Source organism: Talpa occidentalis, unplaced genomic scaffold, assembly GCF_014898055.3.
Source record: "Talpa occidentalis isolate TD23 unplaced genomic scaffold, MPIMG_talOcc4v2.1 talOcc4.4, whole genome shotgun sequence".
NCBI classification, from domain to species: Eukaryota; Metazoa; Chordata; class Mammalia; order Eulipotyphla; family Talpidae; genus Talpa; species Talpa occidentalis.
The window spans coordinates 81,068,589-81,140,677 of NW_023604295.1; positions in this window are offsets into that span (position 1 = coordinate 81,068,589).

The window sequence follows — 72,089 nt, forward strand, 5'->3', positions numbered from 1 at the left end:
GTCCTTCTGCCGGCTCTGCTCCCTGCTCTGGCTCTGGTGAATTCTCTCACCCTCCTGCGCTTCTGACTGTACCCAGTGCATGTATAAACAAACAAACAAACAAACAAACAAACATACACCAAATAGGCAACGGATTGGCATTCTGTTCAGTGACATGCAGTAAAAAAATAAAATAAAATTTCCCATGCTAATTCCCTTCAGATGATTTGAAAAAATGTATTTCTAAAGGCTAGATTCTTTATTATCACAGAAGACTATGTTATGAATTAGAATTCTGGTAACAATTGAAAGATATTATTGGTAGAATATTCATTGGTTCTCATTTTCAAATAGTTATAAATGGCTCTAGGTTGTAAACAATCAAATGTAAAAATATAAATCTGTTACAACTTTTTTCATTGTAAATATGAGTACAGTTAATTGCAAAATTGAATTTTAATAAAGTTCTGATATTTAGTTTGCATTTTTTTTTCTTTAGGTTTTTAAAATGCTGTTGAGGTTTACATTTATTTGGATCACAAATCTGCCCAACCACTAAAGTAAAGTTCTGAATAATGTGGCTAATTCATAAATTATCCTACTCAAGACTTCAATGTAAAATAAATACATATTTAAAGAGAAGAAATTAGCTCCTGATACATATGAATTTTGTTGAGAAAATGATCTCAGAAAATATCATCTAATAATGAAGGCAATTAAGAATAAGTAAAATTATTAAACAACTTAGTTAGAGGACACAATTTAGTGAATTTTAGTGTGTCCACCTAATTAAGAAACACAAAGAAGTAATAATCATTTTTACTTATATCCAGTCCCTGAATGTAAGTGAAAGAGTTAGCAGTAGGGGAGAATGATCAAAGGGTGGTTAGAAATTATTATTCCTGCAATAAACATAGGTGTACAGGTGCTCTTTTGAATCACTGTTTTTGTGTCCTTTGGGTAGATCCCTAGGAGTGGAATTGCCAGATCATATGGTAGCTCCATTTTTAGTAGATTGAGGAATCTCCAGACAGCTTTCCACAATGGTTGGGCCAGTTCGCACTCCCACCAGCAATGTAAGAGAGTTCCTTTTCAACTGCATCCTCGCCAACATTTGTTATTGCTTGTTTTTTTGATATGTGTCATTCTTACTGGTGTAAGGTGGTATCTCAGTGTGGTTTTGATTTGCATTTCCCTGATTATAAGGGATGTTGAACACTTTTTCTTATGCCTTGTGGCCATTTGCATTTCCTCTTTGGAGAAATGTCTTTTGAGTTCTTCTGCCCATTTCTTGACTGGATGTTTATTTTGTTTTTGTTGAGCCATGTGAGTTCTTTCTTTCAGTCCCTTATCAGTTGGATGGAGTGCAAAGATTTTTTTTTCCCAATCAGTGGGGTATCTCTCTGTTTTGTAATCCCAGGTTTTTATCTTTGGCTTCACTATCACTGCTTTGGGTTATGATTCTTTAAAGATGTTTCTGAGATGTATGTCTTGTGGTGTTTTCCCTATATTTTCTTCTATATATTTTATGGTTTCAGGTCTTATGCACAGTTCTTTTATCCATTTTGAGTTGATTTTTGTGCACGGGTGAGAGGTAATGGTCTAGTTTCATTTTTTTGCAGGCGGAGGTCCAGTTTTCCCAGCATCATTTATTGAACAAACTGGCCGTGTTCCATTGCATATTCTTTGCACTATTTACAATAGGTAAAGCCTGGAACCAACCAAAATGCCCAAAAATAGATGACTGGATCAAGAAGATGTGGTATATACACACAATGGAATATTATTCAGCAATCAAAAAAGATAAACTCATGCCATTCTCAGCAACATGGATGGAGATAGAAGAAATCATGCTCAGTGAAATAAGCCAGAAGGAAAAGGAAAAAAAAAAAAAAAACATCGGATGGTTTCACTTATAACAGGAATATAGAGGAACAAAATAAGACATCAGTGTAAAAAAAAATAATAACAGCACAAACACAACTAAACAAAAACAGATAATTATAAAGCAGAGACACACTGCAGGGGAGAAGGAGGAATAGTGGTGAGAGGGAGGGAGGGGGGATCTTGCACAGGAGATTGTGGTGATGGGGCACGGGTACCTTGGGGAAGGAAATTCTATGGGGACTCAATCTGATGGGTGGAGGGAAGCAAATATTGTCTAAAAAATGAAAAAAATATATAAATGTTAAAAAACAGAAAAAAAAATTACTCCTAACTTTTTTTTTTTTTTAATATGGGGGAGTTTTGTGGTTGTTGTTATGAAAAGGAGTGGATCTGACTACAGTGGAATTCAGGATAATTTCATTGCTCTTGTTCCATTTAAGTCTTTTAACAAATACATGTTTTTGTATCTAAGGAATCAAATCTGCAAGTGAGAATGAGGCAGGTAGGAATCTATAGGAAATGATGTAGCAATCTTAAGTTGATTAAAGACTTCCTGAACAATTATGAATGAATGAATATATGGAGTAAATGTTACACTATAAAGACTAATAATCTCAGTAGATATTTTGTAATATTAAAATGAGATTGATGCATTTTACTATGCAGTAGATCATGTTGGAATGTCATGTTGAAATCGAGGAATATCTCTCTGAAAGGGAAATAGATATCACTAGCTTGGGAGAGTGCTGCTTTATACATATTTAGGTGAATATTATAAATAATGAATCTTTTGCTCTCAAAATTATTTTGCTTTGGATGAATTATAGGGTTACCTTAGATATAAATATAGTAAATAGTGTTTAAGAGGAAGCAATTTGCTTTGTGAAGAACTAAATATGAAAACTCTAAATATTCTAGATATAAAGAGATTCATCTCAGTTTTATAGGGATTTTTTTTAAGATTTTTTATTTATTTATTTTTACAAGCCCTGGGTACAGTCAGAAGTGTGGGAGGGTGAGAGAATTCACCAGAGCCAGAGTGGGGAACAGAACAGGCAGCTTGACTTAAATACACTGATGAGGGGAGCAGTGGGCAAGTCAGGAGAAGTCTGCTGCACCATGTGGGTTGGTCCCTGGCCGGGGATCAAACTTGTGCTGTAGTGGCTGGTGATAGCTTCATAGGTTGTATCTTAACGCCTTGCACCACCAGGGAGGCCCCCTATAGGGATATTTGAACAAAAATAATAAACTATTTTCTATCAATCACAACTGGTCAAAATTGGTAATGTTTTCTTAACAGATTTTGATATTTTTCTTTGGTCAACTTTGTGTCCCCATGTGTAGATGTGAAACTATAATGTTTCTTGGTCTAATGTTAAAGGAAATACATCCTCTGCCCCACATTATTTACAGAGCATGGTAAAATGTAGATAGTAAGCAGATGGTAAGCTCTTAAAAACTCAGAGGCATGGGCAAGGGAGGGACCAGAGCTTAGTTGAGAACCATGGGGGAGAATAGAGTGTTGGAGGGTGGTGGAAGGCTGTGGGCAATTTGGTGCTGGGAAAACTATGACAACCACATTTAAGAGGAGATATCCTACAGTTAAAAAGTAAACAAGGATGTTTTAAAAAGTACAACAAAAGATAAATAAAATTCCAATTAAACATGAAAAATTTGTTTATGCTATGTGTGTGTGTGTGTGTGAGAGAGAGATATTTATGTACGTGATTATCAGTTTGTGTTGTGGGAAAATTAGTAATGAAAAAAATCTCAATGTAAAAACAATAATTCTATAATCTGTATGCTTATGAAATGTTCTTTGGTTTGTTACCATATTTTTGTTGTTGCTGAGACTCCATCTCTTCCTCTGGTATTCTTCCTGAAGGCAATGCTTAGAAATAACTATTTGGTTATTTGGTTCCTCAGCCCCACTCACCAATGTGACTTCTGAGACCTTTCCCAGCAGGTCCCAGCTAGATACTGTTGTTTGAAGCTGTGCCTTAGTGAATCCTTACAATGTTACTTATGTCCTGTCTACTTTCCAAACAATAGAGCAAAGAAGCATTTTATTCATGGTGGCATGCCAAGATCAAATATTACAGAAATCCTCACTGTGAATAAATTCTTAAAAATTCAAAACCCTGGTGGCACAGGCAGTTGAGCACAGCGCTGTGAAGCTGTCCGAAGCCACTGCAGCACAAGTTCTATCCTAGCCTGCCGGCGAGGGTCCCACATGGCGCGCAGACCTGTCCTGTCTCACCGGCTGCTCCCCTCAGCAATGTATTTCATCAGTCTCCTGTTCTGTTCCCCGCTCTGTCTCTGGTGAATCCTCTCACCCTCCCGCACATCTGGCCTGTACCCTGGTTCTTGTATAAAATAAATAAATCTTAAAAAAAAACAAACCTCAAAACCATTACTCTAACATTCAAATTTTACTCTACAATTTATCAGTAAAGGCACAGTTAAAGAATTCTATTTATGTTTATGTTAAAGTTATTCCTTAAGTGTGCATTTAAGCAAAACAGATTTTTATGGCCTCCCTGGTGGTGCAAGGATTAGTCTCAGTGCCCTCAAGCTATAGCCAGCCACTGGGCATGAGTTCGATCCTTGGCCAGGGAACTAATTCACATGGCACAGCAGACCTCTCTTGTCTTATCCTCTGCTCCCCTCAGCAGTGTATTTCAGTAGATCTGCCTGTTCTGCTCCTCACTCTGTCTCTGGTGAATCCTCTTACTCCCACAGCTCTGACCTACACCCCAGTTCTTGTATGCATAAATAAATGAAAATCAAATATTAAAAAATGAAAATTACATTTAAAGGAAATTAATAAAAGTTCCACAAAAATGAAAAATCAAATTATTTAAAAATATTGGTTTTGAAAACTTTTCTCAGTATTTCTGAGTCATTGATATTCATTTCTGTTATTGTGTCATTGTACCATTCAACTGTTTATTTTGTCTTCTAGTTGTCTGATTATTTATAAAATTATTGAGTAATTTGGTGGTAAGGTGTTCCATACATTCAATTGTCTTAGAGTCCAGATATGGAGGTCAAAACTGGGAAGTAAGTATCTAAGTGATGACCTGGATATGAAAGTAATTACCACCAGTGCCAATATATGAATCATTGTTTGGCAGTCTAGCCTCAAGAAGAATCAGTGTTAAATCCCCCTTAAAATTATTCATGAAAAACTCTTCAGTATGTCTGCATACCAGTATAGTTTTAGGGTTAAGTCTTTCAAAAATGTCATAATTTCAAAATTGTAATTATTTAAAAGATCTTGCTAAGTGGCTAGAATTCAAGAATAAGTAAATGGATGAGTCATACATTCTAAACTGACGACATCTAAATTATGAAAAAATGTAAAACAAAAGCTATTACAGCCCCCATAAACTGTGGCTCCTAGAGACCTCAAAAATAGTTTGGATAGAAACTTCTAGGAGCATTAATTTACTAAACAGAGCATTACTGAAAGGTTTTATGGGTCTTCAATCTCTGAAACATACATGAATTTTGAGAGTAGGTGTTTTTGCAAATTTTTCCTGAGGGAAACCCTATAGTTATTATTAGATTCTCCAATAATTTTTGATCCTTATTGAGATTAAAGAATATTCTCTTTCCCCTCACCCTGCCCATCACCTGGCCTGCCCCTTGCCTGGCCCCTCATCCTGCCCACCCTTCATCCCACTTCACCCCTCATCTTGCCCCTGCTCATGCCACCGTCCCCTGCAAGGACTCTGCCCCACGCTCCTTCCCTTCCCCTCCCTTCTCCTACTATCTTTTCCGCTCCCTGTCTCTCATTCATACATGAACAAGAAACTCCCACTGTTTAAAATATGTGTCAGCCTCCCCGGTGGCGCAGCGGTTGAGCACTGGGTTGCAAAGCTGCCCACAACCTCCGCAGCACCGGTTCGATCCCCGGCTGCTCCCCGGCCACCGGAGGAGGGTCCCGCATGGCAGGCAGACCTCTCCTGCTGCCCGCTGCTCCCCTCAGCAGTGTACTTCTGTCCTTCTGCCTGCTCTGCTCCCCGCTCTGACTCTGGTGAATTCTCTCACCCTCCCGTGCTTCTGACTGTACCCAGTGCATGTATAAATAAATAAATAAATCTTTAAAAAATATATAAAAATAAAATAAAATATGTGTCTATGTATAACCACAAATATGTGTGTAAATCACATGTAGTTCTATGAATTATATAAATATATATATATAAACATATATATATACACACACACACACACACACACATAATGTCAGTTACTTTAATGCATCTTCATTAGAACTTTGTATTTCTTCTTGAAGTAAATTTTCAAAGCAACCCTGAACTATGTTATTTTCTAGTTTTCTAGATTGAGACAAAGAGAGGTTAATTATTTAGTTAATATCATACAGCTAGCAAATATTAAATCTCTGTATTCACAGGCTATGCTTAATCCATTTACAAAATGAAGTATAAGACACGTTCTTATGGGGGCAGGGGTTGAGCACAGCTCTGTGAAGCTGTCTGCAGCCTCTGCAGCCTCTGGTTTGATTTCCAGCTGGCCAGGGAGATACCCACATGGTGTGGCAGACTCTGTTCTGCTCCCCTCTCTGTCTTTGGTCAATCCTCTCACACTCCCACAATTCTGACCTGTACCCAAGTTGTTCTTGTATCAATAAAAATAAACTTTAAAAAAAGACATGTTCTTATCTAATGTCACAGATATAAAATGGTCAAATAATTTAATCAGAATTGCATTAATATTTTCTAATATTTTATAATTTTACATAATCAACACACATTAAACTATAAGAAAAGTATAGCACATTCATAGTCCAATTTATTTTTATTTCATCATCATTTTTTGGTGACTTATGAGTTAGGCTTTGGTTAAATAGTTTGCATCAATATATTAATTTAATTTGAATAAAATATATGAAGGTTTTAATTCCTTCTGTAAATAATCAGATATGTATTTTTTGTATTTTGCTTATTTTTATTTTTAAACACATTTATTTTTTAAAGGTTTATTTATTTAGTCATACAAGAGCTGGGGTTTAAGCCAGAGGTAAGAGGGGTGAGAGGATTCTCACCCAGAGAAGGTGGGGAACAGAACAGGCACATTTACCAAAATACACTGCTGAGGGGAACAGTGGGTGAAGCAGGAGATATCTGCTGTGCCATGTGGGTCAGCTCCCTGACTGGCCAGGTATCAAACTTGTGCTGCAGTAGCTGGTGATAGCTTGATAGCACTTATCTTTAGCCCCTGTGTCCCCAGGGAGGCCCCTAATTTATTTTTTTAAGGACTTATTTTTTTTAAGATTTATTTATTTATACAAGCACTGGAGTACAGGCCAGAGGCACAGGAGAGTGAGAGAATTCACCAGAGACAAAGCAAGGAGCAGAACAGGCAAAAGAACCGAAGTACACTGCTGAGGGTAGCAGCAGGCAAGATAAGAGAGGTCTGTCATGACATGTGGGAATATCCCTGGCCGGTTGGGAATCGAACTGGTGCTGAAGAGGCTGCAGACAGCTTCACAGCACTGCGCTTAACCCACTGCACCACCAGGGAGGCCCCCTAATTTATTTCTTTTTAACTGAGGTAATATTGGGGTACCCCCACTAGGTATTATCACCATAGTGCACCCACCACCTATTCATTCATATTCCACCAACTATTGTAGACTATTATGCTTCCTTCCCTCTTTGTTCTTTCACCCTGCCTCCCTCCCTACCTGTTGCTTTATTTCTGCAGTCAGATATCAAGAGTTAGTTTTTCAGGTTCTCTTTATCTATTAGTTCAGTTACTTTGTAATCCCACACATTTAGTGACACCTGGTGTTTATCTTTCACCTTCTGACATTTCATGGAGCATTATCCTTTCAAGCTCCATCCATGTTGCTTCAAATGGCATGAGTTTATCTTATTTTGATATTTGAGTAGAAGTCCATTGTTTAAAATGATTTAAGAAGTCTTTGAAAATTGTAATATTATTCCAATTACAGATATAAAACTAAAGCTGAAAAGAACAAGTAATAAAAATGGGACAAAAATTATGTCTACTTAAGTGCAAAATGTGTGACTGGAAAATTAGGTAACGGTAGGAGTAAAATATAATAAATTAACTCACAGACTCTGGAGACAAACTATGAGGTTTATATTTCAAATCTCAATTTTTAAGATTATGAAATTGAAGCCAAAATGTAAAATAATTTGTCCAGATTCAATAAACTATAGGGATGTTGGAAATGTCTCATAAATTTGCTATGATAAAATCTTAACTGTTTATTTATAGTGATGTATGCTTAGTACATAATTGGTACTAACAGATTAACAATTTAGTACTTTTTCATCATTGCAATTGTCTTTTATTTTATAGCCATTATCTTACAATTGTTATTCTCTCTTTGTTTCAATTTATGTTAAAACAAAACCAATGAGTAGGAAAAAAAATACCTACAAACAACATCATCATTATAAAGGTTAAGGGGATGTCATAGTTTGAACTACTATAGAAATCTCATGATGCAGCCTCCGTGGTGGCACAGGGGTTAAAGACAGTTCTATCAAGACATTTCCAGCCACTGCAACACAAATTCGATCCCTGGCAGGCCAGGGAGCACCCCGCATGGCACAGCACACCTCTCCTTTCCTGCCCAATGCTCCCCTCAGCAGTGTATGTCAGTAGACCTGCCTGTTCTGCTCACCACTCTCTCTGGTGAATCCTCTCACACCCCCCCGTACCTCTGGCCTACACCCCAGTTCTTCTATGCATAAATAAATAAATCTTTAAAAAATAAAAAGAAAATCTCATGAACAGTGTGATTTATCAGCAATATAAATCTGTTTATCATTTGTTTGGTAACTGGAAGTCTGGTATTATGGTGCCTGCAAGGCCAGGGCTAGTGTGGACTCTCTTCTGTGTTGGAAACTATCTACCTCTCCTTATATCTTCATATGTTAGAATAAGAGCTAGCTAGCTCTCTGACATCTTCTGAAGACACTGACATCATTAATGACGACTCCATCCTTATGATCTATTTACTTTAATTTTACCACCAAATGTCATCACATAAGAACCAAGGTTTCAGTGTAAGAATTTTGGGTAAGTGTGAGCACAAAAATCAGTCCATTGCAGGAAACAATTAATTTGGACACTTTGCAAGTTCCAAGCTTTGAGCAAGTATGGGGGTCAACTGGAATTTGTGCTATTTAAAGCTTGATCTGATATAGGGAGCCAGCTAGTTGAGGAAAGGATTGCTGTACAGGTATAAAGCAAAAGAAATTCAGATTTTCAGTTTCCAAACAAGAAATTCAAGGCAAAGGACTAGAGAGACAAAGATACTAGTGAAAAGGCTTTTTGAGTATTCTGAAGGAAAAATCCTAGCATAATCAGCAGGCATAGCAGAATAATGGCCAGAACGAAATGCTGATCTTTAGATTTTTGCTAACTTGGCTCATCCTGGAGTAGAAAAGGTAAATGTTTGTCCTGAGTGTGCAGAGGTAGCGCAGAAAGGGAGAAATCAACAAATAAATAGAAATAACGTGTCTCAGAGCTCAGATGAAGATCTTCCTGTGTCATTGAAAAGATTCTGATGATGGTGTCTGGAAAAAAGACTTAGTTTAAGTTGACTCATTGGGTTCGTTCACTCTTGTCTAATTTACAGGTTCTTATTTCAATCTCTACATCTATACTTATTTTGATATCTACATCTATGTATATACATACAGGTATCTCTATTTTTGGAAGAGGAACAATCATTGAAGACGAACCCAGTGATCAATCTGATTCCTTGGTCTTCGAGAAGTAATGACTATTTGAGGCATCAGGGAAATGGCTCAAAAAGCAAACTTACCTAAACCTACAGGTCCAGTTTCAAGTACAAAACCAAGTTTTCAACCTTACCATGAGCTCAAGATATTGGCTGAAGGAAAGATTTCATTAATTTTGGGCCTCCCCGGTGACGCAGCGGTTGAGCCCTGGGTTGCAAAGCTACCCGCAGCCTCTGCAGCGCCGGTTCAATCCCCGGCTACTCCCCGGCCACGGGATGAGGGTCCAGCATGGCACGCAGATGTCTCCTGCCGCCCGCTGCTCCCCTCAGCAGTGTACTTCGGTCCTTCTGCCTGCTCTGCTCCCCGCTCTGGCTCTGGTGAATTCTTTCACCCTCCGCGCTTCTGACTGTACCCAGTGCTTGTATAAATAAATAAATAAATCCTTAAAAAAATTAAAAAAAAAGATTTCATAAGTTCAAAATAGTCTTAAGGTTGTGAGTAGTAGAAATGAAGATGATGCATAACAGATGTCATATGGAGATGAGTTTGCTGAAATGGAAAGAAAGTGTGAACTTGCAGCTTCTTCAGCTGCTATTAGATAAGACCAGTTGATCAGATGATCAAAGGTTGATTAGAGAAACCTAAACCTGAACATTGCAGCCAAAATTAGTCGGCAGTGAGGAGAACTGTGGGTCAAGTACTTTTTCCTAGCCCATGGTGCTTTAAACCCCCACCCCCATATTCCAGGGCAAAGAAAATAATAAAATGAACCTATACATGACAAAGTTTAACAGTGTACTCACAGACAAATTGTACCTTTGTCTTGATAGTTGTTCTATCTTTATCAAGCTCAAGGGATAAATGATATTTCTTTTAGATAATCTAAATGAAATGCATAGCTGTAATTCTTGATCTGTGGCTACAAATTCTTCCCACTACTCAGTTGATTGACTTTGCCATCTGTATAGGGAAATATATTTCAACTGATCATTGAATGCCTAAGTCTGCCTCAGCTAAACATTTTGAGTTAATTATATGTTTTTATAAAATGATTTATTCTTGATCTCTGGATTCCTGGATTCTGAGTCTTTATCTGATATCTCTGGAAAACCACAACTCATTTTGTAGCAGGACTTGGTTCTCAACATTATAGATAATTGTGGGGTATTATAAATGAAAGCAGTACAAAATATATTACTATGTTGGGGACAAAGGGATGGAAACTTAATATTTATTGTGGGGGAGGGGCTCCCTGGTGGCACAAGAGGTTAAGACGCAGCACTATGAAGCTATTTGCAGCCACCCACAGCACAAGTTCAATCCCCGGCCAGGGAGCTACCCACATGGTGCAGCAGACCTCTCCCATCTGGCCCATGCTCCCCTCAGCAGTGTATTTCAGTAAATCTGCCTGTTTTGTTCCCCACTTTGTCTCTGGTGAATCCTCTCATCCTCCACACCTCTGGCCTATACCCCAGTTCTTATATGCATAAATAAATAAATCTTTAAAAAATATTTATTGGGTTCACTCTTGTCTATTTTACAGGTTCTTATTTCAATCTCTACCTCTACACTGAAAAGTAGACACTCTTGTTTTATGGTTGACAACTAAATTCAGGTTTGTTCAAGTATGAAGTAGAGCTAATATCAAAGTCATGTTTTTGTAAGCATGTGAGACTTTGTCTGAACCACAGAGTAACAACATAGCTGACTGGGAGTTAACTTTGGTTTACATTGTTATCAAAGGAAATCTGTCTTTTGCTGATCCTGTATTGAAATTACCTAGGGAGGAGATTCCTGACATCTAAACAAGTTTTCCATTTCCACATTAACTAGAAGAGAGAATTTGCATTTTATTAGTTCCACAGGTAATTCATCATTTGTGCTTAAATTTTTAACATTGTACAATATTTTAAACATACAACTTACAACTGAAACACAAAATGCATTAAAAAGAATAAAAAAATTACCAAGTTTTATGTTTCCCAGAAAGAAGGTCTGTTTGTTTTTAAACAATTGCTAACATAATATTTCTATCAACAAAAAAATTCATTATCAAAACATTAGGTTTTAACATCTCTGGGCAAAACAAAAGCATCACCAATGTTTTGAATAAAGCTGCAAAACAAAATATTTCAGTTTTTACTCCAGCTCTTTTTGATGGTACAGTGCTTTGAGATATATTGTATCATTACTATTTAATCATCTTTTAGAATTTTGCAAGTCTAGAGTGAAATCATTAAAGGTAATTTTTATCTGAGGAAAAATGCACCCTTTGTAAATGTGATATATTCATATTAAAATTCATTAAACTTTTCTCATTATCTTATCTGTAGAAACCTGTTCCAACACTTGATCAATAAATTTATTAATTACAACTTAAATTTATTATAATATTTTGACTTTTCTTTATGAACCATCATTTAACATCACTTATTTTCCTCTGCCATAAACAGTTTCTGTGTGTAATTACTTACTTTCTTTTTTTAAGATTTATTTATTTGTTTATACATGCACTGGGTACAGTCAGAAGCACGGGAGGGTGAAAGAATTCACCAGAGCCAGAGGGGAGAGCAGAGCAGGTAGACTGACGAAATACACTTCTGAGGGGAGCACCTGGCGCGGCAGGAGAGGTTTGCGCACCATGTGGGACCCTCGCCTGGCGGCCAGGGATGGAACCGGTGCTGCAGAGGCTGCGGGCAGCTTCGCAACCCAGCGCTCAACCGCTGCACCACTGGGGAGGCCCTAATTACTTACTTTCATTGGGATATTTCTTACAGAGAAACAGAGGAAGATAAATAACATATATCTCTAAATTACATAAATTCTTCCCCAAATTTGATTATTATGTGAAAATATATGTAATTTATTATTTAAGAGGGTGATTAAACTACTTACACATGGTTAGGAATTTTTGATATGAAGAGGAATTAAATCATATAGAATTGATTTTATTTATTTATTGATAGCTCTTATCAAAACTATACAAGATAGTAATGAATAATTATAATACTAGGTTGGAGGAAATTTGTACTATTAATTTTATTTGCAGAGAGAAAAGAGCTTTATGAGAAGTATGGGTTGGGTTAGAATTAACAGATACAGAAGTATCTGTATTTATTTAATTAAAAAAATATTCTGACTAAATCATGAAGGTGAACAGCTACAAATCAGTGATCATGAGTAATTTGTTTATTTGCAACACAATTTAATTGAAAAATAAAGTGTGATATGAAAACTATAGCATGGAATCTGAGTATAAAAATAAATGTACAATTAGTTGTTTCATTCTGTGAGTAAAATTGAAAATAAGAATAATTTGAGCAAAAGTTATTCCATTCTGAATCAACAGACTATTCCCTGTTTCTCACATGAAAATTATCAAATATGGGGGCCTCCCTGGAGGAACTGTGAAGCTGTCTGAAGCCTCTGTAGTGCCCTTGTGATTCCAGGCTTACCAGGGAGAAACCCAGATGGCGCAGCAGCCCTCTCCTGCCTGGCCTGCTGCTCCCCTCAGCAGTGCTTTCAGTCTGTCTGCCTGTTCTGCTCCCCACTCTGTCTTTTGTGAATTCTCTCACCTGCCCATGCCTCTGACTGTATCCCAGTTCTTGTATAAATAAATAAACCTTTTTTAAAAAAGAAAATTATCTAATATATTATATACATTTGTGTATGTGTATATATGTGTGTATGTGTATGTATACACATACAAACATATAGTAAAGTCTATTTTTCTTTTCAAAATTGGTTTTAGTATTAATCAAAATGTGAGGTCCAATTAATAGCAATTAGTTTGTGAAAGGCCAAGTAGCTACTCAGTATATTTGCGAGACTACAGATAATATATTTAAACATATAACTTCAGATACCATTTTTTGCCATTTTTATATAATTTTTAACTTTTTATTAAGATTTATTTATTTATACAAGAACTGGGGTATGATCAGAGGCGCGGGAGGGTGAGACAATTCATCAGAGATAGAGCAGGGAGCAGAACAGGCAGACCAGAAAAACCAACTACAGTATTAAGGGGAGCAGCGGGCTTGGCAGGAGAGGTCTGCCTCACCATGTGGGAATCTCCCTGGCCAGCCAGGATCGAACCCACACTGTAGAGGCTGTGGATAGCCTCATAGCTCAGCCTTCAGTCTGCTGTGCCAACAGGGAGGCCCTGCCATTATTTTTTTAGAATATTTTTTATAACTTCTAATTCAGACTGTGTGGATGAAGAAAAAATTGTGTTTGTATGCATTATATTATTAATGTGGTTTCACAGAAGAAGTAACACTAACTCAACAAGTGAAGTCAGCTAACTAAAGTTACTTACCAAAGATAAAAATCATTAGTGCTAAATTGGGGATTGACATGAAAATTCATTTTTGAAATGCTTTGAGGGCAACTAAAATTAATATTTCTTGAATAGTCTTGCTAAAAATAATAATTTAACCCTAAACATCCTTATTGATAAATTGCTTATTTCTTAATAGTTGTTTCCATCTTATCAATATTTCCAAGTTGATGAGCTTTAAAAAAATAAAGGCCTTTATTCTTCGGAAGTTTTATAAGAAAGCAAATTTTCTGCATGGAAACAGCAAATATATTGATCTAAAATAAACTTCCCTTCCAACTATGATATGAATTATTAGAAATTAAGAAATATCCTTTAACTATATTCATTATAAAAATGTTCTTGAGATTATTAAAGCTATATCAAAAAGACTCATGACATAAGTTAAAGATACAACTGTCTATTCAGAAGCCAAACTGAAGTAGATACAAATATATCATTTAAATAAAATCTGTCCTGTCAGTGGCATCCTTTTCTATAGATTACACATTTCACATTTCAAGCATGTGAGCATAGTGTATTTTATGAAGCACCAAGTTAAATAATACAATTTATATACAATAAAAAAATTCCCACATTCCTACAAAAAGTGGATTGTTGTATAGACACACTAGAAAATTTTAACATGCTTAATCAATAAATGGAAGTTCTCTGTTTATGATAATATATAGCCACTAGAACCATTTTTATAGCATCTTAATCAATAAGCAACAATCACCTCAGTGAACAAACTTTAACATGGAAACAAATCAATGAGAGCTCCTCGCTATTAAATGCAAAACAATTAAAAATGTACTCTTAGTTCAACAGCAGTCTGATTCTAGACAAATTATGTCAACCATTCATTTTAAAATTCAACCAATCTTTGAACCCCATATTTGCAAAATATTCTTCAGAAAATCAGTAGTTTCCCCTACTTGAAGAGATTATGCTTAACCAGCAAATCCCTCCCAAATTGTAGTAAAAAAAAAATTATGTGTTTATTTTCAATATTGATATTTCATCATTTGACATGTCTAGAGGTTGAACTAAGATAATGTTGAAGATCTACGATTGACAGCATTTTAGGGTAGCTTTGAAGCAACAGACATGCTCACTGTTTCCTTTTGCCTAACTTCTATTTGTCTTAAAGATTAGTCATTCCCAAAAGCAGTTTGAATTCTTTCTTATTATAGAATTTTTAGACCAATTTAGCTTTGTAAAATGTTATTAGGTCTAAGACTTTGTATAAAACAAATAGATCTCCTCCTTATTTATTTTTTCCATGATTCTACATAAGGATTTAAATACTTCTCTTTTTCATTGTATACAACTATGAGAAAATATTTAGGTATAATTCTAGTGTGTTAAATTACTAAATGAGTAATGCTTGGTAAGTCTTTGATGCTTTCTGATGTTTAGTTTACCTACATGTGACATGAGGATAATAATCCATACTATATAGATATGTTGTATAGTTTAAGTGAGATAACATACAAGAATGATAAAAATATTACTTAGTACATGTGTATGGAATTTGAATAACTGATTTATTTTACATCACAACAAATTTTAACTATATATTTAAAATGTGTTCTTATTCACCTACTATAATTCTGAGCAATGTTAAGGGAAACTATAGTTCTCTCATTTTTAGGTTTTGAATTATATGTTTGCATATTAAATTTAGGTATATTCTTTTTTTATCACTTATTTTCCTTGGATCATGTCTAAATTTCTTTCCTATTCATACTCTGAGAGTTTTAGAATTATATAGTTAGAGCACTGGAATTTATATCTTAAAAATCCTGCATTTTAAGCAACAGAATCGTGGAACATAGAAAATGACTGTTATCTAAAGATGTAGAAAACAGAACTCTGGAATCCCATTGGTAGAACTACATTATCAAAGTCCTCAATGGATTTGCCTTTAGAATTACTCAGAGAAAAGAGGTGGTAAAGAATATATATATATATATATATATATATATATATATACACGCACACACTTTAGAAGTGCATTTGTGTTGCAGAATAATATGATGAAAAATAGAATAAAATATTATTTAGTAAAATTTAAGTAAAATTCATGTGTTTTTATCATAATCAGTTATTATGGGACAATATTTAATAAACTGCAAAACATTTGCATTGTCAGAAGATGCGAGCTGACATAGATTTTCAAAAATCTATGTCAGCACTATATTCATAAAGATTTCAGGGAGAAATAAATTTTAAAGAATATAAATGATTACATCAATTTGATGTACCATCCAAATATATATATGTAGTTGCCATGGTAATTGTACATATTTTCATATACTATTACTTTTAAGGAAAGTTGGTTCCCAAGGTAACAAGTAGATGGCATTACATTACTATTCTTTTTTAAAAAAAAATATTTATTTTATTTATTTATGCATACAAGAATTGGAGTATAGGCCAGAGGTGTGGGGAGCAGGGGTGAGAGGATTCAACAGAGAGAGAGTGGGGAGCAGAAAGACAGAATGATTAAAATACACTGCAGAGGGGAGCAGAGGGTGAGAAAGAAGAGGTCTGCTGTGCCGTGTAGGTCACCTCTCTAGATGGGGATTGAACTCGTGCTGATAGCTTCATAGAGCTAAAACAACCACGTGTGCCACGAAGGAGGCCCTCATTACTATTCTTAACAAATATTATTAATGGTAAAATTTAAGAAATAATATAAAACATTTTTGTTTTCACACAGATAAAATGAGTAAATAATTATGTTCTTAATAATCTAGTCACTTGTGTCTACACAAATACAAAATCATTGTAATTCTATTAAGTTCATTAAAGTAATTTTATTGTTAACTGAAGTAAATTATTAAAGAAAGCTACTTAAAACAAGTAAAATTTTTGACATTAACTTAAATCCTCTTTATTTTATGACAATTATGACTCTATAAAATCTTCCAGGTTGTAATGAAATATTAAACTACACTACAATGTATTTCTCTAACACCAAACCTAAGAAAATAAAATAATTAAAACACGAGGAGCAAATAGCAGCAGTACTCATTTAAAGAACCCTTTCACACCATATCATATTATTTGAAAAGAAATGACAAAGGAAATAAACATTAAAAAATTCTAGCAATTTATATGTAGCTCTTACCCAAATACATAAGGGAAAAGAAACAAACCCCATGCAAACCTCACTGGCACACATCCATGTTTGGGTGTCTTTTCAAGAAAACTCCAGGATGTTCCTGAAGGTAGACACCAGAGGAAGGGAAATTGAATAGGACTGGATATTTTGCTCTCACTCAGTAGAATTGCAAAAAACATTTTTTTTAAAGATTTATTTATTTAGAGCCTCTCCTGGTGGCGCAGTGGTTGAGCGCTGGTTTGCGAGGCTGCCCCGCAGCCTCTGCAGCGCCAGTTCGATCCCCGGCCACCGGTGAAGATCCCACAAAAAAAAAAAAAAAAAAAAAAAAAAAAAAGATTTATTTATTTATACAAGAACTGGGGTACAGGCCAGTTGCAGAAGTGCGGGAGGGTGAGAGGATTCATCAGAGACAGAGCAGTGAGCAGAAAAGGCAGGTTATCGAAATGCACTGCCAAGGGGAGCAGTGGGTGAGACAGGAGAGGTCTGCTGCGCCATGTGGGACCCTCGCTGGCCAGCGGGATCGAACCAGCGCTGCAGAGGCTGCAGACAGCTTCACAGCGTGGTCCTCAAGTGCCTGCGCCACCAAGGGAGACCCAGCAAAGTAATTGTGTATGTGTGTATATTATATATATAAATGTATTTATGGCTATATGTATATATGTATATGCACATATATTAAACTATATGAATCAAAATTAGTTTATGGACTTTGGAGGGAAAATCCAAAAAATATTAATATAATTAGATATGAAATAATATACACATAAAATGAAAACATAAATAGGTGATAAAAGATTTTAGAGTAGAAGACATTTTCTTGAAGAATATAAATACTAAATCTATAGGAAAAAAGTTTGCTATCTGTGTTTCTTGAAAACTGTATGCATAGTTATTGATTTTGATAAGTAGCCTGATTTTTTTTTAATTTAAAGAAAGAAAATTTGTCAGTCACACAAACATGAAAAATTAATTACCTATAAGATGTGTGTGTGTGTCTGTGTGTGTGTGTGTAGGGGTGTTTTTGAATGTTTATATACATAGTGGTCATGAAAATGCACCATTCAAAATGAATGCTACTTCTAATTACTTCCAGTGTGGAACATCTGATCTGAAGACAGAATTGTGGCCTCATAACTATGTAATTTCCTCATTGTATCATATATCAGGCCATATAGGATCACCTGGTCTGATAGAATAAGAGTGGAATAACTTTCAAACTTGTTATAGAAACATTCCAAAACAATGAGGAATAGGGAAATATTATTTTGATTGCAGTATATGTGTTCAGTCAGAAGCCTTGATGTAATGGTTTGTTTCAAATAGAAGAAATGCATGAGTGCAAGAGTCAAAGGACAGCAACAGAACCCAATTTATTTTTTTTCTTTTAAACACATGCAATTTGCAGTAACATCGATGACTCTGGAAGGGATCATGTTTGGCGAAATAAGCCAGAGAGAAAAGGAAGAATGCCGGATGGTCTCACTCATGGCAGGAATCTAGAGAGCTTAAATAAGAGACCAGGAAAATGAATAACTGTGGGAAAGTGAAAATAAAAATTAAAGGAAAACTATGGGCCAGAGACACTCTGTGGGGGGTGGGGGGCAGGGAGGGGAGGGATTGGGGTCAAAATAAGGGGGTTGCAATTGTATGGGGAATATAAAAATAAAATTTATTTAAAAAATATTTATTTATTTATACAAGCACTGGGTACAGTCAGAAGTGCAGGAGGGTGAGCGAATTCACCAGAGCCAGAGCGGGGAAAAGAACAGGACAACTGATGAAATACACTGCTGAGGGGAGCAGCGGGCGTGGCAGGAGAGATCTGTGCGCCATGTGGGATCCTCGCTGGGCAGCTGGGGATCAAACAGGCGCTGCAGAGCTGCAGAGGCTGCAGCTTCGCAGCCCAGCGCTCAACTACTGCGTCACCAGGGGAGGCCCAGAAACCAATTTCTATTATGCGCATGAATCACTGATACATTGAATTCCTTACATCCACAGTTTTGGATTATTGAATGTCGGACGTTCTGTGCATTAAAAAAAAGATTTCGAGGGCCTCCCCGGTGGCGAAGCGGTTGAGCGCTGGATTGGGAAGCTGCCCGCAGCCTCTGCAGTGCCAGTTCAATGCCTGGCCACCAGGTGAGGGTCCCACATGGCAGGCAGACCTCTCCTGCCGCCTGCTGCTCCCCTCAGCAGTGTACTTCGTCAGTCTGCCTGTTCTGCTCCCTGCACGCACTGGCTCTGGTGAATTCTCTCACCCTCCCAGCTTCTGACTGTACCCAGTGCTTGTATAAATAAATAAAAATAAATCTTTAAAAAAAATAAAGAGGTTTCTATCTTGCCTATGGCACTGAGCAAAAGTCCCATTGAACTGCAAGTTATGGCTTTTGGAAGGACAAAATGAATTCTTTTTAACCAGGGAGACTTTCAAGAGGTAAGATGAGTCTTACAGTTGCAAAAATAATTACTCTTGTTCAACTTGAATAAGTAGAGTTGCTGTTAATAAAGTGAAGCTGAGAGAAGTACTTTTGAAGAAAAAAGATGATCAGCTTGGGTGCTTCCTAGTATTACCTCACCTCTAAAGACTGTGAGTGGATAAATGCAGCCATCCTGACTGTGGAAGAATGTTGTAGAGTCAGGACTGGACACAGTGCAGGTTTTCTGATCCCATGCAGACTGGGTAAAGGAGGAGTCAGAGTCCTTAGTGGGTTTTTGCAGGTCTTTTATTGGGGTTCACCAGGCATATGGCAGGCAGGGGTGCTGGCTGGGGGGCTGGGAGGCTGCCAGCCTCCCAGCCCCCAGCAAGTCTTCACTATATCTGGGCTCTCTAGCGTTCGTTCTGCTGCTTCTCGGCTTCTCTTTCGGCTTCTGCTTCGGCTTCTACTGCTGCTTTCTCGGCTTCTGGCGTCCCTGTGACGCCGCCCTTAAAAAGCACAGTCTTAGCTCAGCTGAATCCCATCTACCTATGCCCACACCCTACTCCAGGTGCCCGCCATCAGGCATGCATTCTGGACAAGGATCCATCATCTATCCTGATGGCGGGAGGGCAGAAAAGACTGATATTTTCTTTACCCTACAAATGTGCAGCATCTTCAGGAATGAAGATTTGAAAAATCCTCAAATGATCCAACAGTACCTGACCAGATGATCGTTGAGAGTGAGAAATTAATTTTTATAGTAAAGAGGTGGAAGGAAATCAAGGGATTTATTTTCTGTTTTTGTTTGTTTGTTTTGATTGGCTATAACTAAAATAGTTGTGTTATTTGAGAGAAAATCTACTGCACCAATAATTGTGTACTTAGGTTTCAGTACTTAATATTGAGGCATTGCATGCTTAGAGTTTGTTTTGCTTTTGTAGGCTGCTGCTGCATGAATGCCAATTTAGACTAATGGCATCCATTAAATTAATTTAATTTAATGACAGGAGGAAGATGGTAAGTAACACTATAGCCCAGAGAACAACTGCATCAGTTGATCTATGTAGTTAATGCCACTAACTTCTCTCATCCCTTCTAAGGATCTCTTCAGTAAGAGACTATCACTATAAGAATTGATGCAAAACAGTGTCTCCCAGGTGGTGCAGGGGTTAAGTCTCAAAGCTATCAAGCTATCAGCAACCACTGAAACATGAATTCAATCCCTGGCCAGGGAGCTAACCCAATGGCTCAGCAGACCTCTCCTGTCTCACCGCTGCTCCCCTCAGCAGTATATTTCACTAGATCTGCCTGTTCTGCTCCCCACTCTGTCTCTGGTGAACCCCCTCACCCCCAACACCTCTGGCCTGCACCCCAGTTCTTGTATACATAAATAAATAAAAATAAATGTTTTTTAAAAAGTAATTGACGCAATACTGTAGGGTAAGGAAAAATGTCAGACTTTTCTGCCCTCCCGCCATCAGGATAGATGATGGATCCTTGTGGTCCTGAATGCATGCCTGATGGCGGGCACCTGGAATAGGGTGTGGGCATAGGTAGATGGGATTCACCTGGGCTAAGATGGTGCTTTTAAGGGCGGCATCATGGGGACTCCAGTAGAAAATGAACAGAAGCTGAGAGAGAAGCAGAGAAGGCCGGAGAGCCCAGATAGAGTGAAGACCTGCTGGGGGCTGGGAGACCTGCCAGCCTCCCGGCCCCCCAGCACCCCTGCCTGCCGTGTACCTGGTAATCCCAATAAAAGACCTGCAAAAAGCCACTAAGGGCTATGATTTCTCCTTTACCTGGTCTGCTGGATCAGAAAACCTGCACTGTTTCGGTTCCTGACTCTACAAATACAAAGGTGGGGCAAGTAAGGGCTGTGGTGATCATGGCAATGTGTGTCTCAGATCTTATGCTGCAGGGAACTAATTGATAGCTTCAGGTATTGCACCCAGAATCCATTACCGCAGTAGTTCTATAGGTGCTTCCAAACAATAACTGGGTGTAATATGGATAGGAAGGTACTTCAATTTTTGTGAAACTATGAATTTCTCTAAATGGTGATACAAGCTGGAAACTCCCCATCATCCTGAATAACACATTTTTGAAGAGCTCTACAATTAGAAACCCTCCTTCCATCTCACCTTCACCAAATTCAGCTTTTATTACCCTCTTTATGTGGTCTGCTCCCTTTGTTTTTACTCTCAATAAATCTCTCAATGCATTTTTTTTTTTTCTCAGTAAATCTCTTGTAGTCTTCCGTGGTGGCACAAGAGGTTGGGTCACAGTGCCATGAAGCTGTCCGTGGCCATTGCAGCATAAGTTCAATCCCTGGCAAGTAAGCAAACCCACATGGCACAACATACCCATCCTGCCTTGCCTGCTGCTCTCCTCAGCAGTGGTGAATTTTGGTCCATCTGCCTGTTCTGTTCCCCACTCTGTCTCTGCTGAGTCCTCTCACCCCCTGCACATCTGGCCTGTGCCCCAGCTCTTGTATGCATAAATAAATGTATTTTTGAAGAAAAAAAAAATCTTGTATCCCTATATTAACTTAATATCTGCTTCACAGAGATCCTTATCAGCATACTAACAACTTCTAAATAGAATGAGAAAATCAAAAGTTCAGTAGTGAGTATACTATTGTAGGGTAAGGAAAAGTATCAGGCTTTTCTGCGCTCCCGCCATCAGGATAGATGATGGATCCTTGCGGTCCTGAATGCATGCCTGATGGTGGGCACCTGGAGTAGGGTGTGGGCATAGGTAGGTGGGATTCACCTGGGCTGAGACTGGGCTTTTAAAGGCGGCGTCATGGGGACGCCAGCAGAAGCCGAAAGAGACGACGAGAGAGAAGCAGAAGCAGAGATCACCGGAGAGCCCAGATAGAGTGAGGATTTGCTGGGGGCTGGGAGGCCTGCCCCTCCCGGCCCCCCAGCACCCTTGCCTGCTGTGTACCGGGTAAATCCCAATAAAAGACCTGCAAAAACCACTGAGGGCTCTGACTCCTTTTTTTTTTTTTTTAAGATTTATTTATTTATTTATTTATACAAGCACTGGGTACAGTCAGAAGCGCAGGAGGGTGAGAGAATTCACCAGAGCCAGAGCGGGGAGCAGAACAGGTAGAAGAACCGAAGTACACTGCTGAGAGGAGCAGTGGGCATGGCAGGAGACGTCTGTCGTGTCATGTGGGACCCTCGCCCAGCAGCTGGGGAACGAACCAGCGCTGTAGAGGCTGCAGGCAGCTTCGCAACCCAGCGCTCAACCACTGCGCTATCGGGGAGGCCCTCTGACTCCTTCTTTACCCGGTCTGCTGGATCACAGAAAACCTGCACTGTGGTCTTCCTGCCCCTACAACTAAGAATATATATATGGATCTATTGTTTTTTAAATATCTGTAATAACTATGTTTATAATGTAATATAACTGTGTATGTACGCACACACACACACACACACACACACATATAAAGAAGTATACTAGTGATGAGGAGAACATGATCTCTGAATACCAGTTTCTGGAATATATGCCTCATAGTTAATATTTTCTATGTTTTCACAACAAACTGATAATAATTTTTTAGATTACTACTTTTTTAAAAATCAGAAAATATTCATAATTTTTAAGGTCCAGTCGGTTAAAGATTCACTTACAAATTCTTATGCCCATTATAACAACAGTTCAAATATTATCTATTGTATGCCAACTCTGTTAACTTGATGATGTACTCAGAAACATCTTGAATTTTCAGTCTTTGTGATTATCACTATATGAAAGAATGGACACTGATTTGGCATGAACTTATTGCCAGGAAAAAATACTTTTTTATTGTAGACAGACACTTTTCTACAATAGAGTGTATAACCCATTTTTAAAAGATTGAGAACCATCAGTAAGATAAAAAAATTGACTAGAAAATTATAGCCTTCAAATTTTAAGTAATTTTATCTTCAATTTATTTATATACTAGCAAGTATTTATCATTTGTAGAATAGCTATGATTTATTCATTATTATTATTAGAAGCAAATGTCATGCTCATAAGCTAAAAATATTACATTATGGCCCATTTCATTAAAACAGACACAACAATCAAACGAAATTATGGACTTAAATTTGTTCATTTTTAATTAAAATAATTGAAGTCAATCAAATAATTGGATACCCTGAGGGGGAATCCACATGAGAGTTTTTTTTTTTTTTTTAAGCTTTATTTATTTATACTAGAACCAGGAGGGAACAGGCCAGATGCACGGGAGGGTGAGAGGATTCACCAGAGACAGAGTGGGGAACAGAACAGGCAGACTGATGAAATACACTGCTGAGGGGAGCAGCGGATGCAGCACGAGAGGTCTGCTGCTCCATGTGGGGCCCTTGCCGGCCGGCCGGGATCGAACCGGTGCTGCAGAGGCTGTGGACAGCTTTACAGCGCAGTGCTCAACAGCCTGTGCCGCCAGGGGAGGCCCCACATGAGAGCCTTAATTGCCCAATTTATTTATTTTCAAATTCATTAACCATTTTTTTAAAAGATTTATTTATTTATGCATACATGAGCTGGGTGCAGGCCAGAGATGTGGGGGGTGAGAGGATTCACCAGAGACAGAGTGGGGAACAGAAGAGGTAGATTGACCGAAGTACACTGCTGAGGGGAGCAGCAGGTGAGTCAGGAGAGGTCTGCTGCGCCATGTGGGTTGATCCCTGGCAGGCCAGGATCAAACTCATGCTGCAGATTAACCCCTTGCTCCACCAGGGAGGCCCTATTAACCATTTTTGGCTTATTTAACACAGGTTACATGTGTATCTTAATCACCAATATTAACTTGAGTGTCTTGGGTTGTGTGTTTGTGTGTGTGTGTTTTAACATATTTACTTTTTAAACCACACTGTTTAATGTGACATGTTATACTCTATAAAACATTGCTATCAAGTTTAGTTGATGTGCTGAGATGGATCAAACACATTCTAGCCCTATTTTATTTAGATGTCATACTTTTCTTGGGAATAATCAATTATTATGACTTATTTGCTTATGTATTTTTTTAATTAATTTATTTATTTATACAAGCACTGGGTACAGTCAGAAGCACAGGAGGGTGAGAGAATTCACCAGAGCCAGAGCTGGGAACAGAGCAGTCAGATGCTGAGGGGAGCAGCGGGCGCAGCAGGAGAGGTCTGCGCACTATGTGGGACCCTCGCTGGTGGCTGGGGATCGAACCAGCACTGCAGAGGTTGCAGGCAGCTTCGCAGCCCAACGCTTAACTGCTGCGCCACCAGGGGAGGCCCTCCTTATGTCTTTTGAGATAGTAATGATATAAAACATATGTTCAAACACTGGGCAGATATGTACTTGCATGACTTAGAATAATTCCAGGATATACTTTATAATTTGTAGTTTATAATAAATTGTAGTTTATAATAAATGTCTAAATGTATAATTTAGCTTTAAGATTATATGACTTTGGGCCTTTCTGGTGGCACAAGGGATTAAGACGCAGCCTACCCACATGGCACAGCAGACCTCTCCTGCCTTACCAGGTGTTCCACTCAGTAGTGTATTTCAGTCAGTCAGCCTGTTCTGCTCCACAATCGATCTCTGGTGAATCCTCTCACCCTCACCCTCCCCCCACACCTCTGGCCTGTACCCCAGTTCTTGTATGCATAAATAAATCAATCTTAAAAAAAAAAAAAAAAAAAGAGTAGGGCCTCCCTCGTGGTGCAGCAGTTGAGCTCTGGGCTGCGAAGCTGCCTGTAGCCTCTGCAGCACTGATTCGATCCCGGGCCACCGGCGAGGGTTCCACATGGCATGCAGACCTCTCCTGCTGGGCTCGCTACTCCCCTCAGCAGTGTATTTCGTCAGTCTGTCTGTTCTGCTCCCTGCTCTGACTCTGGTGAATTCTCTCACCCTCCCATGTTTCTGACTGTACCCAGTGCTTGTATAAATAAATAAATCTTTTAAAAAATAGAATAAAGTAAAATAAATTAAAAAAAGTGTATGACTTTGAGGCAATAAAGTTGCATAGGTAGGATTCATATTACAGCTTAGACAGATCTTCTAAATACCAACTATTTGGAAGTAATTTTCTCAAATGGTTGATATCAGTGCTCTACTTAATATAATTCCTTCCATTATGGACGTTAAAGGTAAACTTTCACTTTTGTTTTTCAGAAAATGAGAATTTTCACATATGGTCCAATTAAAAAAATAAATAATAAGTACAAATCTATTTCCCTACAAGTTCAGTATACATATATTTTCAATGTCTATGGTTGTCACATCTTTTCACAAATATCCATGATTGAGAAATAACATGCTATTTAAGCCCAAAGAAACTGACGGGGACGCCAACTCCTTTTCTAAAACAATACAAAGTGATTATATTACTATTAAATCTTACTTATCTATTAAATTAATGGGAAAACATGGATATGTGCTCAAAAATGTTTACCTCTAAAATTTAAGAATGAATAAAAGTAATCAATCAGATAGTTCTTTATTGTTATTCCAACAGAGATAATGATTAATGATTATCCAGAAAGAAAACTTTAAAGAAAGGGACCACTTCATCTGAGATAAAGAGATTCAAACCAGATCTTTAAATATATTCTAATGGCACCAATGCATGAATGTCATGTCCTGATTTTTATTTTTTATTTCAAGTTCATGTTAGATGCTTTGAAGAATATAATTACTCATCTAGTTTCATTATCTTGATGCACACTTGATGTATATGATGCTTGTCACTTCATTAAAACTTTTATAATTAATTATTGAAACGGGTAGTTACTGATTGACCCATTTATAATGTAAATTTTAACTTAAAATATCATGGAATAATTTGCTAAACCTAGTAAAATCATTTGCTTTCTTCTTCAATTCCCACTTGATAGATTGAACATCATTTGTGGAAAGTTAGAAAGTTGGTAAAATTGGTTCAATCATTTTGGATGATAATCATATTACAAGAATCACTGCAGATGGAACTAGATATGAATCCTATAAATAAGGAATTCATCTGATGTTCATTGCAGGGATGGGCATTTTGCTTTACAAAGTTTAAATTTATTACTTCTTACCTTAAATTAAGTATCTAACAATTTTTCAATTTAAAGTGTGATAAATGTTGATGAGTGTGTTGAAGATTTAAGAAGTACAGAACCTACAATTTCTATATAGTAAGGATACATGTTTTCTTCAGACATTTAATCTGCCAGAAGAATATGGCAAGGATCTGGAATTTGTGCAAATAGCAAGAATGAAGTGAATGAAAGCATTAACTCTTGAAGTGAATATCAAATTTTATTACATTAAATTCTAAACAAGTATTGTCTTAGGTATTCTCAAAGGAAAAAAAAAATAACTGGTGTGTAAAATACACAGAAATGTAGGGATAGTTTTCATTATTTTTTCAGTTCATGAAACAGAAAAGATAACACAAACACTCATAGTTTTTTTTTTTTAAACTGATTTTATTAATTCATGTAAAATGCAGTTTCCTTTTGATACAAGGCAGCCAGCAGCACTAAAACTGGTCAATGACACTGCCCAAATAGTTTACTGGTCATTGTCTGAGTTCTTTACCTGCACACACAACTGCACGACTATTCAGGCTCAGAGAACAACAATAATGGGATTTATTTAATAAACGGGGGAAAAGCAAAGAGTTCTTGAGGCCAAAAATTGTCGTTTAGCTCATCTGAAGCAGTGTCCAGTGTTTTAAAGTCCTAAAAACAAAACAGTTATATAGCATTTCCCACCACTGAGGATGCAGAGCTTCTTTCCCAAACCATAGGCCACATGTCCTAGATGACATCTCCCTGCCTCTGTCAGCCTGGAGCATGCAGCAGCCAGACGTCAGGCTAGGTTCCAACTCACAAAGACAACAGAAGACACATCGGTAGATGCTTACAGAGAGCTGCTGTGATGCTCAAGCCAAACATCAGACAAGCAACACTCAAAACAGCAACTGCAAGTGGCTAAATGACCCAACAAAAGGCCACACTCACACAGCTCAGTGCGGTGCTCAGTTCCAGGTCTTCACTTCCTCTGCAGGGCTGTAACAGCAGCAAAACCAAGAACAGTTTCAGTCGCTCTGCCACGGGCAAACCATCTGAACTCTTCTCTGAGGTTGGCTGCTGGAGGCTTCCACCTTTAGAGTCCTGCCACAGATTTCTGGAAGATCAGTGCAGTCGGGGCCAAAATGGCTGATCCTGAAATCACTGAAGATCTAAAATGCTGAGTTCTGGAACACTGAATCCTAAAAAGCTAAATCTGGAACACTGAATACTGAAAACTGAATAAGCTGTGGCTCATTCTGCAGTCCATTACATTTCTTATTGGTTGCTCCACCCCAAAATGCAATACATTTTAATATTTTCCCTGGGGCTATCTATCCTCACCAGCAACCCCTTCCAGGGGGCACCACCTGTAACAGCCTATTGCCTTCAGCCACCAGTTACACTTTGTGATTGACAGAGTACTTGGAATGGTAAAGGATCATCAACAACATCAAAATGTCACCATAAAATAAACATTTTAATCAAAAAATTAAGATTCCAATATCATAAGCTCCCATAAAAGAAAAAAAAGTAATCTGTGGGCGATTCACTTGATTATGTTGCATGAGGATGCTCATGAGGTGACCTGAGGACAGCAAGGGAAATAGAAATTTTTACCTGTAGAACAGGCCAGAATGATATTTTAAGAAGGACAAAAGTCCAGTCCCCCACAGCAGGAAGGCATAGAGACCTGCCAGTGATCTCAACACTGGAGAAAAAGTTCAGGCAGCTGCTTGTTGAGATCAGGGGCAGGCCCCACCTCTCCACCACAGTGGGTTGATACTATTTTAATAAAAACCTTTTAGTCATATTATAGTCACATAGTCTCATATAGTCATATTTAACCATTTTCTATCACTTTAACAATTGTGAATGAACTTTGAATACCATTTTTTAAAAATACCTTTTCCTTTTTTTTTTTTTTTAAGAACAAATGGCAAAACCCTAGTGTGGGGGAACCCTGACCTCCTCCCCAAATAATTAACAGGAAAAGCTTGAAGTATTTCTTCTTCCATCTATAAGATCATGTCACATTATCTCTTACTTGTTTGTTTTTTAGTTTCTATATCTAACCACCCATCCTCTGAAAACCACGGGTTTCATTTTTTCACTAATGCTAAACATTCTATTTCTTTTTCCATTTATAAGACTGTGTCACCTTATTTCTTATTTGTTCACATGGCGAAGCAGACCTCTCCTGTTGTGGCCACTGCTCCCCTCAGCAGTGTATTTCGTCAGTCTGCCTGTTCTGTTCCCCACTCTGTCTCTGGTGAATTCTCTCACCCTCCCGCGCATCTGGCCTGTGCTCCTGTTCTTGTATAAATAAATAAATAAATAAATCTTTAAAAAAAAAGAAAAAAGAAAAAAAATTCTGTTCTCTATTTTCTATATCTAACAATCCGTTCTGTGGAAACCACGGGTTATATTTTTCCACTACTGCTAAACATTCTATAATCTGCTGAAAAAAGAGATGTTGCAGAAGCAACAGAAGCCAAGCGGAAGTAGAAAGCCTTGAAGAAGGCCCCATCGGAATTCCCGACCTTTACTCACGTCCTTCTGTAGCGTCAACGACCGCTGCAGTTCACCTCGTCACTTTAGTGGGAGGTATTTCCTTCAGGTCCCTGTTTTCAGGCGCTACTGGTGAGCCTCTAGTGGACTCGGAGACCTGGTATGCTGATCATGATGTACTAACCAGATGGGGGACTGCTATGAGCAAGAAGCAGTGATTCTCTATTTTTCTCAGCATGGTTACATAGGCATAGGAACAGAGACATCTGCGTTTTTTTTTTCGTAAGTCAGAAAAAGCCAAAACAACCTTGCCTTGCACACCATGTACATGAGCTCACACACACCTCTCATATGTTAGGCCTTGAGCTTATCTGACATGTCTGCCCTAGTGGGCCTCTGTTGCTAGGTAACAACTGAAGAGACTCCAAGGCCAAAGCAACTTTGGGACATTTCCCTGAGCGGTTTTCCACCCTGGAGTATGTGAGTTTTCTCAAACGATTAGGTCATCCCTTTCCCATGCTGTCCTTAGGTCACCTCTTGATCATCCTCGTGCAACAGATTATTATGGTAACATATTTCTTAACATAGAAGAATCAAGAGAAACATATTTGACATTACATGCTTTGCGATTTGAGCTAATTTCTAAATAATTAGTAGTCATCTATGAATAGAAGTTTTGTGTACTGAATTCCTAGATAGTGTTCTTTTCAAATTACTATAAATCCAAAGATCCATTCACTTAAAATTAGCATATATTTATGTACACTTATGTGTAATCTCTTCACTTATTACCTATAATCTGCATGGCTAATACTATCACATAAACAGAAATAAAGAAAATTAGAAAATTTGAGTTATTTTTAAATCACTTGCTGATATGAATGTTGTAAATATCACTTAAATCACATTTCAAGGTTCATTATGAAGTTTATTGTTTAATTGTAAAGAAGAGTAAATATAATATCTGTATTTAAACTAGCCTCCATGGTAATTTGTAATTTCATGAGTGATTTATCAAGAGCAAATATGTTTATGAGTGTCTGAAGCATCTGTACTAGAGTTGTGCCTGAGGTCAGGTCACCAATTTCTTTTACTCACATATTTTGTATTTTCTTTCTTTCTTTCTTTCTTTTTTAAAGATTTATCTATTTATTTATACAAGCACTAGGTACAGTCAGAAGCGTGGGAGGGTGAGAGAATTCACCAGAGCCAGAGCGGGGAGCAGAACAGGCAGACTGACAAAGTACACTGCTGAGGGGAGCAGCGGGCATGGCAGGAGATGTCTGCGCACCATGTGGGACCCTCGCCCAGCAGCCGGGGATCAAAAAGGCCCTGCAGAGGCTGCAGGCAGCTTCACAGCCCAGCGCTCAACTGCTGTGCCACCGGGGAGGCCCTAGTTTTGTAGTTTCAAAGATATATTTAATCGATGATTTCTTTGAAGGAAACTTTTCTTACCCATTTGCCCATTTTGTAAAGTTTAGGTTATTATAAACTTAATAGAATGCTTACTTATCCAGATAGAATGTTGCCCAACTATCTCAGGTGGGATAGTTTCTCTGTTGATTTGTTAGGGGGAAGAGACATCCTGAGCAAACTCCATACAGGCCTTGTGGAATCCACCCCCACCACACTGGGAACTACAAATCTCATGATCACCAAAGGGAAGGTTGTAAGGACCTGAGGGCGGAGTTAAGCAACTAGGTTCTCAGTTTGAGTATTAACTTGCCATGTGGCTGGGGGTAGCCCTCTTGGCCACGCTGTGGGCTCGGTTTTTTGCCAGCTCAGCAGGTCTTTGGAATTCCAGGTCAGAGGAGCGGGTAGGACACATTTAGGAACTTATCTTCCTCTTTTTCTCCCTGAGTAATTTATTTCCCCATTTCCCCTTCCCTTTTAAATAAACCTTTTATCAACCTGTTGTGTATGTCTGCAGTTTAGCATTAAGAAGTCCCCTTTAACCCCCCGATGAGGACCCACACTCAGGCAATCTGTTTTATATTGGGGTTGTTCCATAACAGATGCAGGCAAACAAACAAACAAAACAAAACAAAAAAAGAATCTTGCAGCCTTAGGTATATCTGACAAACCTTCAGTGCTAAAGCAGGGGACCAGATACACAGGCAGACCAGCAGGCAGGGAGGCAGGCAAGCGGCAACTGAGCCTTCTATTCCCCCCAGACAAGGGGTTCCACTCCCTGTGTACTGTGCAAGGACTGAGCCTGCACAAGGCCAATTATGTGTTCAGGGTCACATAACTGATTAATTTCCCCTGCGTGCAGGGTACTTTCAGGATCACATGCCATCTGTTGTTTACTGGATGTGTAAGGTGGAAAAAAAACCTGATAGATTGTCATGCATGTGGGGAACTTTCAAGGGAAGGCCTCCAGGAGTTGGAAAAGAGCCTGAGTTACTCAATGTCTGTTACATTCCACCCCCTTAGAGTTTTCCTTACCATACAACCTATATGCCATTCTCCTGCAAGATTCCCTTGGTGAGGAGTGTGGAACACTGGCCTATAACCCACAAAAACAATACAAACTGCAGCAAAATGTAACAAGGAGGCTGTTTATTCTTACTATAATAGCAAAGACAGCAAAATGATTGATTAGCAATACCCATGTGGGTATGAGCCCATCCACTAAGTGGTTAGGGCATACCCACCTAGGTGAGAAAAGAAAAAGAAGGGCCTCTCCTGGTGGAACAGTGGTTGGGCGCTGGGCTGCAAGGATTCCTGCAGTCTCTGCAGAACCGGTTCGATCCCTGGCCACTGGCAAGGTTCTGAAATGGCGCGCAGACCTCTTGCCCCACACGCTGCTCCCCTCAGCAGTGTATTTCGTTGGTCTGTAGGTTCTATTCCCTGTTCTGTTTCTGGTGAATTCTTTCACCCTCCTGCGCTTCTGTACCCAGTGCTTGCATAAATAAATAAATAAATCTTTTAAAAAAATACAATGAAGTTATTGGCACCAGCAATGGGGGCCCTCTCCCATCTTGCAATATACAAGCCTATTTTAGGTCATAAAATGTTGCCTTGCCAAACAAACCCAGGCTTAAGCAAAATGTCTGAAGTCTGTATTTGTCCTTGGATGGAGCAGCGGTGCAATGCAGTGAAGCCTACATGGGATCCAGGCCTCCTTCCTTGCTCCTCTCACTTAGTGTCTGCAGCACATCCCACAGGCATTGGCTCCACAGGGCCAGTGTCAGAGTGGGGCATGTAACTCTCAGCAGGCCACTGTAGTGTTCTATGATTCCTGCAGTCTTGGGATTATAGGATGCAAGGAATTTCCATTCAACATCCAACATCCTTGGCCCACTGATGCACCCCAGTACCTGGGAAATGGGTTCCTTATTTGCTTGCCACCAACAGTGGACATCCGCATGCAGCAAATCTATGCACCAGTGCAACAAAAACTGCCTTTGGGTCCACACGTGGAACAGAATAAATGGCTAACAAATCAGTAGCCATGTCTACACAGGTGACCACATACTGCTGTTCATCAGAGAAAGGCAGTGGTCCAATGATTTCAATCTTCCAGAGTGTCAGGGCACCTGCTCTGCAATACCTGGCCTGTGATGTAAAAGGTCACTGGTGTGAGTCCTGGGACACACTACACATTGTTCACAGACAGTCTGAATTGCCTCTAAAGTTGTAGGTAGACCCCAGGCATGAACAGTGACCCACATTATCCTTTGCCTTGACTGCATGGAGCAACCCTTTGTGCAAACACTGTGCAGCATCCCACCCCAGAGCTGTTTCAAGCCATAGCACCCAGACTTGGGTGTCTGCTTCATCATTGTCTGGTGAGGCCAATCGGGCATTTCCTGTGATTTGGTAAATGGTTACCTGTGTCTGATGGCCTAGCTCCCATAGATCTTTCCATAGGGGCTGGTCCCACAATAACCGATTAATGGCTGCAGTCATTTAAGTTCCACATAGAAATCCACAGAATCAGGCCATTATACACAGTCCAACTGTTGGTACAGGTTACCAGAGAGGAAAGCTCATGGGCCATCCATACCACTCATCATTCAGTCCATTGTCTGCTCTGTCCCCTCCCTGTTTCAAACCAAACGGTATTGTTTCTGGGTACACAGACAGCTGTCCAATCCACGATTCTGGCTGGCCCCAGCTGGAGCCATCCGTGTACCAGGCCACTGCTAGGATCAGTGCGGTGTCCGTCTCAGGCTGGCTTCCACAAAGGTTGATTCCATGCTGACAAATGGCACATGCCCGAGGATCTTTTGCAATGTTACCCATAAGGGACTAGTTGACAAAGTGCTGCATTGTTGTAGGTATGACCCCCACTTCACCAAAATGGGTACCTGAGTAGTACCACTATGGTTCTTTGTTGCCCAATCCCCTACCACCTGGTTAACAGGTACATAGTCCCCAGTAGGACAGGAGCTGTGACAGTTATGCTTTCATTAGCTAATAAAGCTGCAAACACCACAGCTAGCTGCTTTTCAAGCAAGGCGTATCTAATCTTAGCCCCTTTCCAGACTTGGGGCCAGAGCCTAATGGACTGTCATAGATGGTCTGACTTCCACAAGAGTCCACACCCAAATCCTTCCTGAGTAACAAGCACATCTACTTCACAGGCATAGACTATATCAAAACCCTGCAGGGACTGAGCAGACTTTCTATACCATTTGACTTCAGCAAATGGTTCATCTGCTTTAGCAGATCATCCCACCTGGCCCCTCTAGTAGCCCAGTAGGCCCAGAAAGGTTTGCAACTGCTTTGCTGTGGCTGGAGTGGGTTAAACTTGCATATTATCTATAATATGCATCAGGGATAACTTTTGTCTTACCTGACCAAACAACCCCCAAGAATGTGACAGACAATCTAGGCCCCTGTGGATTGCTTTTGTTGATTGCCCAGTCACATGTTTTCAAGTGTGTCAGTCTTTTCCAAATCTGCAGAGTCTCTGGTCAACAAAATGCCATCAATGAAATCATATAAGCACACCGAGAATGACCTCACCCATCAAGTCAAATCAGTTGCCACCTGCCCATGGAAGAGAGTAAGTCTTAGCAGGGATATCTGTGGAAGCACAGTGAATATCCATCTTTGGCCTTTGCACATGAAAGCAAACTGTTGTTGACCCTCTGGTGCTATAGCAATGGGAAATCAAGCATTAGTTAGATCAACTACAAAGTGATATGTGCACAGTCTGACTCAGATGATCGCACAGTAATCTACTGGCATAACATCAAGTTTCTTCATAAGCCACATGGAAGAATTATAGCAGCTGGGCAGCACACACAATGTCCACTTTCTTCAGCTATGGCCACCAGGGAACCAATGCTGTTCATTATTGATCACTCACCTAGGGACTGGCAGTGGTATGGTCGATGCTCAGCATATCCATCACTGTCTTCACTGTCTTCACCACATGTATCAAAGGGTAAATTCTCACACTGTGGTCTACAGTCATAAACCATGTAGTACATCCACACCCATGATGTGCTCTGGAACTGGCAACACACATATTCTATACTCCCTTGGGGTTAATCACCCAATCCCCAGGAGAAGTCCCACCACTATCACTGTGACAGTCCAGTCTCTATTGCCATCAAAGCTAAGAAGCAGAATCCCGTAACTTTTCTGTGTTCCCAAGTAACAGGGATATACTATGCCCCCACATCCACTAAGGTGAAAACCCCTTGCACATTATTTTGGGATGAGTAGATTTTAAGTTCTACATGTGGCCTCTGGTCCCTGTTCATCCCCTTTGAATGAATTCCTCAGCCTTCACCCCATTCAGAAACCAAAGGGCACACCCCCAGGGCCGGGGTTGGCAGAAAACTGTACTCTAGGAGTAGACCATGTGCTTGGAGGCTGGAGTCCCCAGCTTTCACGTTCATAGCAACCTCTAGTCTCACTGGAATGAAACTCTGGTCCTCTAGCAGTTGTCTCCATAACTCCAGCAAATATTGCACTGGGCTCTGCATCTATTTTGCTGTGATCTGCACCTGCTCCCAGTAAATCTACTCACATTTGGGCACAAGTGACAATGAGAGGCTCTGTGATTTTAAGAGTCTTGCTTGCCTGTTTTGGCATTTTTAGAGTTTTTAACAATCACCCATATTTTCTTCTGAGAGTGCCAGCTCTTGGCTTCACCAAAGCTGGCTACCACTGAGGTGACATCATGTATTTGGTGTCCCAAATAAGGTACTAGAATTGCCATAAGAGATCCACATGAGTATGAAGGGGCCTTTCGCATTACCGAATCCCTCATCCCAGCAGTAAACCACTCATCAAAAGGGCTATGAGTGTTACATTAAACATGGCCTGGCACCTTCCCAGTAAACAAAGTACCTGCATAAGCTCAGCATATGTTTTTCATTTACTCACAGACTCTGGTACATCTCCTGCATCAGTCCATGCCATTCACACAGCAGCCATTAACCAATAAAACAGAGAGTGATCGCACTGGCCATACAGCCAGATCTTCTGCAGTTACTGTCGCAATGATGGATGCAGGGTCATTGAGGCTAGTTTTTCCATCTCCTGTGTAGTGTAAATGATTCCGTCCAACCCAGGTACCACAGACACAACATCCAGGTTGCCAAGAGCTCTCCTGGTTTCTGATGGAACAGTTCACCTAAGTCTCCCAGTTCAGCTTGGGTGTATGGGCAATACATGGTAAACTCTGTCACCTGCGGTAACCCAAAGCCTTACCTCCTGGGGACACGGGTTGCTACTGCTTCATCTTTAGAGTCACCAAGGGTCAAGCCAGGGCAAGGTGTCAGCCTGGCACATCCAGAGCAGCAGGTTGGTCTCCCTGGCTCTGCTCCTGCTCCTCTAGAATAATCAAGCGTTCTTGAAACACCTGTATCTCATCTTGCAACTCCTGGAACATGGCTTCCTCTTGCAGCCTAGACTCTTGAAGTGCTATGAAAAACACTCATTCCACAGTCCATGCCACCTACAGGTACTATGCTTGTCCAAGATGTCCCCTTTATGTATAGGTTCTGTTCCACCTGCAATGGGAATCTTCTATATATGCCCATTCAGGAGAAGGTGCGCACAGAGATAGAAGGCTGGCCACTCAGTCCCACTAACACATTGCTGGCCACCCATCACTCCCTCCAGAGGTCTCAGAGGGCCCCATGCCCAGCTCTGTTGAATTCTACACTACTTAGTGTGCAACCATACCAGGCTGGACAGTTCACTACTGATTTGGGCAAACAGAAAAAGAATCTTGTAGTGTTAGATATATCTGAAATGCCTTTAACACTGAAGTAGGGGACCAGATACACAAGCAGAACAGCAGGCAGGGAAGCAGGCAGGAAGTAACCAAGCATCTGATTCCCCCCCCAAACACAAAGGGTTGCTCCCCCTGTATACTGTGCAAGGACAAAGCCCACACAGTGCCACTTATGTGCTCATGGTCACATAACTGAAACATTTCCTGCATAAGGAATATTTTCAAAGGTGCAGGCCATCTGTTGTTTGTTGCATGTCCAGAAGGCCATTGGAAGGTGGAAAACATAACTGATGCGTTGTTGTGCATGTGGTGTACTTTCAAGGTAAGGCCTCCAGAAGGAAGAAAAGAGTCTGAGTTACTCTATGTTCCTTACACGTAGGAACTTTCAATAAATTAGAGGAGTTGGAATTAAAGCAGTGAGGGTGCTGCTGCCAAGTCCTCCTTCCTCTCCAGTGTCTATCTATCCTTCTTGATACTTCACTGTTGTGCCAGGATGGGCACAGAGCATTATATCTGTGATCTGGGCAGACTGGGTATAGGAGGAGTCCTGGAGTCCTCGGTGGCTTTCTCAAGCTTTTATTGAGCTTTTACATATAGAGCAGCGACCAGGTACATGGCAGGCAGGGGTGCCAGTGGGCCAGTAGGTCAGCAAGCCTCAATCCCTTGGCAAGTCTTCACTCTGGGCTTCTCTGGCCTTCTTTCTTCCCTTCTCTCTTTCTCCTGCCTCTACTTCTCTTGGTGACTATCACAATACTACTCCCATGGCCCACAGAAGTAAAGCAGACAGCTTACAACAATGTAACAACTGCAGGTGCCCCATCAGGCAGGGCGATCCTAATGGTGGGAGGGCAGAAAAGCCTGAAAACCATTTACCCTACATTCACCCAATGCCCAGGATATGTGATAACTTACACATGGACTAAATGAAAGTCACAGGGACAACCTACAATTTTAAATGTTAGTAAAGTATTATTTAACTTCTAGAGAAAAATAGAAACATAAATATTGCTATTTACCTCAATGGGTTATTTTTTTGGACACCCAGAAGAGTTCTCTCAGTGGAAAGCTCTTGTTTCTTTTTCTAGTTGCACTAGAGGGAGGCACTCACAAAACACAAAGGTTAATGGACATTCTACCTAAGAAAATATATTGTTTCAAAGTAATTATATTTGATATTGCACCTCTTATCATAAAATAGCTGAAACATACAGGCTGCAGACACTCTGGCATCTGTTTGATCAGCTAGATTATGGACAAGTAAGAATCATAATGGAGCTGCTGACAAAGGTAATTTAAGTGTACATAAAACATAGATTCTAATAAATATCTTCTATTTTATGTGATAAATATCACTAGTTGCTGATGACAAGACATATATGTATATATAATGTATAACATTACACACACTAACAGAAAAAATAGCAGGCTATTAATAAAATTACAAAAAAATAAGTTGCTTTGCTATACTTATCAAACACAAACAAGAAGAGAGAGTAATCTAGAAAACAGTCCTGGAGCCTCCCTGGTGGTGCTAGTGTTCAAGTCTCAACACTATGAAGTTACAGGCAGCCACTACAGTAATGAGTTCAATCCTTAGCCAGAAAACAAACCCACAAGGCACAGCAGACCTCTCCTGCCTTGCCCACTGCACCCCTCAGCAGTGTATTTCAGTCAACCCACCTGTTCTGCTCCCCATTCTGTCTCTGGTGAATCCTTCCATGCCCCCACTCCTCTGACCTTCACCCCAGATCGTGTATGCATAAATAAATATAATGAATACTTTTTAAAAAGAAAGTAAACAGTCACATTTACTCTCACATCAACACAAATTAAATACCTAGACATAAACTTAAAAAAGGAGATGAAGGATATACATAATGAAAAATTTAAAGATATTATTAACAGAAAAAGAAGACAAAAATTAAAGTATACTTTTTTCTCTTGGGTAGGAAGAATTAACAATGCTAAAATGGACATCTTACCCCAAGCAATATGCAGATTCAGTGCAACCCCTATTAAAGTTTCAATGCATTTTTCAAATAAATTTTCAAATAAATATTGCTAAAGTTCATATAGACACCTGAAAGATACAAAAAAAGCCAAACAATCTGAGAAAAATGAAGAATGGTGTGGTATCATACTCTTAGGATTCAAACTATACTGCAAAGCTAGAGTAAACAAAAATATATGGTATTGGAATACAAGTGGATACATAGACCAATGGGACAGAAATAAAAGCATAGAACTAAACCCATAATTATATGGAGGTTAATATATAACAAAAGAGTATTGTAATATATACAATAAAAAAGAAAATCTCTTCAAAAAATGATGCTCAAAAAACTGAATATCCTATTGCAAAATAATGAAACTATTAATATATAGTGCCATACACAAATATTAACTAGAAAATAATTGACTTGTGTGTAATGACAGAAACAATAAAATATATAGATGAAAACATAGCAAAACATTCAAGGACATATTTTGGGTATATTTTGGGACTCAATTCAAACAGTAAGGAAAACAAAAACAAGCACAAGAAAATTTGACTATAATAAACTGCAGTTTTTGCACAAGCAAATAAACTCTCATTAAAATGAAAGGATTCTCTACAAAATGGGTGAATATATTTTCACAGAATATATGTGTCAAGGGTCTGATAGTCAAATCCACAAAGAACTCTTACAAGCAAACACAAAGAAAAAAAAAAAAACTCAAATATGAGCAGATGAGCTAAATAGACATTTGTCCAAAAAAAATATACAAATGGAGAGCAAGCACATGGAAAAAAAAAAATGTTCATCATCACTTATCATCGGAGAAGAGCAAATCAATACCACAATGAGATACCACCTCACATCTCTGAGTATGGCCCATAAAAAAGGATCAGGAAAAATAAATGCTATGAGTGTGTGGAGAAAAAACAACCTTTATACCATCTTGAATACGGGATACTTTGTGGTGGGTATAATTAGGTAACTTGCATCTGAAGTGGTGTAACCTAAATCTGTGATGCATATACTGCGTTGTATACAGATATTACCTCAATAAAAATTAATACAATTAAGATAAAATTAAATACCATGAAAATAAAAAAAATAAATATTGCATGTAAAAACATTTAGTTAAAAAGAAAAAAAAAAAACACACAACTTGGGACTCCCCGGTGTCACCATGGGGTTGAACACAGTGCTGTGGAGCTGTCCACAGCTTCTGCAGCATGGGTTTGATTCCCAGCCAGCCAGGGAGATACCTACAAGGTGCAGCAGACTTCTCATATCTCGCCTGCTGCTCCCCTCGGCAGTGTATTTCAGTCAGTCTGCCAGTTCTGCTCGCAGCTCTGTCTGTGGTGAATCCTCACCCTCCTGCACAACTGGCCTGTACCCCAGCTCTTCTATAAATAAATAAATATTTAAATAAAAAGAAAATAAACTTATCACGACCTGCAGTAATATATCAACTTGCATATAACTAGGAATAATTGTTATAAATCCATGAGAGATATGAAAATCAAAATCATCATCATTTTCATCAAATATTTTTTTTAAGGGCCTCTCGGGTGGTGCAGCAGGTTGAGCACTGTGCTGTGAAGCTGTCCGCAGCCTCTACAGTGCTGGTTCAATCCCAGCCTGCAAGAATCCCACATGGCACGGCAGACCTCTCCTGTCTCACCCACCGTTCCCCTCAGCAGTGTATTTCTGTCATCTGCCTGTTCTGCTCCCTGCTCTGTCTCTGGTGAATCCTCTTACCCTCCCCGCACCTCTGGCCTGTACCCCAGCTCTTGTATAAAAATAAATCAATCTTTAAAAAAATTCTTAAGTAAGCTATCTTTAACTGAAATTACTATTATGAAAATGACATATTATTAAATGAATATAGCTGTTATTCTTTCATTTATCATATTTTACTAGTATTTACAGTAGAAGAAGATAAAAGTAGGTACCCTTTGATCATGGAGTTAGTTCTGTAGGATTAACATCATTGTAATCTCAAGGAGTCATGCAAAATACAGAAATTCAACTATTAAGTAATTAGGTTTTAATCATTAGTTACTAATTCCATAATAAGTATATATGACCTCTATCTGTCCCTGCTTTGATTCCCCAAAATGCTAGTGTGTATAACATTTTTCCTAAGATAGTGTTAAATCTTATCATGACCTTTTATTTTAGTTTTATGAGATAAAGTGTAGCATAGAAATTGTCAAAACATAGTCAAGAAAAATTTTCTTGGGCCTCTCTGGTGGCACAAGCTGTTGAACGCAGCACTGTGAAGCTGTCAGTGGCCTCTGCAGCAGGGGTTCGATCCCTGCCGGCCAGGGAGAATCCCACACGGTGAAGCAGACCTCTCCTGTCTCACCCACTGCTCCCCTCAGCAGGGTATTTCATCAGTCTGCCTGTTCTGTTCCCCGCTGTCTCTGGTGAATCTTCTCACCCTCCCGTGCATCTGGTCTGTGCCCCCGTTCTTGTATAAAATAAATAAATCTTAAAAAAAAAAGGAAAATTTTCTTGCCATTTGAAAATTATATATCAAGTACATATAAATGTATATGTGTGTGTGAATGTACTATGTGCACATACATAGATATATGTATGTGCACACACACATATATTCTAATTGTCTATAGATCATAGTGTGAACTGCACTCCAATATTAATAAAATAAATAGAACTTAAATCAAATTAAGCAAAATAAGATAAATAAGAAAGAACTATGCAGAAAACAGTAAAATATATTACTATGTAAGAAATCCAATTATATATAATCACATAGGTTTTCAAAAAATGCATCAAATACTTATACAAACTGTGTGCAAAATTAAAATTGAGTAATTACTGTTTCATACCATTGCATTACTAATGTCAATGAACATTATTAATTTTTATTTTTTCATAATTACCAATCCCATATCAACCCCTACCAGTTACCCCTCCAGGGGGCACCATCTATAACAGTCTTTGGCTTCAGCCACCATTTACATAATCAGCTAAAACAAACAACAGAAGTTTGTTGACTTTACCATTAAGTATTTCAATCTATCATTATTTTATTATTTTTTGAAAATTTATGCATTTTTGTTTACAAGAACTGTGGTGTAGGCCAGCGGTGAGGGGGGTGAGAGGATTCACCAGAGACACAGTAGGAAAAAGAACAGGAGGATTGACTGAAAAACATTGCTGAAGTATCAGGTGACCCCAGAGAGGTCTGCTGCAACATGTGGGTACTCCATGGCTAGCTGGGGATCGAACTTGTGCTGCAGAGGCTGCAGATAGCTTCACAGTGCTTTGTTAAACCCTTTGTGCCACCAAGGAGGCCCTATCATTACTTTAATTAAGTCCTATGTTGCCATTTATGATAATAGTCACAAATGATGTGCAAAAGTTCCTGTCCTCAATACAGTTGAATTGATTAATTTCATAGAGGGGGACACATTTTTAAAGACAGTGCTTTTACAGGTTCTGATTGTATAATAAAACATATATACACACATGTGTAAACATATGCATTTGCATTTGATCTGTTCAAATATATTCATATGATATGGTCTAAGTAATATGAATGATATGTATATATACATTTACCTTCACTAATTAAGAATTAGAACTTGGGCCTCCCCGGTGGCGCAGCGGTTGAGCGCTGGGTTGCGAAGCTGCCCACAGCCTCCGTGGCGCCGGTTCGATCCCCGGCTGCTCCCCGGCCCCGGAGGAGGATCCCACATGGTGCGCAGACCTCTCCTGCCGCCCGCTGCTCCCCTCAGCAGTGTGCTTCGGTCCTTCTGCCTGCTCTGCTCCCCGCTCCAGCTCTGGTGAATTCTCTCACCCTCCCGCGCTTCTGACTGTACCCAGTGCATGTATAAACAAAACAAACAAACAAATATAATAAATAAATAAATAAAAAAAAAAAAAAAAAAAAAGAAAAAGAATTAGAACTTGATATTAACATATATCCAGATTACTGAAACTAATCACCATTGAAGGATATTATCAAAATAATTGCACATATTTAGATAATAAAATTTAGTTATTTTAATTGCAAACAGGGTTTCAATAGTGATCCAGAGATTAAATACGAAAAATGGATTAAATTAATCCATTAAATTAATCCACTCTTGTGCAATCATCCTATGCCAGGCAGTTCACTGTTGATTCAAGCAAATTGAAAAAAAAAATCTTAGGGCCTTAAGTATATCTGACAGGGCTTTAATGCTAAAGCGAGGGACCCTTTAACCAACTCGGTGGCCTAGGGATTAGTCCCAGTGCTACCACCCCTCAGAGGCCCACTGTGATGGCCACCTGAGTTTGATCCCCAGCCAGGGAGCTAGCCCATATGGTGCAGCAGTCCTCTCCTATCTCCCCTGCTGCTCCCTTCAGCAGTGTATTTCAGTAGATCCCCCTGTTCTGCTCCCCATTCTGTTTCTGGTGAATCCTCTTACCACCCCCAACCCGCACCTCTGGACTGCACCTCATTTCTTCTATGTGGGAATAAATAAAATCTTCTAAAAATAAATAAATAAATACATAAATAAATACATGAATAAATAAAAATGCTGAAGCAGGGAGACAGAAAGACCAAAAGACTGAAAGGCCTCAGAAAGACTGAATAGCAACTGAGCCTCCTAGTGTTCTTTATTTTTTTTTAAGATTTTTTTTTTAATTTATTTATTTCAAGAACCAGGGTACAGGCCAGATGCGTGGGTGGGTGAGAGGACTCACCACAGAGTGGAGAACAGAACAGGCAGACTGACGGAATGTACTGTTGAGGGGAGCAGCCGGCAAGACAGGAGAGGTCTGCCGCGCCATATGAGTTTCTCCCTGGCCAGCCGGGATTGAACCCATGCTGCAGAGGCTGCGGACAGCTTCACAGTGTGGCGCTCAGTCACCTGTGCCACCAAGGAAGCCCAACCTAGTGCCCTTTATACTGCTATGTGCCCATAACTACATAGCTGATACATTGTTGAGCATTCAAGGGCCATCTGTTGTTTGCTAGGTGTCCCAAAGGTGAAACACACATAACTGACACATTTTAAGGTGAGAGAGAGAAAGACCTCTGGTATTCATGATGTTTTAGCATGTGTGGATCATTATATCACAAATATAATAAACTGGAAGTCTTATAAACAACAACTAGTTATTTCTCAAAATTCTGAGGCTGGAAATTTGAAGATAAAGGCACTGGCAGATTCTGCATCTGGTCAGAGTCAACTTTGTCATTGACAGTCATCCTTGCATTGTAATTTCCATGGCAGAGCAAACAAGGGAGCTTTCTCAGATTTATTTTATTAGCATAATAATCCCATTTGGGAGGGCTCAGCTCTCATGATCTAATCACCTCCCAAAGCCCTCCCTCCCCCAGAGTACCATTGCATTGGGGATTAGCTTTTCACTATATAGATTTTGTGGTGGTTGGTTTGGGCTTAAAAGACAAACAAGTAAAATTGCTGCCAGGCTCAATGGGCACAGACATTCAAACTTCATCACAAAATAAACACAAGTCAGTTGACTTTTTTTGTTTGTTTGTTATCAGGGGATATTTAGTTGTTGAAGGGAATTTTAAACCAGAGAGAAACTATACACAGAACTGGAATAATTTTAAAATAAAATAGCAATATTCATTACTCTAAATGTATAAACAGTCAATAAATTCAGTACAAAGTGGAACCAATGGCTGAAGCCAAGTCTGTTGTAGGCGGTGCCCCCTGGAGGGGGTTGCTGGTAAGGATCTATAATCCCAGGGATTTTGCTAAGAAGTATCTCATTTTTTGGGGTGGAGCAACAGATAAGAAATGTAAGGGATGGCAGAAGGGGGTGAATATTCATTCAGTCTTTGGGATTCAGTGGCTTTTGGATCTTCAGAATTTGGGGTCAGGGGATTTCGGCCCCCACCATGCCGATCTCCCAGAAGATTTTAGGTGCCTCCGAAGATAGAATGGCCTCCAGCAGCCAACTACAGAGAGGAAAAATTCAGAGCCTTTCCAAGTAACTAAGCGACTGAAACTGTTCCCTATTTTGCTGCTGTTGTGGCCTGGCAGAGAAGATAAAGAGCCAGAGCAGGGCACTTTGCTGAGCTGCGTGAGTGGAGCCATTTCTTGGGTCATTCAGCTGCTGCTCCTGCTGCTGTTCCTGCTGCTGTTTTGAGTTTCAGCTTGTCTAGTGCTATGCCACCATATCCTGACAGCTTCATGAGTGTCTCCTTTTGCGTCTTCTGCGGTCTTCATGAGTTGGAACCTGGCCTAGAGTCTGGCTGCCACATGTTCCAAGTCAGCAGAGGCAGAAAGATGCCTGTTGTTCAGGAGAGGAGCTCTAGTCCTCAGTGGCAGGAAGATACCATCTTAGCTGCTCTTGTTTAGGACTGAAAAAGACTGGACAGTGCTTGGGGTGAGGTGAATGACATCTTCAACCTCAGTAACTCTGTATTTCCCTGGTTTGTTAAATAAATCCCATTGTTGTTGTTTCCTGAGCCTGAGTATCTTGCGATTGTGAGTGTGGGTGAAGAACTCAGACAGTGACTGGTAAACTCTTTGGGCAGTGTCCTTGGCCACTTTTAGTGTCCCTTGCTGCACTCTATCAAAAAAATAAATCAGATGCTTTTGAAAGGATGTGAGACCGAAAAAGTTATCAAGATGATAACAATTATCTGCTGATTTTTTTGATGTTATATGGAATGGTCTACTTTTAGATTTTATTTTCTCTTTGTAATAAGGATTTTCATAGTTGCAACGTGTGAGATTTAAAAAAAAAAAAAACAAAAAACTCTTGTTTATAATGATTGGCAAGATAAGTGTAATTTTTTTTTGCTGTAGTTTTTGAATTTTATGTAATTGACAGATTTTGTGGCCAACACTAGCTTATATTCTCCAGAACACTCTGTATGTTTCTATATATTTATGTGTAATACATATGTTGCAGTGTGCATCTCTCCAAGAGACTCTTTTTTTTGGTTTCTGTTCAACAAAAGGGTGAAAGAAAAACAACTTAGAAGACAAAAATGAAATTGCTGCCAGCCTGCAACTCTGAATGAGACTTGGAAGCTCCTTCACTTCTTTGAAGCAGCATGTGTCAAACTTGTTATGAATCAGATTTTTATATTCAGAATCAGAATCCTCTCAGCTGACACAGCTGAAGTCAAAGCCTTGAGGGTGCAGTGCAAGATTCCTCTTTTGCAATGAAAAGCTGAACACATCCATTGGAAATTCTTTTGCCTGAAATAATTGCCTCACTTTCATTGAATGCAAACGCCCAGGAAACCAGTATTCCATTTTAGAAACAGAGACAATGGAAAATGCAATGTGACCTTTTTCCCTTTCTACAAATTGTCTCTGAGAGCATATCTACTTGTCACGTTGCCTACCCACATTCTTATGTCACCAAACCCAACTGCTTAATGTGTTAAAAGGTATAAAACAAAGCACAGTATATTGCCATTTTATTTGCTAAAGGATCCCTTCTTAAAATGGAGGACTGAGTTGAACAATGATGCTTTGCCTGAGAGGACTGAAGTGGAGATTTTTGAATAAATAGACTTATATAACAGTGATAGCTGTCTTCTCTTTTTGAAGGAAAATCTGCCACATTTGGAAGTGCTAATAGTAAAATTTACATAATAGTGTGGAAAATATGTAATTGGTTTTTGTTAGGTCTTTTTCAACATTTTTTTAAAAGTGCATATGAACTTATGATTTCACATGTATATTATGAAAAGGAAGACGGAGATAAATTATTTTTCTTAAACTAGTTTTATTTTCATATTTCTATAGTAAATTCACAATGTGATTTTCACTTAGAATATCAGCTTGACAGTTAAAACTCTTTAATTGAAGGACACTGAATCTGGCCTCTAATGTAAGGATATAATTTGATCATTAAATGAATTTTTATTACAGATGTATATTATATTTAGCTCTAATATGTATCATGTGGTAATTACTGACTTTCTATAATACATAATACAATGCAACATATAAATACATAATAAAGAGTTGGTTGAATGCATATACCTCAACACATGTGAATGTACACTCTCAGACACACATGTATACAAACATCATAATTAACCTCTGGCTTTATTTGAATATAACTTAAAAATGTAATGGGCACTTAAAAATATTTGTTAAAATATGCTCAGGGTTATTAGATTTATGTTTTCATCAACATATTTATCAAAGTTAATGTAATCATTTGATGTATTAAAGTATTGATTTACAAAAATTTAGATAACAGTTTTCAACATTTCAACATCTCTAAAATATTAATTTATGCTATTATATAAATATTATTTTAACCTAGATATGACAGATTAGTTTGACAAACAAGTTCAGGAAATGATAAACTAAATTATGATGTGACAATTCATTTAGAAAGAGGTAAAAAAAAAAGACTATAGAATGTAGAAGAGAAATTTTATATCAGTTATTTTATGTATTAGAAATGCTTAATATTGCTTTGTATTTCTAACTTTTATCTGGATTTGAAAACAGCCTCAAAAATTTTGGAGGTGATTTACCACCTTTTAAATTAGCTGTTTAAATGTCTTCATTTTTGGAATGATTCTTCGCAAGCATTTCCAGGTTGGAGTCCCCAGGAAGAATAATCTAAAATGCAAATTACATGGGATTTGAAGCTGGATTACTACTTTCCTGGACGAAAATGAGAATCTCATCACTGTGGTGTGGAGAATAGAGAGATCCTGGCCTAAGGTAGCAGTGCAACTTTGATCTGTGCCAAATTGTAGTGCTATAATTAGGGAAAATTGACAAAGTTTGTTATGTATAAAGCTTTGGAGAATTATTAGATGAATAATAACACTAAGTACAGTAGAATTGCTAAGCTTGATTGTATTTCAAGAGATCAAAAGACTGCGGATGATTATTTGGCAATTAATGCTGAAATGTAAAAAGTGCTGAGTGTGAAAGCCAGAAGGTCCCCTTAGTATCATACAAACAGCTTATTATCTCCTAGAGTGAGAGCATAGAGAAAACTAAGAATCATGACCCAGCATTTAATTATAAGGATGTCTGAGTCCCTAAGCAGTTTGCATGATTTAAAAACCAATGTTTTGCAATCAGAAAGGAAGGGTGGTTGGGTGAGATTGGGGAAATACAAGGACCAGTGGAGTAAGGTGGAAACTTATTGGGTTTTTGATGGTGGGAATGGCATGAAAACATACATTTGTGGATGTTTAAACCTCTATCCCTAAAACAAATACAATGATATTAGCCTACTTTACCTCAGTAAAATAAATAAATGCATGAAAAAAAAAAAAAAGACTGGAACTCTGGGAGATGATGTAGTAAAAACTTATAGGGTTACTACTGGAAGCATCAAAATGTAACAACATTGACCCTAGTAGTCAAAAACATGGCTGCCAAAGATGTCCCAATTATAGAAATTGTAATATAGAGGTTCTATAGAAAAGGAAAATTAAGTTATAGATTGAAATAACTGACCTTATAATAGAGGTTACTGAATATACCTTGGCAGGTCCAAAGAAATCGCTAGAGATCTAAGGCTAAAAGAGTATGAGAGTTGTAAACCAGGTGGTAGCATGCAAAAATTTTGGGTAATGTTATTGAATTTAAGGATGGAGAAAGAGGACCATGTGTAATGGCACAAGTTCTCCACTAGAACCTCCAGAAGGAACACAGTCTTACCAGTACATTAATTTTAATAATTATACCTATTTTGAATTTCTGACTTACAGAACAATGGAATAATAAATTTGTGTTGTTGTTAGTAGCCAAGTTTGTGGTAAATCAGGCTAGTAGCAATAAGAAATTGATACACAGAGGTAGAAATGCCAAAATTATTGAAGAAGCAATGAACGCATGAAAGCAATGATTTGTTTTTGTGACAATATTATGTAAGATTAAAAAAACAAAACGGATAAGCAAACAAACAAAAGTCATGATCCACAAAGGAAACAACATTTTCAAATCCAAATTGTCTGCATTGATGAAGAGCTACCAATCTCACTAAAAAGTTTACTGGTTGTTATATTTTTTAAGATGTGCCTAATTAGAAAAATACCATGTAAGAACTGGTCTCCTACACAACAAATGGTAAGTTCCATTTCTTGACCAACAAACAAGCAGAAAAAGAGGTCACATTGAGTAGATTTTTTGTATTAAAAGTCATGCAGACCCACATCACTATGGAATAAAGAGGTTGGGATCATCTTCTCCACTAAGCACAGCTATAAAAACAAAACAAAAAAAACCTGATATTTGCTTAAGGGAAGATCTGGAAGTACCTCAACAGAACCCCAGTGTCTTGCTGCAGGGAAGGAGAGGTATGCAACAAAAAAGAATGTGGCCAGAAAAGTAGATATCTTGGCTCACAGAATAGGATGGCAGCCATCTACAATTCTACACTACACAGTGAGTTCACCAGAGGGACTTTATGGAAAGACAGTACAGACATGTGCAATCACTAAAACATCTTAGGTTATGGAGTTCTGTAATCAGTAAGTACAGGCTAAGAAAGCTCCCTGTGACTCTCTCCTTGCAGTAAGGAAACAAAGAAACTTCAAGTAGAGCCATGCTGGGTTGGGTCTCTGACTCAACAGCAGTTGGGAAGAACACATGGGAAAGAGATCTCACCATTTCTTCAGAAAGAATAAAATGTGGGCCTCCCTGGTGGTTCAGGGGTTAAGGACAGTGCTGTCAAGCTATCACCAGCCACTGCACCATGAGTTCGATCCCTGGCTGGCCAGGGAGCAACCCATATGGTGCAGCATACCACTCCTGCCTCATGTGCTGCTCCCCTCACCAGTGTATTTTAGTAGATATTCCTGCTCTGCTCCCCACTGTCTCTGCTGAATCCTTTCACACCTCTGGCTTATATCTCAGTTCTTGTATGCATACATAAATAAATCTTCCAAAAAAAAAAAAAAGAAAGAATAAAGTGGATAAGGAATAACAATTGAAGTCTGGAGTACTTCACCAGTGTTTTGGTGGTTGCCATGGCTGGGACAGTGAGTACTGGTGGTGGGGATCACTGCACAATGCAGGATACATAGTCCACTGTGCCCCCCTCCTTGCCAGGGTGAAGTGAGTCCCAGAGCTTAAACCCTGTTAATCAGACCTTGCCTTCCAAAGCAAGGAGATATGAGGTTGGTAGAATACAACCTACCAGAATTAAACTTCGAGGAGGCAAAGTGGGAATGAATCACTAGGGTAACCAAGTCACTAAACAGAAATTGCCTCGAAGAGAGTAAAGAGGCAGAGGTGAGCTACCAGGCTGGAGTCACACTCACTCCACAGTTGAAGAGTGACCAAGTATTTAAGCTCCAGTCTCCTTGCCTGCTTCCACCTCTCACCAAGAGAAACAAAGAAACACAAATGAAACTAAATGCATAGCTCCCCAACAGCAAAAAAGCAAATAAGGTAAAACACTTGCCTAGGAAGCAAGAACCATTTGAAAACAAGAAGGGATATTTAAGGGAGACGAATAGGAGTTCAGAGGCATATATAAAGAAACAGAGGACATTGGATGATGTCTTTAAAATAGCAATATTAAAAATGATAAATGACATACTGGCCAGTCAGCTAAAGACATATGGATAGGTACAGGATCTTAGAAAGGAGATACAGGAAAAAGGTAGCTCTTCACCAAGGAGATTGAAAATATTGAAAGAATAAAAAAGAAACCCCTAATGAAATGAAGACAAAATGGAGAGCATTTTAAATAGAACTAAACTGGCAGCAGACCAAGTTACAGATATAGAAGAATCAAATGTATGTGAAGTACCCAATTGGAGAAAAAAAAGAGAGTAAAAAGTTATTTAGGAAAAATGAGGAAATATTATAGAAATATCAGATTCAGGGCCTCCCTGGTGGTGCAGGGAATTGGGTGCAGGACTGTGGAGCTGTCCCAGCCCAGCTGTGGGCAGGGTAGGGGGTTGCCCACATGGCTAGGCAGACCTCTTCTATCTTGCCGGGTGCTCCCTCCAGCAGTGTGTTTCAGTCAGTGTGCCTGTTCTGTTCTCACTTTGTCTCTGATGAATCCTCTCGCCGTTGTACCTCTGAACTTGCACCCCAGTTTTTGTATTCAAAAATATTTTTTTTAAAAAAAGAAATATTAGACTCAGGTAGAAAAGGAAATATAAGCATAAAAGTTATTCCAGAAGGTAAGAGAGAAAAGAGCCACGACCTTAGTCAAACAAATAATAGATAAAAAAGATTCCCAACTCTGAGGAATGAAATATGCATGAATGTCCAAGAAGTAGCAGAAACCCACATTAAAAATGTAATAAATGTAAAACAACAAACGCCAACACATATAATTTTAATTTATCAAAAATCCAAGACAAGGGAAAAAATTACAGACAACTAGGGAAAAGTTTCAATTGACAAAGAGTCCAAATTAGATTCCCATCTATTTCACTCCAGTCATCTTCCAGACAAGAAGAAAATGGTTTGAAGTACATATAATTATAAAGGTAACAACTGCTAACCAGGAACACTCTTTCAAAATTGTCATTCAAATTCAAAGATGAAATAAAAACATTTCCATTAAACCATAAACCAATTGACTAGACCTGTCTTTCTGTAGATGTTGAAAGAAGTTCTTCTAATAAAATATCTAAGTACAGATCTTCTTAAAAGCTCATAGAACATTATCCAGAAAATACTACATTTTTAAAATATTTATTTATGCATACAAGAATGGGGGTACAGGACAGAGGAGTGGGGGGTGAGAGGGCTCACCAGAGACAGAGTGGGGAGCAGAACTTGCAGAATTAACAGAAATACACTACTGAAGGGAGTAGTGGGTGAGCCGGGAGAGGTCTGCCACACCATTTGGGTGGCTCCCTGGCCAGGGATTGAACTCGCTGCAGTGGATGTGGATTGCTTCATAGGTTGTTTCTTAACCCCTTACTCCACCAGGGGGGCCCTAAAATTTTATCACAAAACACATTTATTTTATCACAACACAAATGACAATAAATCGATGAAGACTAAAATCATATCCAATATATTATCTTATAACAAAGGTATTAAGATAGAAAGAAACAAATATAGAAAGCAGGAAAAAATTGAACATGTGAATATTCTAGAATACAGTGAAATAACCATTAGACAAATGAGGAAATCAAACATGAAATTAAGAAGAAAATACCTGCAGATGAAAAGGTATAAACTCTCAGAACCTATGAAACACAGTTAAATAAATAAATAAATAAATAAAAACATCAAAAAGAGGGAAGCACATAGCAATATACCTCTTCATCAAGAAACAAGATGAGGGCCTCCCAGGTGGCGCAGCGGTTGAGCGCTGGGTTGCGAAGCTGCCCACAGCCTCTGCAGGGACGGTTCGATCTCTGGCTGCTCCCCGGCCACCGGAGGCTGGTCCCACATGGCGCGCAGACCTCTCCTACCGCCTGCTGCTTCCCTCAGCAGTGTACTTTGGTCCTTCTGCCTGCTCTGTTCCCCGCTCTTGGCTCTGGTGAATTCTCTCACCCTCCCGCGCTTCTGACTGTACCCAGTGCTTGTAAAATAAATAAATAAATCTTAAATTTAAAAAAAAAAAGAAGAAGAAAGAAGAGAAAGCTCAACTAAATAACCTTATCTCTCACCTTCATTACCAGGGGCGGGGGGGGGGCAAAGGGAACAAATGCCAGTAGATGGAAGTGAAAAGTGAACAGTAAAACTAATACCAGACATAGGGGTCTCCCTGGTGGTGTAAGGGGTTAAGCACAGCACTATGCAGCAGTTTGCAGCTACTGCAGTTGTACTGCATTGAGTCTGAGCCCACCAGAGAGCTACCCACATGGCCCAGCAGACCTTTCCTTTCTCACCTACTGTGCCCCTCAGCAGTGTATTTCAGTCAATCTGCCTGTTCCGCTCCCTACTCTGTCTCTGGTGAAACCTCTCACTCCCCACCCTGCATCTCTGGACTGCACTACAGTTCTAGTATGCATAAATAAATAAATCTTAAAAAAAAAATAAGAACAGGTCCTCTCCTGGTGGCACAGGCAGTTGAGTGCAGCACTGTGAAGCTGTCTGCAGCCGGCTAGAGAGGGTCCCATGTGGCACAGCAGACCTCTCCTGTCACGCCCGCTGCTGCCCTCAGCAGTGTATTTCACCAGTCTGCCTGTTCTGTTCCCAGCTCTGTCTCTGGTGAATCTTCTCACCCTCCTGTGAATCTGGCCTGTACCCTGGTTCTTGTATTTTTGGGTAAAAAAAATAAATCTTAAAAAAAAAAAATAAGAACAGAAATAAACAATGTAAAAATCAGACAGAGAGCCCAAAGTTTCAATGTAACCAAACATTTGCTCTTTGGGGAAAAAAAAAAAATCAACAAATTGGACCAATCTGTAGCTAGACTAAGTTAAAAAAAAAAAAAAAGGAGAAAAATCTATAGAACAAAATCAGGAATGAAAGAGAAGTTAAACAGATATTTTCAGAAATACAGAGGTTCATTAGAGAGAACTATGAATACCTATATGTGAGCAAATTGAATAATTTCAAAAATTGAATTTCCAATAATTTCACAACAACCAGGAAATAGGTCATTTAAGTGCTCCAATGACTGAAAGATCCATTGTAAGACAAATTGGTATTTTGGGGAATCACATGAGAATTACCAGAGGATATAAGAAAGCAACACATGCAGGTGGCTCAGAACCTTCCATCAACCACCACTATTGCTCCAGTACCTCCAAAGTTAATTTTTGAATTTACACATATGCCTCATGGAGGTTCTTTTCTGTTCAATCAGTGAAGGAGGAAGCATTCAGAGCTTGGTTGCTGCATGGATTGATTTGCTATAAGGAATGGCAATAGAATACTGTAAAAAGTTGAAATCTTTCCAATGTAGAGAGACTTGAATATTAATTGGTCGTTCACTTTTTTTCCCCTCCTCTGGTCATTTATTTACAATGAAAATAAAATTATGTTTTAGAATATACTCTGAAGTATGGGCCACGGAGAATGTTTTATCTACTAGACAATGCAAGATTGAGGACAATGAAATCTGAAGTGGAAACCTAAAGATGGCCACTATTTATTCTAAATAAATATCTCAAATTGTTGAGAATTTACAATGAAAGTCAAAAAGAGAATACAATTTAAAAAATTGTTTTTAGTTGAAATAGAGTAACAAACAGAAGTGTGTATATATATATATATATATATATATATTAAAGATTTATTTATTCATGCATACAAGAACCAGAGTTCAGGCCAGATGCGCGGGAGGGTGAGAAGATTCACCAGAGACAGAGCAGGGAACAGAACAGGCAGACCCACTGAAATACACCAGTGGGCGACCAGTGGGCGAGACGGAAGAGGTCTGCTGCACCATGTGGGATTCTTGCCAGCGGGGATTGAACCCGCGCTGCAGAGGCTGCAGACAGCTTCACAGCACTGCACTTAACCACCTGCACCACCAGGGGAGGCCCAGATGCATGTTTCTTTTAAAAGATTTTTTTATTTATACAAGAACTAGGGTACAGGCCAGAGGTGTGGGAGGGTGAGAGAATTCACCAGAGATAGAGCAGGGAGCAGAACAGGAGAACAGGCAGACAGACGGAGGACACTGCTGAGGGGAGTAACAGGCGAGGCAAGAGAGGTCTGCAGCACCATGTGGGTTGCTCCCTGGCTGGCCGGAATTGAACCTGTGCTGCAGGGGCTGTGGACAGTTTCACAGCGCTGCGCTCTACACGCTGGGCCACTGGGTAGGCCCCCAGAAGTGCATATTTAATTTTAATTTGGAAATTAGAGTAATTGTTGGGTTGGGGACATAGATGATGATACATTTCATAACAGTTTTTATGGTGGTGCATCATCAGCATTTTAAGTATGTTAATATATAATAATTACTAAGTAAATACTTGCTGAAATATACACTGAGAACTATAACATAAAAAATATACAAAAAATTAAATAGAATAAAATTATGTAAAAATGTGAAAAAAATGGGTGGTACATAGCCAATAGATTAAAATTAGGGCTAACAAGTTTGTAAAACAGTAAATAATGTTAAATTTATTTAGTGTATTTGGTATTTAATTTCCTTTGTAAAATGTTGTTATTCTCAGTATTCACCCATAGATCTTTGGATATAATTTCATGTGATTGCATCTAAATGCACCTAAGCTTGCTCATAGTCATTTATTAAGTCCTCAAAAAATTTATCAATTCAATGCATTTATTTAAGGTTTTTGCAAGTATCTGTAATCTCATACTAACAAATGATCAGTGTTTTCTCAGAATTTGTTAGTGCATAACGGTGTGATGTCTCTCATCAGGAAAAGATATATCAAATGACTGTCTCTACTTAAATATCAATTAAAATTGGGAAGGTAAAGTGCTAATTCCATAAAGTAACATATAGTGATTAATGCACACACTCTCACACACACACTCGCACACACACTGGAGTATTATTCAGCTCTAATATAGATGAAATCCTGCCATTTGCAACAACTTGGATAAGCCTAGAGGCTTAATGAAGTATTCTAGGGAGAGAAAGATAAACACCATATGATCACTCATGTTAGTATATAGAGACAAACAGAAGTACTAATATAAATAAATATTTTTCACTTTTAAATATGCTTATTGCTTATAATTTCTAATGTATCTTAGCAGTGAAATCTGTTCATTATATTTATGCATTGAATTCAGCCTTAAAAAACAGATGTCAGAGATTAAACCGAAATGAGTGAAAACCAAAAAATTTCCCCCGTGCTGATGTATGCTTTTTATAATGTAAATGCCTAAAGTTTGTCCGGAGTGCGGCTCAGACAATCTTCACTAATACTTTTATCTGTTGTTGCATATATAGATAAAATTTATTTATTTTTATTTCAGAATCATAGTGACAAATAACATTCTTTTTTTTTTTAAGATTTATTTGTTCATGTATACAAGAACTGGGGTATACAGGCCAGATGTGTGGGAGGATAAGAGGATTCACCAGAGACAGAGCAGGGAACAGAACAGGCAGACTGACTGAAATACACTGAGGGGAGCAGCGGTGGAGTCACGAGAGGTCTACAATGTGTGCCATGTGAGTTGCTCCATGGCCGGCCGGGGATCGAACTCTCTGTTGCAGAAGCTGTGATTGCTTCATAATGAGGAGCTTAAACCCTTGTGCTACCAGGGAGGCCCAACTGTGTATTTTGAAAATATATCCAAATCTCTATTTTCTTATTAACAATTATTCTTAACGGATTCAAGAAAATATCTTGGCCATTTAAAGATTTTTTTTTATTTATTAAAAAAATATTTAATTTATTTATGCATACAAGAACTGGGGTGTAGGCCAGAGATGTGGGGTAGGGGATAAGAGGTTTCACCAGGGACAGAGTGGGGAGAGAATAGGTGGATCTAGTTACACTGCTAAGGGGAGCAGCAGTCTAGACAGAAGATGTCTACTGTGCCATGTGGGTCAGCAACCTGGCAGAAGATGGAACTAACCACCCACAATGGCTGGTTAAATAGCATGATAGCACTGTGACTTAACCCCTATGCCAACAGGGAGGCCCTCAAAGAATTTTTATTAAAATTTTGGACAAAAATCCAAAATATTATAAATATTAGTAGCGATTAAATTCCTTAGATATAGATAAAATAATATTCCAAATGATAAATTAATTCTACTTAAAGAAAAAAAATGTACATTTAGTAAAAATACTAAATAACCACTTCTCCAAAGACATAAAGTTGGCCAATACACACATGAAAAAAAATGTTCATCTTGCCTTTTTTTAAAAGAATTTATGCTTATTTATTTATGCATACAATAATTTGGGTGTAGGCCAGAGGAGTGGGGACGAAAGGATTCACTAGAGACAGAATGGGGAGAAAAACAGGCAGATTTACTGAAATACACTGCTGAGCAGAGCAGTGGGCAATACTGGAGAGGTCTGCTGTGCCATGTGTTGGTTAGCTCTGGCTGGGGATGGATCTCAGGCTGCAGAGGTGACAGCTTAATAGCACTGAGACTTAACCCCTATGCCACCAGGGAAACTCAGCTCATTGTCTTTTATCATAGAGAAATGCAAATTAAAGTCACAATGAGATTTCACCTTATACCCATCAGAATGACCTGTACTAAGGGAGTCATAAACAATAAGTGTTGGTGTAGTGCCAGGAAGGCACAGAACAGGTTTTCTATTATCGGAGCACACAGGTAAAGGAGAGCCCTAGAGCCCTTGGTGGCTGGTGGCTTTCTCATTCTTTTATTGAGCTTTTACATGTAGTGCAGCAACCAGGCACATGGCAGGAAGGGTACCGGGGTGGGGGGGGGGCAGGAGGCCAACAGGCTTTCAAGCCCCTGGAAAGTCTTTGCTCTTTCAGGGTACTCTGGCCTCCCTCTCTCTTATTCTTTCTCCTGTTTTCTCACTTTCTCTCTGGCATTTTCTCTTTTGCCTCTGCTTCTCTTGGTGAACATATCAATACTGCAGCCATGGCTCACAGAAGCAAACAATACAACCAAACATAACAATGTAACAAAATGCAGGTGCCACCATGAAGCAGGGCAATCCTAATGGCAGGAAAACAGAAAAACCTGAAAATCACTTACTCTACAGTTGGCAAGACTGTGGACAAAAAGGAGTCCTCATACACTGGTTATGGGAATATAGACTGGTCCAACCCTTATGAAAACAGTACAGAGGTTTCTGAAAATATTGAAATATATCCCATCAGCATATATATTTATATATATGCAAATGTACTCCTTGATCTCTATTCAAAGAATAAAAGAACATAATCAGAAGGAATATATATGCACTCCAATCTTCATTGCAACTCTAGTTACAATATACAATAGCCAAGAAATGGAAAAAACAAAACAAAACCAGTGTCTAAGGACAGATAATTGAATCATGAAGATGTGACAGATAAAATATTACTCACTCTCCATATATATACATATATATACACACATATTCATGCATACATATTATGTGTATATATGCATACACACATATGCTTGCCATTTGTAATAATATTGATGGAAGTTAAGGGAATTATGTTAAAAATATTTCAGAATAATAGAGAGAAAAACACCATGTTTTCACTCATATGGAAAATGGAAACAAACAAAAGAACAAGCAAAACAAACAAACAAAACCTTGGTCATTGACTGCAGAATTGATACTACCAAGAGAGGGGAAGTGGAGGTAGGTTTTGCAGAACCTAGTGCACTATGATAGAGGACTGTTGGTGCTTTTGAGCTATCATTAGTATGGTAACACATATATGAAGAGGTTTGAATCTATACTCCTTAACCACAATGTTTTAACTAAATTTAAATCAACAAAAATGATAGAATTTTCAAAATGAAATAAAAAAGAACAAATGCAGTTTATGAGGGATGAGAAATAATTTTCCCCAGGTTATTCATCAATTCCTTTTAAAAGAGATGACATATCTCAGAATTTCTTTTCACTCCGGGATACTTTTACCAACAATCTTTAATTTGACATTTCTGTTATGTCAGCAACTTCCAATGCCATGCAATTGCTGAAAACCATGCTATACTCAGGGGCCAATGTTTTAATGAACGATGATCCCTTAGCATGTCTTTACCTAAAATATAACTGTATTTATTTTTTAAACGATTTATTTATCTATGCATACAAGAACTTGGGTACAGGCCAGAGGTGCAGGGGTTGAGAGGGTTCACCAGACAGAGGGGGGAACAGAACAAGTAGACTGACTGAAATACACTGCTGAGGGGAGCAGCAGGCGAGACAGGAAAGGTCAGCTGCGCCATGTGGGTAGCTTTCTGGACGACCAGGGATTGAACTCATGCTGCAGAGGCTGCTGATAGTGTCACAGTGCTGTGCTTAACCACTTGCACCACCAGGGAGGCCCCTAACTTTAAATACTTTTAAATTAGTGTTAAATTATTCATTTGAACAAAGCTGTTTAAGGATGTTTGAAAATTAGGTGAGGTGGAAAATTCAATTTGAAAATATAGTTACCATTGTGCAGGGTTCTTATGTCAAGACTTTGTTCACCAAGGCCAAGCACAAAGAAATTTCAGTCTTATTCTGGACCTGTATAATTCAAACATCTAGAAAATCTCAGATAGAAGCCCTGAGAATGGTGTTGCGGGCTGGGCCCATGACAAGGATATAGCAGCACTTCTTGAAGAGGAACCCTTCTTCCAAATGAGAGATGCTGCTGTCCTGGAATAGAACAAGAATAAGGAAGGTCATTGGAAGTCAGGTTAGAGTAGTGTAGCAAAACCTGATGTTGAAGCATATAGGCTGTTGTCCACTCCAAAGAAGCAGACATGAAAAATATCTCCCCAAGATACTGAGATTCTTAGAGTGAAATCAACATTTTCCACTAAAAACCATGCATGTAGCTATCCAATTATGTGATCCTTGCTTGAAAAGTAAAGACTTTTTTTTTAGATCAACAAAGCGTAAGACTAATTTTAATAAGATAAACCAGATAGTGTATAGCTCAAATTTAATTGTCTAAGTGTCATTAATACATAAGAAATTTTTATCTCTACTGCATACTGAATAACATCACAATTGCCTGGAACCTGAAGTGTGCAAAAAAGAGATTACCATTTCCTCATGCAAGTGAGGGAAAGATGATTTGAGAATGTTCTAAATTATTTGAACAGAGTAAATAGGAAGAGTCAGTAGTGATTTTTGAGAACAAATCAACCAAGGACAACATAAAAAGAACATTTGAGGACGACAGAAATGCTAAAAGACCAAGTCACCTGTATGAATAAGCTTAGTTATGGGATGGGCCTGGGGAAGCAGGTATGACTCCAGCATAGTAAGTAGATTCTGGTTACTGTTGTTAAGTAAGAGAATAGTTTTCACTAGGCAGACAGCTTAGTAAAATTGTAAAGTAGTTATATATGCCAATATGAAAAATCATTTGCAGTTTTAATTTTAATTGATTTTTTTAAATTTTTCTATAATACTATCTAAGAATTAGGAATACAGTTTCACACTTTGACTTTGGTGTCATATAAGAACCCCACACAATGGTAACTATATTTTCAAATTGAAGTTTCCACCTCGCCTAATTTTCAAACATCCTTAAACAGCTTTGTTCAAATGAATAATTTAACTCTAATTTAAAAGTATTTAAAGTTAAGGGCCTCCCTGGTGGTACAAGTGCTTAAGCACAGCACTGTGAAGCTATCAGCAGTCTCTGCAGTTTGAGTTCAATCCCTAGTCATCCAGAAGGCTACCCATATGGCACAGCAGACCTATCCTGTCTCTCCTACTGCTCCCCTCAGCAGTGTATTTCTTCAGTCAGTTTGCTTGTTCTGTTCCCCACTCTGTCTCTGGTGAATCCTCTCAACCCCTGCACCTTTGGCTTGTACCCCAGTTCTTATATGTATAAATAAATAAATCTTTTTTAAAAAGTAAATATTTTAGGTAAAGACATGCTAAGGGATCATCTTTCAATTATATTACACTTTTATACAAATCACTGTGAAAAGCAAAATATATGCCACAGTTCTAGTGTTATTCACCATTATCAAATTGTCCCTTTCTACCTATTTATACTCCCCTTCTTTTATCCTCCCCCTTTGGAAACTACCATATATTTCTCAGAGATGATGGGATTTGTTGTGTTTTGATATTTTATTTACTTTATTTAGATTGCACATATGATTGAAACCACCCAGTATTCGTCTTACACTTCTCTCTTATTTTGCTTAGGATAGTCACCTGAAGTCCCATCCATGGTATTGTGAATGGAGAGACTTAATTTTTTTAATAGTTAAGTAGTATTCCAATTAGTATATATATTACAGCTTTTCTATCCAGTCAAATAATCCATCAGTAGGTATTTAGAACATTTCCAAAATTGGTTATTATGATAGGGCTACAATGAACATAAACATGCATATATAAATATATATATATATTTAAAATTAGTTTTAAACATCTTGCAGCTAAATACAAATGAGTAGAATTGATAGATTGAATTCTATTTCTAATATATTATTTTTTAAGGAATAACATTCCTTTTTCTACAGTCTGCATGAGTTTACATCCTCCAACAATAGTATGGCTGTTCCTCTTCTCAATATCAACATTTGTTGACTCCACTTTTTATATATAGACCATTTTCATTGATATTAGATGAAATCTAATTATGGCTTTATTTTCCTAATATATATATATATATATATATTACTTTTATTTGGGTTGTTTAGTATTAGAGTTTTATCAATTTTTTTACATATTATTGATAATAGCCCTTGTCAGAATATGACATGCAAACATCTTTTCTTTTTCTGTGGTGGTATCTTTCACTGCACAAAAACTTTTTAGTCAATGTAGTACATTTTTATTGATTTTATTTTTGCTTTTTTACCCCTCTCGTTCGGAGTCAAATCCCCAAATACATCTCTGAGGTCAATATACAGGAGAATAGTGTGTGTGTGTGTGTGTGTGTGTGTGTGCACACGCATTATTTCTATTTAACCCTTCCATTGTCCTTTCTTATTCATTTACTTTTTTTTTTGTTTGTTTATGCATATAAGAACTGGGGTCTAGATCAGAAGTCTGGGGAAGATGAGAGGATTCACCAGAGAGAGTGGGGAGCAGGACAGGCAGATCTATTGAAATACACTGATGAGGGGAGCAGTAGGTGAGACAGGAGAGGTCTGCTGCACCATGTGGGTTGCTCCCTGTCTGGCGGGGATCAAACTTTTACTGCAGTGGCTGTTGATAGCTTGATAGCACAGTCTTTTTAACCCCTGTGCCATAAGGGAGGTCCCCAATTCTTCTTTTTTTAAAGACGTATTTTATTTCTTCATACATAAAACAACTAGGGTCTAGGGCAAAGGTGCAGGGTGGTGAGAGGATTTACCAGAGACTGAGTGGGGAGCAGAACAGGCAGATCTACTGAAATACACTGCTGAGGAGAGCAGTGGGTGAGACAGGAGAGGTCCACTTTGCCACGTGGATTAGCTTTCTGACCAGGAATCCAACTTGTGCTTCAGTGGGTGCTGATAGCTCCATAGTGCAGAGACTCAATCCCTTGCACCACCAGAGGCTTCCCCTTCCTTGAATCTCAAGGTTATGTAATTCAGTTTGAAATTTACATCCTAGGATTGTCTAAAAGGAAAGACAAAAGAAAGCTTCTTATTTTTTCCACATCTAGACATGCAGAATTAAGAATGTTAGCTCTCTTCTAGAGAATAGTGATTACATTTTCAGCAACATTATCTTGAAATATATAGGGGAAACAGGATATATTTTATAAAAAGTTTACCAATGTGGTGTAACTATAGCATCATCATAACAGATTATACTCTCCTGATATGGCTCCTGAGTTTGTTTGATGACCTCCTTCCTAAACAAATACCTGCTATTGTTGTTAAAATATCATCACACTTAATGCAAATTCAACGAATAGAAATGATTATTCTCTCCTTTGAATATATACACCTAGCATGGCATACGCATATTTTAGTTCCTCATTTGACAATATGATAGCCTCCTTGACATGTGATAGTTTATCAGTTTTTCTCTGTAGCTCTTCTAATACTAGGAGTACATGCTAATAAATATTTGATTAGTGGATAGAAAAATTAATTTAAAATGAGTGAACAAGTGAATGTGGTAACACTGGGATGCAGCTAAAAGGGATTTTCCTTTAGAGGCATTTCTTTTCTGAATCCATCTCAATCAGAAATGCATCATTAATCTTTGGTGAGAGTGAGAGATGGAAAGGTCATATGAACATCAAATGTCTCTAAAGACAGAAAACCAAAATTCTTTTAAGTTCAATTATATTACGCTGATATACAAATCACTTGTGAAAAGCAAAAGTGTATCAGAGTATAGGGGAAAATTGTATGCTTTCAATATCAACAGACATACAGGCAAAATTCTGCAAGTTTCATTTTAACAAAATAGAATACAGTTAGGTTGATTTACTGTGGAATTCTTGTTCATGGATGTAGAACTTGTCAGGGTAGTGTGTATACACACACACACACACACATATCATAAGGAAAAACCAAGAGAAGCCAAATTGAAATCAATAAGATGCTTTGTAAGCATGAAATTAGAACAAGAAAAATAAGCTCTGTGATTTAACAACTGATGGCCATAAATCTGGGTAAAGTGATTTATCATAAAAAGATAAATATACACTGACAACTAGTTTTTATAAAAGTCTGGCCATAGAGTGAAATAACTCTCTAATCTGAACAATCCTTTGAACGATATTTCTGATATTTGACTTAAATTTTTTGAACTCTGTACTATGTATTCCACCATATCTATCCAAATACAAAACTTCTGATGCATTCACTTCCAATAATGGCACAGGTGAATACTTCACAGAATAAAGATGAAAAGTAGATTGCTTTATAGTTACGATTATTGAGTAGAAGAATCACTACTGGATGAATACACTATTTTCTCCCAATACACAAAATTCCTGCTATTACATTGGTTGGATTTAGTTTTGAATATACTTCAAATTAGACTACACATATTGATTCCCTTTTGGGTGTACACATGATGTTCTATTATGGCTCCAGTTGATATTAAAAGGTGAGATAGATAGTTAAGCAAATTGTGGTATAAAATGTAAATTTAAAAAAACAGATAAATATGAACTATGGATAAGTTTCACATTAGCGTATTGAAGCAAAGAAAAATACTACAAAAACATTATTCAAGTGTTTAATATTCCAAATGAGAATTTAATGTAGTGATAGGCTATGAAATCAATATACAAAAATTAATTGTGTTTCTATTCTTCAGACTTGAAGAAAAAGAAATTAAGAAAACATCCCATGTACAATTTCATCAAACATAATGGAATATGTAGGAATAAACCTAAAAAAGGAGGTGGCAGTCTTATACAACATTACAAGACATTGTTCAAATATATAAAACAGGGTTCTCTCTGGTAAGTCTCAGAGATATCAAGCTATCATCAGCCACTGGGCCATGAGTTTGGTCTGCTGAGTGATGGCTCAGCAGACCTCTCCTGTCTCACCTGTTGCTCCCCTCAGCAGTATATTTCAATAGATCTGTCTGTCTGTTCTCCACTCTGTCTCTGGTGAATCCTCTCATCACCCACACCTCTGGCCTTCATCCCAGTTCTTGAATTCATAAGTAAATAAAATAAATCTTTAAAAATAAAGATAAAATCATAAGTCCCTTCTACTTCAATCTACGGCAGGAAAATGACAAAACTTGCAAGTTGACCATAGATATGAGGCAAACAGCAGTGGAGGGGGAGTTAGAGGGGTCAAAACAGGGGAAGGAAGAGCATAACAAATGACAGAAATGGATCAAATGTGCTATGGTGGTGGGAAAACTATGGGAACTACACCTGAGGGGAGAAATCAAATACTGACAAATTCAAACATGTAACAAAATAAATTTTAAAAAAAAACTTAAAAAAACACAAAAAAAAGATAGATATCAATATATCTCTTACTCAGGGAGAGATAAATATTTTAGAATAGCTGTATTACTAAAGCAATATGCAGATTAATTAAAATATGTTTAAAAGTTTCAGTAGAATTATTCAAGGAAATAGAGCAAATATTACTGAATTTCATATGTAAACACACAAATTACAAATAACAAAAAATTCTGAGAAAATTGGACATATCACTTTCCCAAACTCCAACCTACATTACAAAGCCACTGTAATAAAAATATTTTAATTTTTTAAAGATTTATTTATTTATTTATACAAGCACTGGGTACAGTCAGAAGGGCAGGAAGGTGAGAAAACTCACCAGAGCCAAAGCGGAGAACAGAACAGGCAGACTGGCAAAATACACTGCTGAGGGGAGCAGTGGGAGTAGCAGGAGAGGTCTGAGCACCCTGTGGAACCCCCGTTGGCGGCCGCGGATCCAACCAGCACTGCAGAGGTTGCCGGCAGCTTCGCAGACCAGCGCTCAATCGGTGCGCCACCAGGGAGGCCCAAATATTTTAATTTTTGAATAAAATTAGAATAGATGGCCCAGAAATAATACCACAACCACACTTGGTTCCTGAGAAAGGAACCAAAAGTATTCTTGGAGAAAGAAAAGTCTCTTCCACTGTTGGTGCTGGGAAAACTGGAGAACCATCATCCAAAGAATGAAACTAGACCACTATTCACAAAGTGAAAAAAAAAAAATCAAAATTATTTAAAACTTGAATGTAAGACCTGCAATCGTAAAATACATAGATGGAAACAAAGTCATAAATCTCAGCAAGGGCCTCCCCGTTGGTGCAGCGGGTTGAGCCCCACGCTGTGAAGCTATCCGCAGTCTCTGCAATGAGGGTTCGATCAGGGCCCACCAGTGAGGAGTCCACATGGCAAGGCAGACCTCTCCTGTCTTGCCCACTGCTCCCCTCAGCAGTGTATTTCTGTCATCTGTCTGTTCTGTTCCCTGCTCTGCATCTGGTGGGTCCTCTCACCCTCCCTCACCTCTGCCTGTACCCCAGCTCTTGTAAAAAATAAATCTTTTAAAAAAAAAAACTGTAAAAAATAAAAAAAAATAAATCTCAGCAACATTGACTTCCATGGTGTCTTTGGGGAATGGATGCCAACAAAGGAAATAAAGGCAAAAGTAAGCAAATTGAGCTATATCAATATAAAAAGTCTGCATAGTGATAAATCTATAATAAAATTTTAAAGACAACCTATTAAAATACTTGCATATCATACATCACACAAAATATTACTATCTAAGATCTACAAGTAACATACTAATGAACAAACATAAAACAACTAAATCCAAATATATGTAGAAAATCTAAATACTTTTCCAAAAAAGACACATAGACAAATTTAAAAAAATGCTCATCATCACTTATAATCAGGGAGTACAAATCAAAACCACACTTCACAACTGTTATAATGGCCCATATCAAAAAGATCAAAATTGACAAATCTTGAGGATATGAAGATAAAAGGAAACTTCTCTAATGGTGGGAATGTAGACTGTCCACCCCCTGCGGAAAACAGTATGGAATATAGAAAAATATTGAAAAGGCATTGACCATATAATTCATCACTTCCACTCCCAGATGTCTACTCAAAGATTTCAAAAATACACTACTTCTCAGGGATGTATGTACTCCTGTATTATTGAAGTATTATTTGTAATAGATAAGTTATGAAAACAACCTAATGCATAAGTTCCCAATGACATACGAGTTTATAAATATGTGGTATATATTCACAATGAAATTGTGCTCAACTAATAAACGCAAAAACAAAAGATGAAATCTTTGCAATAACATGAATGGATCTGAAGGCGAATATGTTGAGCTATATGTGTTGGCAGGAGAAATAAAAATACAGAGTACTCTCACTCATGGATATTGGAGGAAAAAAGCAAACAGACAAAATTAAACTAAAACAACCCTTAGAATATGATTGCTGAATTGAGACTAACAGGAAAGGATCGGAGGCATGAAAAGCAAAAAGGGAAGGGGCCCAATACAAGGTGTTAGTTGTGCTGTGATAATATCCATTCAAAGAATTGTGAACCTAGGGCCTCCCAGGTGGCGCAATGGGTTGAGCACAGTGCTGTGTAGCTGTCCTCAGCCTCTGCAGAGCGGGCTCCATTCCTGGCCGGCCAAGGAAATACCCACATGGCACGGCAGACCTCTCCTGTCTCACCCACTGCTCCCCTCAGCAGTGTTTTCGCTTCATCTGCCTGTTCTGCTCCCTGCTCTATCTCTGGTAAATCCTCTCACCTCCCATGCCTCTGTCCTATACCCCAGTTCTTGTATAAAAATAAATACACCTTTAAAAAAAAAAATGTGAAACTATACTTTATACTTTAGATAACTCTGAATCATACACAGCAGTGTAAACTAATGTTATCTTAATTAAAGAAAAAGATATGGTACAAACCATGGTAATAACAACAACAACAACAACAATAATAATATCAATAATAGCAAATAAGGCATGATAAAAATTTGGAGGTGATAAATATATTTTATGTATAGCTTTTGTTGATGATCTCAAAGTGCACATATATCTCCAAACTCATCAATTATTTACATTAAATGTGTCAGTTATATTTCAGTGAAGTAATTTTGTTAATTTAAAAACTCATGAAATCATATTTTACTAGATGTTATTTTAACCATTTAGAGAGAATAAAACATTTTGCATCTTATTAGATTCATAAATTTATTTGTTCTTTTCTTTTTTTTAAGATTTATTTATTTATTTAGACAAGCACTGGGTACAGTCAGAAGCACGGGAGGGTGAGAGAATTCACCAGAGCCAGACCGGGGAATAGAACAGGCAGACCAACAAAATACACTGCTGAGGGGAGCAGCAGGCGGCAGGAGAGGTCTATCTCGCCATGTGGGACCCTCGCCTGAGGCCAGGGATAGAACCAGCACTGCAGAGGCTGCGGGCAGATTCTCAGCTCAGTGCTCAGCAGCTGCACCATCAGGGGAGGCCCTATTTGCTCTTTTTCTAATGAGATATATTTTATGATGTGTAACTATTCTTTTGAAACTTGATGGAAGGTCTGTACTAAATGGTATCCATGTATACCAACACAATTACTATGGTGCATTAATTTTTTTTAAAATATTTCAAAGGAGATGTAAACTAAAATTAAGGTGTTTAATTCAAGAATTATATTGTCTGTAACTTGTTTTTTTACTGAAGAAATTTGTATTGTATATACTTACCCTGGGTTCCCATACAAAATGTACACATCTGTTTTAGAATTTGTAACCTAAAATTAAAACGATATATTGACATGTCTGTTTATTTTTCATGGCCTGGAAGACCATACAGACAGAAGAAAAGCAAATTCTGTTGTCTCAGCATTAATTGTTTAAATATTTATTTTATTTATTTATGCATACAATAGCTGGGTGTAAGCCAGATATGTCGGGTGGTGAGAGGGTTTACCAAAGACAGAGTAGGTTGCAAAACAGGCAGATCTACTGAAATACATGCTGAGGGGAGCAGCAGGCAAGACAGGTGAGGTCTGCTGTGCAATGTGGGTTAGCTCCCTGGCCAGGCATGGAACCCAGTCCGCAGTGGCTGGCGGTAGCTTGATAACATTGAGACTTTAACTACTGTGCCACCAGAGAGGCCATAATTAAATTTATTTTTATATTTTTATTTATTTATTTTTCATACACCATTGCTCAGTTTTGTACAATGTTTGGTTTCTCCCCTCAGGTATTATTCCCATAAATCTCCTACCACCACATAATTTGCGAACCATAACTATAGTCTTTTGCACACTTCCCTCACCTGTTTTGATACCTCTCTCTCCCTGCTTTGGTAAGTGCTGTATGCCGCAGGTATATAATTTACCTTCTAATTTTGATTTTTTTCTGACCTTTTATTTGTTTTATCTATATTCCTCCCACAGTGAATGCATTCAATATTCTTCTTTTTACTTCTAACTTATTTCACTGAGATTTATCACTTACAGTTCCATCTATGTTGCTACAAAAGGCATGAGTTTATCTCTTTTGATTGTTTTGAGATATATATATATATATATTTATATATATATAAGCAAAACAAATATATATATTTATATATATATAAAAGCAAAAACAAAAACAAAAACAAAACACATGACTGGATCAGGAACATATATATATATATATATCATATCTTTATCTATATCTATATCTATATCTATATCTATATCTATATCTATATCTATATCTATATCTATCTATCTATCTATGTTCCTGATCCAGTCATGTGTTTTTGGGCATTTAAGTTTTGTTTTTGTTTTTGTTTTTTTCCCATATCTTAGTTACTGTAAATTGTGCTGCAATAATGTTGAAAGTGCAAGTTTCTTTTCAATTTAATGTTTTTGTGTCCTTTGGGGAGATACCTAGAGTGGAATTGCTGTGTCATATATATGCTATCTCCATTTTTACTCATTTGAAATTCCTCCACTCAGCTTTCCTGAGTAGTTGAACCAGTTTGCATACCCACCTGCAATGTAAGAGGGTTCCTTTTTCTCCACATCCAACCAGCATTTGTTGTTGCCAGTTTTTTTAATCAAGCCATTCCACCAGTGTGTGGTGGCATGTCATTCTGGTTTTGATTTGCATTGCCTGATTATAAGTGATGTTGAACACTTTGTAAAGAAACGGGATACAAAATCAAAACAAAAAATCAGTAGCCTATATGCAAACAATCAGCCTGAAGAAGAAGAATTTAAGAAAACCAAAACATTTACAATTGTACCAAAAACTAAATACCTCAGAATAAACCTAACAAGGGAGATGAAAGACCTACACAAAGAAAACATTGTAAAAAGAAATAGAAGGAGACACAAAGAAATGAAAAGTCATTACCTTCTCAAGGATTGGAAAAATTTATATTATCAAAATGGCCATCCTAAGAAAGCATAGTCCAGATTCAATGCAATTCCAATAAAAATATCAATGGCAATCTTCAAAGATGTAGAAAAAAAATGTTGCCAAAATTCATATGGAATCACCAAAATAACCTTGAATAACCAAATCTCTCCTGCTAAAAAAAGGAAAATGGAGGTATTACACTCCTATACTAATTAAAACAGCACAGTACTGGAGCAAAAATGGACCAATGGAATAAAATTGAAAACCTCCCAAATAAAGACATACATATATGGTCAACTAATCTATGACAAAGGAGAAAAAATAAGTATTGGAACAAGGATAGTCTCTTTTCTCCATTTGATTTGTTATTATCTCTCAGGATATCATCAGATGAAGTAGGACTGCCAATATACAATACAATACCTTGTTTACACAAACTCATCAGGTGGTAGTTCTATTACATAATTCTGTCTGGTGGGTATAGATGTTATTTTTTGAAGATTTATTTGTATTCATGTATATAAGTACTGGGGTGTGGGTCAGAGCTGTGGGTGGTGAGAGAATTCTCCAGAGACAGAGTTGGGAGCAGAACAGGCAGATCTATTGAAATATACTGCTGCAGGGAGCAGTAAGACAGGAGAGGTCTGCTGCACCATGTGGGTGGGCTCTCTGGCTGAGGATCAAACACATGCTGCAGTAGCTGGTGATAGCTTGATAGTGCTGAGAAGTTAATACATGTGCAATTAGGGGAGTACCTGTATAGATAATATTATATTTCATTTGTCATATTTTTGTGACCAAATAATTTGTTGTAAATAGGTACCAAGTAAACAGTTGACTTTTTAATTCAGATGGATGAAAAATATATCAGGTATTAAATGGTAAATGTGTTTTTAAAGTAAATCTTTCAAAGAAATTGTAGATGTAAGCACCTATCCATTACCAGAATGGTTCCTTCTAAGTAGAACAGGAAGATTAAAATTCTGGGGATAGAATATTTATCCAGAGTCCTTTTTCAAGAACTGACATTTTGTGACCTCTTGAAAATGCTAACAAACACACATTTTCTCATTCATATTTAACCCTGAAAAATTAAACTGGCCTCAATCATGATTTATATGAGCATAAAAAAACCCTACTTACACATTAATACTATTTTCATCAAAGAATCTTCATATTTGTCACTAATGGACATGCTGAAATTCACAACAATCTTATATTGAAGTTTTACTTCTTGCTTTAAATAGTATTTATTTATACATATTACCCACAAAATATTCATAGTTTATACAAACAGGATGTTCCAAATAATGTGATATGTTAATTTTCACCATGAGCAAAGCGTTACTGAGAATTTGCTCATTAAATAATTTGTTAAATTTGAATATTTTTTCTTTTCTTAATCAAATAATGCAGAACTAATGTTGTGGTAAGATATAATTTCTCTGAACAAACACTGAGGATTTCACACTGTCTTCAAATTTTAGTGTGGTTGGCAAAATGATGTTCCCCCAAAGATGACCATGGTTAATCGTTAGAATCTTTGAATGTGCTGCCTTGTAAGGCAAAAATGTCCTCATAGGTGTGAGCAAGGATCTTGAGATGGGGAGATTTTCCTGGATATTGAAGATGGTATAATATAAACACAAGTATTCTTAAATATAGAAGAGCAAGGAAGATAATTCAAAGATGGAGAAGAAAATGAGGGGAGGGACCCAGAAGTCAAGGACTACAGGAATCATCAAGTAACTGGAAAAGTCATGTCAACAGATTCTCTTTTAGATCTTCCCAAAACACTGCTTTTCTGCCAATAATGCTTGACATCCAAGAAATACAAAATTGTCTTGTTTAAGTCAAATGTGTTCAGCAGCAATTGAAATCTAATATATCATTCAAACTCAACCACATCATGACTCCAACTTGACCACATCTAACTCCAAAACATTGTTATGCATGTATGTATGTACGAATGTATGTATGTGTGTGTGCATGTATGCATATATTATCATTATATTATTTAGGCAATCATTATATTCATCTTTATGTGATAAATTCCATAATTCTATGTCTGCATATTCTTCCTAACTGAAATATACTTTGTCCTCAAAATATTATCACAGGGTCACTTATTCCATGAATTTATCTCACTTCCTAAGGCATATGATGTCTTCCTTGCTGACTACCCTCGGAATGATTTGTTTCTGTCTTTTAATGATGCTAAAGAATTACAATGAGGTAAAAATAATTTTTGTGGCACATGTTTTCCTTACTCTATATGAGGGTTATCAATTTATATGTACAAACTATTTTATGGGGAATAAGAATAATGAAAAGTCACAACACCAAAGCTTCTGATTCAGTTTTTCTAGTGGTACTTAATATTAATTTTCAGTGCTGAAATGAAAAATGTCCCTCCCCACCCATATGTAGCCCAAATTATTTTGTCTCTGCAGTCCTTAATACTATGTATGGATATACCAATTGAATTTAATTGTTTCTTAAATACAATATTACTAAATATTGTTATTGCTTCCTGAGTTACAAAAACCATAGGGCAATCATGCTATTTATTTTTCCAGTTATAGTCTGCTTTTGTCATATTTGTATAAACATAATAATATAATGCAGTCTTATACTAATACTAATAGGCTCTAAAGGAATGTGTCCTAGTCAGAGCAGGACTGGATATGTTCAAACTCAATATGTTTTCAAATCCAGATACAGGGAAATCCAGAAACAACAAATACTATCTACAGGCTTCTTACACCTGTTAGTGCATTTTTTTAATGATTTATTTATTTATGCATACAAGAACTGGGGTATAGCCCAGAGGAGCAGAGGGTGAGAGGATTCACCAGAGACAGAGTAGTAGGGAACAAACAAGCAAACTGACTACAATACACTGCTGAGGGGAGCAGTGGACGAAACAGGAGAGGTCTGCCACACCAAGTGGGTTGCTCCCTAGCTGGCCAGAGATCATATTTGTGCTGAAGAGGCTGTGGATAGCTTCACAGTGCTGTGCTTAACCCCTTGTGCCACCAGGGAGGCATGTGTTACGGCAATTTTTAATGCATTTATTTACCAGACATTTAATTGGTTTGAGAAGAGCAACATTTGAATGGAACTGAGACAGCAAATGCAGGAAGAATATGGGCAAATATCACAGCAACTGACTATAGTTGAAATATCAATGTAAAAATTATGGAACCACCTTCATTCACCATTATTCCTAAAATGCTTTAATCCCAAATATGCCCATAGATTGCAATATAAGGAAAACACCTTTTCTGTGGTTTGAGAAAAATGATTTAAATACTTCATGGGAGGCTCATGTAACTCTCTAGCCTCAAGCCATGCAATGGGTCAAAATATCTTCCATGATTCAGTCCAGATTCCTTAAGATAGCATCAGAACCATCTATGCTTAATTTATTATTAACTATGCCCTTACCTCAACTGTCTTAGTTTTTTACCTCTTTTTCCTCAGCTCCCTCTCTAATTTAAATACAGTTGAGTAAGCTCATTTTAATTCACTAAGCATATAAG